General features: G+C 39.9%; 2 protein-coding genes across 3 annotated transcripts; both read right to left on the reverse strand.

The window, feature by feature from the left end:
* Positions 1 to 11,947: 11,947 nt before the first annotated feature.
* Positions 11,948 to 54,895, reverse strand: LOC127631002 (tripartite motif-containing protein 16-like). Of its 2 annotated transcripts, XM_052108936.1 has the most exons (7): positions 54,691 to 54,895; positions 48,285 to 48,876; positions 47,374 to 47,469; positions 38,531 to 38,764; positions 16,770 to 16,929; positions 16,571 to 16,630; positions 11,948 to 13,562 (listed from the first exon to the last, which is right to left on the reverse strand). In XM_052108936.1, exons 2-7 carry the CDS (start codon positions 48,870 to 48,872, stop codon positions 13,039 to 13,041), a joined length of 1,662 nt encoding a protein of 553 aa, XP_051964896.1. In that variant the 5' UTR covers positions 48,873 to 48,876; positions 54,691 to 54,895; the 3' UTR covers positions 11,948 to 13,038. The 2 variants fall into 2 exon arrangements, with proteins under 2 accessions (XP_051964896.1, XP_051964898.1); XM_052108938.1 differs by lacking the exon at positions 38,531 to 38,764.
* A 3,539-nt stretch (positions 54,896 to 58,434) lies between these two features.
* Positions 58,435 to 59,349, reverse strand: LOC127631003 (uncharacterized; the record flags this gene model as incomplete). Its single annotated transcript, XM_052108939.1, has 2 exons — positions 58,435 to 59,032; positions 59,228 to 59,349. Coding segments are annotated over 2 exons (720 nt in total), but the record flags the coding sequence as incomplete, so codon positions are not given.
* Positions 59,350 to 72,089: the final 12,740 nt, after the last annotated feature.

Here is a 72,089-nt window from a genome sequence, read left to right on the forward strand (position 1 = left end):
CTGGGATTTTCATGCACAACCATTTCTAGGGTTTACAAAGAATGGTGTGAAAAGGGAAAAACATCCAGTATGTGGCAGTCCTGTGGGCGAAAATGCCTTGTTGATGCTAGAGGTCAGAGGAGAATGGGCCGACTGATTCAAGCTGATAGAAGAGCAACTTTGCCTGAAATAACCACTCGTTACAACCGAGGTATGCAGCAAAGCATTTGTGAAGCCACAACACGCACAACCTTGAGGCGGATGGGCTACAACAGCAGAAGACCCCACCAGGTACCACTCATCTCCACTACAAATAGGAAACAGAGCCTACAATTTGCAAGAGCTCACCAAAATTGGACAGTTGAAGACTGGAAAAATGTTGCCTGGTCTGATGAGTCTCGATTTCTGTTGAGACATTCAGATGGCAGAGTCAGAATTTGGCGTAAACAGAATGAGAACATGGATCCATCATGCCTTGTTACCACTGTGCAGGCTGGTGGTGGTGGTGAAATGGTGTGGGGGATGTTTTCTTGGCACACTTTAGGCCCCTTAGTGCCAATTGGGCATCGTTTAAATGCCACGGCCTACCTGAGCATTGTTTCTGACCATGTCCATCCCTTTATGGCCACCATGTACCCATCCTCTGATGGCTACTTCCAGCAGGATAATGCACCATGTCACAAAGCTCGAATCATTTCAAATTGGTTTCTTGAACATGACAATGAGTTCACTGTACTAAAATGGCCCCTACAGTCACCAGATCTCAACCCAATAGAGCATCTTTGGGATGTGGTGGAGCAGGAGCTCAGTGCCCTGGATGTGCATCCCACAAATCTCCATCAACTGCAAGATGCTATCCTATCAATATGGGCCAACATTTCTAAAGAATGCTTTCAGCACCTGGTTGAATCAATGCCACGTAAAATTAAGGCAGTTCTGAAGGCGAAAGGGGGGTCAAACACAGTATTAGTATGGTGTTCCTAATAATCCTTTAGGTGAGTGTATATATATATATATATATATATATATAGCCTATATAATTCTTTATCAAGCGTTTTTAATAAATAAGATATATTTATGCATATTATGATCAAATCTATTGTATATTTTGTATAAAGTGTATATTGCAAGACTAAACCTACATCCACACCCCCCCCCCCCCCCACCCGTAAAAAAAAACTTGGGGACCCCCCATAAGACTTGACTCAATTCGAGCACTGGTCGAGCCAATGGCCGATGTGAGGATTCCCTACAGGGGTATCACCCCTTGCTGAAGTAGCCGTGTCATCGGGTGATGCGACGGGCCCAGGAAGGTCTGTAGTAAACTCTTGAGACATGTTGGTTTGAAATTGAAAGACACCAGCTTTTAAGATCTATAGAAGGTGGTCGATGTTACACGGTCACTCCTGCGAACTCTCCCACACTTTTTAGGTTCAAACAGCCTGACCATAATTACATTGTATCGGTCATATGCATCACACCATTTAAACAGTTTGTCTATCTTTGAAAAAACATAATTCAGAATAGGAACATCTTTCCCCTGAAACAAAAACTTCATGTGGAAACATTCATTGTGCTCTGTCTCTGGGGAAGGACACACTCTGTCACTGAGACCCAGTTTGTCCTCGCTGGTAAGTATGTAGACATGGTCATCCATCCTCTTGATAGTGTGGTTACCAAACACACGGTCTGTTAGAAATGATGATGTTGAACCAAACCCCTCTGAAACGAATAATGGATCATCTCCAGAATCATCCAGGTCCCTCCAAACACGATTGTAAAATACATCCCAGTCCTTTTTGTGAAATACAAACAACGGTCTTCATCCGTTGTAGTCCCCATGTTGAATAACTTAACACAACGAGATGTTCTGTCAAAGTCGTACACACACAACTGTGCGCTGTCCAGATGAATATTTCAGATTTTCTAATGGTTCATGGAGAGACTTGGTCATGCATGAGAGCCCATCATAACTTAGCAATCGTTTTTACATCATTTACCAATGGGTTTTTAGGACTTCTGGGGGATGCCATTGCTCAAGTGGAAATCACAAAATACTTGCTGAATACCTGCAATGAACAGACCTAACCCCTTTTAAATACACAGATGGTCTCGGCTACAGCATGGGGATATCAGAACAGCTAACCAAATTCATACTACTTCCTGTACAGAACATATAGCGCAACTTCTGTCTGCTTCTTCTGTTTGGTAAATCCAAATGATCTTGTAATTGTGGTCAAAATTTGACAGGACATTTGTCAGTTTTGGTTTTGAAATCAAATCTCCACAGCAACAGACAGTACAACATGCAATTTCTCTTCATTACAATACTACAATCAGGGGTCAAACCACAAATCTCAATATTGGGCGGATGTCCCCCTTAACATCTATGGTGATTACTTACGGCTCTATTTTAGAGCAATGAATAGTGGCGAACCACACTTCAATATTGCTAAAAGATGGAATGCGACTGACATGCAAAATCAGTCAAAAGAAGCCTTGTCAGACACATTTTGTAATTGCAGAAATAAAATGAAATCTTCTGACATGATGCTAGAAATGAATGGATCCTGTTAATGTATTGTAACATTTACATTGAATGCATTTAGCAGATAATCTTATTTAGAGAGTTACAAAATATTTTCAGCAACAACACCATTTGTATTTCCAGAAAATCAAATTTGAAAGACAAATATTTGTGGTTGAGGTTGCATTTTGAAAAACCTTTACTAAAGGAATGTGTGGTTAAACATCCACATTATGGTTTATAATTTTACTTGTGTCAACGTTTAGTTTCAGAATATGTTTAAATACTACTGTCAATATCCCTGATGTCATTTATGTATGTATATATTTCTTTTCAAGGTGGATGCACTGGTAAAAGAAAAAAAGAAAAAGAAGGTAGCTCCAGTAAATGAAGTCATTGAACACATTAAATCCAACTTTCATTCTACACTACCAAGCACAGTAAGTAATGCAAATAACTGGTTTCATAACTGTAGCTGTTTCTACTGTTTTATTTTCCTACTAAAAATATTCATCCTTTGTGTTCATAGTCCACAACAGAATCAGAATCTGACATAATGGGCCAACCAATAAAAGAGCTGTGCTCTGAAATGGAACATTTAAAGGAGACATTACAATATGAGAGGATGTTTCGATTAAAGGCAGAGACTGAGCTGAGAGAATGGAACGGTAGCCATGTTGACAAGTTATTGTGTTTTCAGTATTAAGATGAACACATTTATCCCTTCTCTTTCATCACTGCTAATTTTAGAACATAAGCTAAAAAAATGCGGACAAAGATCTTAGAACTTTTTGGAGAAATATCCTCTGGTCTGATGATACAAAAATGTAACTGTTTGGTCATAATGACCATCATTATGTTTTGTGAGGCTTGCAAGCTGAAGGACACCATCCTAGCCATGAAGCATGGGGGTGGCCGCATCATGTTGTGGGGGTGCTTTGCTGCAGGAGGTACTGGTGCTCTTCACAAAATAGAAGACATACATTTACATTTATGCATTTGGCAGACGCTTTTATCCAAAGAGACTTACAGTGCCCTAATTACAGGGACAATCCCCCCGGAGCAACCTGGAGTTAAGTGTCTTGCTCAAGGACACAATGGTGGTGGCTGTGGGGACCGAACCTACAACCTTCTGCTTACCAGTTAAGTGCTTTAGACCACTACGTGGAAGGACATCATGAGGAAGGAAAATTATTTGGATATATTGAAGCAACATCTCAAGACATCAGCCAGGAATTTAAAGCTTGGTCTCAAATGGGTCTTCCAAATGGACAATGACCCCAAGCATACCTCCAAAGTTGTGGACAACTTTGTCAAGGTATTGGAGTGGCCTTCACAAAGCCCTGACATCAATATGATAGAAAATTTGTGGATAGAACTGAAAAAGTGTGTGTGACTAATGAGGTCTTCAAACCTGACTCAGTTACACCAGTTCAGTCTGGAGGAATGGGCCAAAATTCCAGCATCTTATTGTGAGAAGCTTGTGGAAGGCTACCCAAAACATTTGACCCAAGTTAAACAATTTAAAGGCAATGCTACCCAATACTAACAAAGTGTATGTAAACTTCTGACCCACTGGGAATGTGATGAAAGAAATAAAAGCTGAAATAAATTATTCACTCTACTATTATTCTGACATTTCACATTCTTAAAATAAAGTAGTGATTCTAACTGACCTAAGACAGGGACTGTTTCTATGATTAAATGTCAGGAATTGTGAGTTTAAATGTATATGGCTACGGTGTATGTAAAATTATGACTTTAACTGTATATATTATAAATATATATATGCACACTATATTTGAAAACTGTATTTTGTGTTTACTCAGATTGCCTTTGTTTTATGTTATATCTCATTAGAAAAAAAATACAACAAATTAGGAACAGGGGCAAAACCTTTTGACATCACTGTGTATATATATATTTCCCTCTCGAGAGGTCTCTCCTATTGCGTAAGTAGCTTACGCTATGGGAAAACTCAGTTTCTCGAGAAATATTGAAGTCTTTATGTAAAACGCATTGCAGCTGCACAGCAGACAGCAATGAGCCGAGGCAGCTTCGGTCATTGGCTGTGCTGCGGCAACTTGCTCGAACCAATGACGGGGCGACTCTGAACGCGCGGCCAATGAGCGCGCGTCATGCCCGCGCGCTCAGAGCCCGCCAAGATTAGCGTGGCTAAGGCTATATATTAGGCGCCCTGTCATGAGAGTTCTTTAGATTTAATCTCCTTCAGCGAAGGCCTTCTCTTCCTGACGGGGACCGTCACGTTATCTGCACTCGCTGCCTGGGACCTGACCACGCAGAAGCTGCTCTCATTCAGGGCGGATGCCCCGAATGTGACTCCCTGGGCCTCGCCGAGCTGTGCGCTCACTTTGCCGCCTTCGCCGCAAACGAGCCTGCTTCCACCGTGCTGCCGTCTCCTCCGTTCGAGCCGCGCAAGAAAAAGCGCCGCTCACAGAGGCTGCCAGAGCATGCGGAATTCAGTGACGTCAAGCCGGGCCAGTCCCCGCGTGCTTCACCACTACCCAAGATCTCCCTGCCGCCAGTCCATTTCACGCAGGTGGACCAGCACCCCTCCAACAGAGCAGTGGGTCTCGTCTCGTTCGGTGCGTCAGGGGACGACGGTGAAAAGGATGACAGCCTTTCTATTGACGCTGCATCTGACGACTGGCCGGGCTCGGCCTTCGACCCCGCGCCGTCGACATAAGCGGACACGAGCACGGGCACCAGCATGGACTCTGAGATCGTCCGCATCCTGTCCAAAGCCGTGGAAGACCTCGGGCTCGACTGGTCTTCTCCGGAAGAACCCGCCCGCAGCCGGCTGGACGAGTGGTTCCTGCAGGGGCGCCGGCAGGCCCCTCGACAGAGACCCTCCCCTTTCTTCCCCGACGAACTCACAAAGTCGTGGAAAGCCCCGCACTCTGCTCGCCTGAAGCCTTCTTTCTCTTCCTCGCTCTCCTCGGTGGACGGCGCGAGAGAAAGAGGCTACGAGGGAACCCCGCCCCTCGAGGAGGCTGTGGCCAACTATCTGTGCCCACCCTCCACCGCTGGATGGAAAGCCAAAGCTTCTCATCCCTCAAAGCCCTGCCGATCTACCTCAGCTCTCGCCGGCCGCGCATACGCCGCCGCCGCCCAAGCTGTGTCAGCGCTTCATTCCATGGCTGTTCTACAAGTTTATCAGGCCAAACTTCTCCACACCATGGACGAGTCGGGACCTGAACCTGAGGCTTTCAAGGACCTGCGCAGCGCCACTGACGTAGCCCTGCGAGCCACAAAGGCCACAGCCCAATCCATCGGCCGGGCCATGGCTAACCTGACTGTCCTTGAGCGCCATCTGTGGCTGATGCTAACAGAGATGAAGGACGCGGATAAGGCGCCATTTCTTGACGCGCCTATCGCTCCAAGCGGCCTGTTCGGACCGGCGGTAAAAGAGTTTGCTGAACGCTTCACTGAAGCTCGGAAGGATTCGCAGGCTATGCGTCACTTCCTGCCCAAGCACTCCAGCTCGTCTCAGAGCTGCCAGAGACCGCCTCAGCAGCAGCAGCGAGCCAGGGCGGCGCCTCCCGTCTCCCAGCCAAAGAGCAGACCTGAAACGGACGCTCGACGCCGCTCGCATTCCGCTAACCGAAGGAAGCCGCCTGAGCAACAGGGTCCTCGGCCCAAGATCGTGCTGAACCCGGAGCCTCGTAAGTCTTCCTAGCAATAGGAAGAAAAAGAGAGAGTGCGTGTCTCGCAAAAGCCGGACCACTCTCTCTAAAACGGCAACACACAGAAATCACAAAAAGAGTCATTTTCTGCCTGTGTCACTAAGGGGTCACGTGTCCACACTAAAGTGCGCATTCCCACGTATCAATACTGTCCAAACAGTGCCGAATACTTCCCCAGCTCCAGCTGGACACACCATATATGTAGATCATGTGCCTATTGTCATGTATGCACCACTACACGCAAGCACTGTTCTCACAGTTCTAAACACTTCCCCAGTAAAAGCGGGAAATACTATAAAGGTAGCGTGCGTGCCTGCTGTCCTGCATGCACCCCTACACACAAACACTGTATGCATAGCCAAAAACCCCCGCCATGGCCGGAGGCTTTATGAAAGTGGCGCGCGTGCCTACTACGGTATATGCACCCCCACCCATAAGCACTGCCCATACAGTTTCAAACAGTTCTCTGTCTCATGCCGCAAGCATCACAGATGCGACGTGCGAGCCAAGAAACTCCCCGCTAAGAGCGGGAAGCTTTATGAAAGTGTAATAGGCACGCGCGCCAATGTATGAACCCCCACCCGTAAACACTGTCAATACAGTTTCAAACATTTCTCTGTCTCATGCCGCAAGCATCACGGATGCGACGCGCGAGCCAAGAAACTCCTCGCTAAGAGCGGGAAGCTTTATGACAGTGGCGCGCGTGCCTATTACGATGTATGCGCCCCCACCCGAAAACACTGTCCATACAATTTCAAACATTTCTCCAGCTCATGCTGCGAGCATTTGCGGAGATAGCGCACGTGCCTGTATTCTCACACGCACCCCTGCACTCGGCACTCAACAAGGCTGCTCAGCGCGCGCCCGTGCCTCTGACAGCTGTAAGCTTAGTGTTAGCACAAGGCAATTTGCCGGTGGGGCCCATACGTCACTGCGACACGCCCCCAGCCAGCATTCAGCCCATATCTGTGCGAGCAAAAAGCCTGGGAAAAAATCCTCGACATGTCGAAATGGGTTTTGAACATAATAAAACACGGTTACTCGCTTCAATTCGCTCGCAGACCACCCCATTTTTCAGCGGTGGTCGAGACAAAAGTGAGGAGAGATGTGTCACATATTCTACGCACCGAGGTGCTCAAACTAATAGAGAAGGGCGCTATAGAAACTGTTCCTCCCTCTATGAGCGAGGCAGGTTTTTACAGCCGCTATTTTCTCGTCCCGAAAAAGGACGGTGGCCTCCGCCCCATCCTAGATCTCAGACATCTGAACAAAGCTTTAATGATTTGCTCGTTCAGAATGTTAACGACCAAACATATCCTCGCGCAAGTTCGCCCCGGGGATTGGTTTCTATCAGTGGATTTGAAAGAGGCTTACTTTCACATTCCGATAGCGCCTCATCACAGGCCTTTTCTGAGATTCACTTTCGAGGGACAGTCATACCAGTACACAGTACTACCATTCGGCCTATCATTGGCCCCCCGTACATTCACGAAATGTATAGACGCAGCACTTTCCCCCCTGAGACAGCGGGTAGTGTGAATACTGAATTACCTCGACGATTGGCTAATCATAGCACAATCAGAGAGTCAGTTAACGACGCACAGATCTTGGATTATCAGCCATCTAGAATGCCTGGGTCTGAGAATCAATTTTGCAAAGAGCGTGCTATCCCCCAGCCAGAATATCTCCTTTCTGGGAATAGTGCTAGACTCAGTGCAGATGACGGCGCGCCTCTCATCAGAGCGCGCGCTCTCTATTCGACGCCTTGCAACATCATTCAGACCGGGCGCGCGCGCCCCCGTCAAACGATTTCAAAGGATGCTCGGTCTCATGGCCTCGGCATCAGCTGTACTCCAGCTAGGATTGTTGCACATGCGTCCTCTCCAACGCTGGCTCAAGAGCCGTGTCCCCACTCACGCATGGCGCTCGGGCCACTTTTTAATCAGAGCAAATCATGGCTGTATAAAAGCCCTGATGCCCTGGAAAGCCGTCGACTGGTATCGAACCGGCGTGAGTCTGGGCGTGAACACACGGAGAAAAACGATCACGACAGATGCCTCCAAAATAGGATGGGGGGGCCCTTTATGAGGGCAGGCCTGTCTCCGGCTTTTGGTCAAACCCAGAAAAGCGCCTACATATAAACTGTCTGGAAATGAAAGCGGTCGCCTTGGCTCTCAGAGCCCTGCTTCCGTACCTGAAAAACGAACACGTCCTGGTCGAGCGGACAACATGGCCGGTAGTATCGTATATAAATCGCCAGGGTGGACTCAGGTCGAGCTCCCTGCACTCTATGGCCAGGGAGCTCATCTCATGGTCACAGCACCACTTGCGCTCGCTGAGAGAAGCGCATGTGCCAGACGTCCTGAACCAGGGAGCAGACATGCTGTCCAGAGACAAGGTTCTCCCAGGAGAATGGTCTCTCCACCCCCTGGCGGTTCAGTGGTTATGGCAAACCTTTGGCAAGGCGGAGGTCGACCTCTTAGCCTCCAGGGAAAATGCGCACTGCCCCTTTTCTTCTCAAAGACGCGGACGCTTCGCCCAAGTCTGGCCGAGCACGCCCCTTGTATGCTTTTCCCCGATCGCGATGCTACCTCAGGTCATCAGTCGGATCAGGGAAGTGAAATGTGCAGTGCTCCTGGTAGCCCCTCTCTGGAAAAACCAGGCGTGGTTTCCAGAACTGATGCAGATGATGCAATCTGCCCCATGGCCGATTCCGCTGAGGCTAGACCTCCTCAGGCAGGCCAGCGGGATGATTCTTCATCCCGCCCGATCTGTGGGCCCTCCATGCATGGCCCCTCAGCGGGTTCCGAGAACCTCCCAGTGGAATTTTGAGAACCATCACGAGGCGCGGCGCCCTCTGAGGCAGCTTATATGCCCAAAATTGGAAAGTGTTCAGTGACTGGTGTGATACCAAGAGCTTGAACCCCAAATCGTCGCGAGATACCAAGTGTACTCGCCTTTTTGCAAGAGCTGCTGGAGGCGGGCCGCACACCCTCCACGCTCAAAGTCTACGTGGCTGCAATAGCGGCATCACACAATCCTGATAAGGGCGTTCATCAGGGAAAAGCGACCTAATCATTCGTTTCCTAAGAGGCTAGGAGGCTGAACCCCCTCGCCCCCCTCGGTGCCGATCTGGGACCTGGCCACGGTCCTGGACGCACTCAAGAGTGCCCGTTCGAACCTCTCCGAACCGTGCACCTTAAACAGCTCTCGCTCAAACTGCGCTCTTGCTGGCGCTCGCCTCAGTCAAGAGAGTGGGCGACCTGCAGCGCTGTCATCAAGCGCTGCTTGTCTGGAATTTGGACCTAACGACTGCAGAGTTGTCCTTAGGCCAAAGCACGGGTATATTCCTAAAGTGCTCTCCACACCCTTCAGAGTACAGGTGATATCTCTGGCAGCTATCGTCCCCAGCGGACGAGCGATGCTAATTTACTCTGCCGGTCAGGGCGCTCAGAGTGTATTTGGAGCGTTCTGCCCGTTCAGACAGACGGAACAATTATTTGTATGCTTTGGCGGCCGCACTAAAGGTCTCGCAGTTTCAAAGCAAAGAATATCGCGCTGGATAGTAGATGCTATAGCGCTGGCTTATGAAGCATGGCCTCCTCGTGGGCGTGGTCGAGTGGGATACCCATTGAAGATATTTGTGCGGCGGCAGGCTGGGCCTCGCCTTCGACATTTATCAGGTTTTATAACCTACAGGTCCCCTCATTGCATTCCAACATTCCATCAGCCTGACTGTAGAATGGACTGGAGTATGTATATGCTGAGCATTATCTCCTCCCTTATAGGTCCGCCTCTGACTGACTTAGAGGATTTTTTATGCATATCAATACATAGAAAAATCAGTACATAAGTTATGTGCTTGTGTTTTTACAATGAGCGCCCCACCATGGACCTCCTTGGGGCAAAGAGCTCTGTATTTTCCCATTATATAGCTTCGCCGTTGGCGGCTTGTTGGATAATCACTTTGCTTTAAGGTTAGGCATCCGCCTCTGGCTTTATAGAGCGAAGTCAGCACGCACGGCGTTTTGCATGGTGTTCCCATAGCGTAAGCTACTTACGCAATAGGAGAGACCTCTCGAGAGGAGCGACTTCGGTTACTAACGTAACCTCGGTTCCCTGAGAGGAGGAGCGAGTATTGCGTAAGCTGCCGTGCTTGTGCTTGGTCAGTCGCTTCAGTCGATTGAACCTAAAGAACTCTCATGACGGGCGCCTAATATATAGCCTTAGCCACGCTAATCTTGGCGGGCTCTGGCGCTGGCGTGAAGCGCGCTCATTGGTCGCGCGTTCAGAGTCGCCCGTCATTGGTTCGAGCAAGTTGCCGCAGCACAGCCAATGACCGAGCTGCCTCGCTCATTGCTGTCTGCTGTGCAGCTGCAATGCGTTTTACATAAAGACTTCAATATTTCTCGAGAAACTGAGTTTTCCCATAGCTTAAGCTACTTACGCAATACTCGTTCCCTCCTCTCAGGGAACCGAGGTTACGTTAGTAACCGAGTCGATATACACACACACGCACACATATACACACACTGAGGGTGAGGCTTGAAGTTCTTTTTCAAGTTTCCTTTTCTCCCAATTTGGAATGTCAAATTCCCACTACTTAGTAGGTCCTCATGGTGGTGCGGTTACTCACCTCAATCCGGGTGGCGGAGGACAAGTCTCAGTTGCCTACGCTTCTGAGACCGTCAATCGGCGCATCTTATCACGTGACTCGTTGTGCATGACACCGCGGAGACTCACAGCATGTGGAGGCTCATTGCTACTCTCCACGATCCACACACAACTCACCACACGCCCCATTGAGAGAACCCACTAATCACCACCACGAGGAGGTTACTCCATGTGACTCTACCCTCCCTAGCAACCGGGCCAATTTGGTTGCTTATGAGACCTGAATGGAGTCACTCAGCACACCCTGGATTCAAACTCATGACTCCAGGTGTGATAGTCAACGTCAATACTCACTGAGATACCCAGACCCCAAGATTTTATAGTATTAATAATACTATCTATTAATAAATGTCAACACACCATGACTTTTTCATATTTAGTTTATGATTAAAGTTAATTTACTTAAAATGAAGCAGATTAATTCAACTTAAAAAACAACACAAACTTAATTTCTAAACACATCTCATTTTACATTATTAATAATCAATAATAAATATAATAAAATACAATAATGTTTAAAATGTTACCTATAGAAATTATTTCATTTGTTTAATATTGAAACAATTTTCTTTTTATGGACCACAGTGGATGTAAGAGCATCAAGCAATTCACTCTTGTACGTTTGAGGTGTTCTACTGTGGTTGACTTGCTTTCATTTCCACATTAAATCCAACAATAAAATTTCTTCTTTTCTTTGTAGTTTAAAAAATAAATGTTCAGAATCATCTTACCAGCATTCATGTAGACATGTGGTACAATGATACGTTCCAAAGGTAACAAACTTCAAAGTCAAATGAAATGCCTGAAAAACCATCAGGCTGCACATGCCATGCTTATTTAAAGACAAAACCTGCTCACCTGACAACAAAGAGGCGTGTCCAAAACAACCTACAACCTTGGTGCTATACAGCAAAGACCACATTTTCTGATGGCTATGACTTTTATAAACAGGCATTTGTTATAGGAGTAATCAAAAGGCATAATATATATATATATATATATATATATATATATATATATATATATATATATATATATATATATATATATATTAGGGCTGTCAATCGATTAAAATTTTTAATCAAATTAATTACATGGTGTCTAGATTAATTAATCGTTGCATCATAAACATAAAATGTTTAGGTCACTGTGTCAAGTTAAATATAGTTTTATACTCAAACTTTAAACACATCTTGAGATCTCTTAGATCGCATTTGCGCTCCTTCAAGTGTTTTGAATGCAAGAACGTAACACATGTTTGTGTGTGTGTGTCTGCTGAAGTTTTTTCTTCACTGTATAAACTGTGTGTTGCTCACACAGCTGAAATTTCACTTACTGCCCTCCGGAGTAAACAGGTGGTACTACAATCTTGCATTTCTCAGGAATCTTCCTTATTACGGTCCGGTGGCATACGATTAATTGCATTAATTTTTTTAACACGTTATTTTTAATCAAATTAATCACTGAATTAACGTGTTAAATCGACAGCCCTAATATAACAACAACAATATATATATATATATATATATATATATATATATATATATATATATATATATATATATATATACACACACACACCGATCAGGCACAACATTAAAACCACCTACCAAATATTGTGTAGGTCCCCCTCGTGCCTCCAAAACAGTGGCAACCCGCATGTCAGAATAGCATACAGAGATGATATTCTTCTCAGCACAATTGTACAGAGCGGTTATCTGAGTTACTGTAGACTTTGTTGTTGATGTGGGTTGGTGCTGTTTTGTCTGCATGAGGGGGACCTACACAATATTTGGCAAGTGGCTGATCAGTGTATATATATTATATACAGTATATATTTGTCACAAAATGAATATTAAACTAAACATTTTGCAGTGTGACTGTGTTGAATTTCTATGGATTGCAATTCAGTAAATTCCACTTCCTATCATTCCAATTGAAATTCCAACACATGAATTGAAAGGGAAGTTAATTCTGAAATTCTGAATTCTGCACAACCCTGATTTCTCTATTGGTCCCTATTGCTTTATGTCTACAAAATATAAGCATTGAAGTTTACAATAAGTCTCATAATTGTGCATTATATTCATTCAAATTATCCTTGTGAAAGTTGCATCATTCTTTTTATTATTTGTAAAATCTCTGTAACGCCTACATAGGTAGCAGTGTCACTTTGGACTTTGAATATAACACAAACCCAGGATAGAGAGGTTGAGTAAATGTTGTCTGGACTCTGTGGATGAGGGTCATTATGTCAGAGATTCTGTAGTAAGACAGAATTCCCGTACTGTGATCCACATACACCCCTATTCTAGAGGAACATGGGACAACAGGGAGTTTAAGCTCTTCCCTGTTGTGCCAGAATGAGAAACTTGACTCTGAGCAGGTCAAAGTCCATGACTGATTATTATATCCAAATCCACAATCATTAGAGTACCCATTCCTGCTAATGCTCTTATATGATACTGATATATCCACACCATGACTCCACTCAACCTCCCAGTAACAGCGTCCATTCACACTCTCTCTACACAACACCTGAGCATAAACAGTAAATCTGTCTGGATGATCGGGATACTGCTGGTCTTTGCCAGTGAACGTTATCACTCTGTTCCCCTCAGACAGATGGAGGCGTTTATTCACTGTGTTTGTATCCAGGTTGAACTGACGGGAATCTGATGGCGACAAAACACATTATACATCAGTTTAATGTAGTCCCCACTGAGCTATATATATATATATATATATATATATATATATATATATATATATATATATATATACACATACATGTATATAGTGTACAATGAGCTAAAGGGGCAACTGAAGGAAAATGCTTTTGTTCTGGTCACAAAATGTATCAAGATCAGTATATCAAGAATACATACATTTTATTTAATATTGAAAGAGCAACATAATTGGTTTAAAAGAAATGATAAGAGAAGTGAAAGAGAAAAAAGTTAGTGAGGGAGTCTTTTACCCTCTACTTTTTACCCCAAATGCTATCCTATCACTTATCGGACAGTTATTGAAAAATGATTGATTTAATGACCTTAAACAAAACTGAAAATGACAAAAATAATTTTGTGTCTAAAGAAATTTGATAATTTTCATTAGCTACATCAATTTGCAACATTTAAAAATACATAAAATTTTTTATCAAATTGCCTCAAAATCAATCTTTAGACATTACATGCAGTGATCTCATGGATCAGATACATTGTTCATAGTGTCAAACGGGTGTTTAGGACAGTCCTGTGGTAGTTTTTGTTGCTATTCAGTGTTTTGGGAGCAATTCAAATCAAATGTGCCTTTAGCTCATCTTACCCTACTATACATTTTCGAATGAACATCCTGTCAGTAATGATCCTGTTTAAACTGCTCTTGCTTCATTTATGAATGGAATGAACTTCAGTTAAGTTAGTGAGTCTAATTTAATTCATTTTCACTCTGATTCCGTCAGTCATTCAGTGAAGATTTCGTCAGGCTGATTAAGAAACACTGCAACAGTTAGTTCTATTATGAATGGACAAGTTCCAAGAGTGCTGATATTTCATAAAACAACACTTGGATGCCTTCCAGATAGTATCACTCTGTATCTCTATATCTGTGTTTGTTTTCTTGGTGACATGCAAAGCTTTATACGGTTTTGGTTTCTTGTGGAACCATTTCCGTTGGCGGACAAAATTGTTTACGCTATGATTTCAGAAATGCTGTTCAAAAGCAATCTCACACTCATAACTGAAAATGTGTGTAGTGGAAGCGGAGTGGAAAAGGGAGCAGGTTTTTTGAAATGTAGAGCGACTATGTTTTTTCTTGCTCCAAGAACATGATAAAGGGCTAATGTTTAGTGTTTCAATTAAGCATGAGTGCCCCCCATTTCAATATCTTCTGGCTTGTAGTTTTTCTCACCAGTGAGCTTGGAGTGGAAAATGTAACATCTAGAGTGGAGTGATTGAGAAAAATGAGAAAACAACATCAAATAACAAAGAATGAATGTCACATTCATTCTTTGTTATGTGATGTTTTCTCATTTTTGTGCATTTTGACAGTTTTTTTTTCTTCATCGTTTTTATTGTCCTTAACTATTTATTTCCCCGTAGAACTGGAATGAATGTAGTGAGCAGTGTGGGTAGGACAAGTTCAGGATCATATCTCCTCCTAAAGGAATTATCAGCGAAGTAAGACAGAATGTAACCACGCCGAAGCAGGACAGAAGCGGTGTGTTTTTATTTTTTGGGGCGTTCATGTTAACAAATGTGTATATTTACATCAGAAGCAGTGTGTCAGTGCAAAGCAGCGGGAGTTTTGCCGTCGAGTCTATTTTTGCTGCGCTGCTCACTCTGAATTAAAGTAATGTTCCACTGTTGACGGACATCATGAAGACGAGTTCACACAAAAAAAAAAATAATTCAAATGTATTTGTAGTCTAGGGGTTTTTTGTATTAATTACAGATCATAAAATAAAAGCAAAATGAAATGATAAAAATGCTTAAGCAGACATAGGGTTTTATCATTTAAAACTACAATATACTACAAGTCGTAGCTTTAAACAAACAAAACAAAACTACCCAATAATATACTAGTGCATAGAGAACAGGTCTAAAGGGGTAAGAGCAATGCACATATATAGCTGAGTGCTAACTGCTGATACAAACAAATGCACATGACTCCACGTGTTACTTCAATCTTGTATTAAAGTGCTCTATTCCTCTCAACGTTTTAGACTAATTAACAAAGGAAAAACTTGGGATGCTGTACCTGGCTGCTGCTGAAGATGGTGAGTGAATATATTGGAAGTGCATTCTTTTTGTTAGGCAAGTACACAAAGAGATATCACTATTCAATGGTTGTGCGTAATTACTTATTTCTGGCTATATTATTAAGTTTTGTTATTAAGTGCGACCGAGCCAAACTGAGTGATCAAACGGTCTTCTCTTGTGCAAAACAACATTCAGGCTCATCATCCTCCCCTTCCACTAAATAACGATGTTTAAAATAAGAGCAGAGCTCATTGTGTTGTCTGACACTACATTAAATAACTCTACGAGACAACATCAGATTACACCAGCATCATGTCAACACGATTTCATGATGATCGTGTTTGTAACACTTATCAATAGCTCACTCCTGACAACCATTTTATAATGTGATTTTCTGTATAGAGAAAAACGCTGCTGGTGTAAATGCACATGCGTTGTTTGCAGCAAAATGATCATGACACACTGCTTCGGCGTGCTCTGTTAGTCATCATTCACATTCAATGTATGGAAAAAAGATGATCATGATGCATTTCTATGTGGTCTACCCAGATTTATTGTAATTGACACTGCATGAGAAGAAAGCCCTGAGTGTGTCTCATTTGCACTGCTTTTGGGAAGACTGACACATATATCGGGTGAACTATGTCCAGGTTAATATAAATGGATATTTTAGAATATTAAATATTGAGAATGCCAGCTCAATTCTGAACTCTGTTAAGGTTTTGTTTGTTGAAACGATGTATAGAATCTACATTGAATAAGTATTGTGAGAAAATGTATTGGTTTAATTTTTTCCTACAAGCAAAGATTTTATCTGGTAAAAGAATTTAGCAGTGTGATTAAGACCTATAGACCATATGTGTGTTTGTGTGTGTGAGTGAGAGAGAAAGAGAGAGAGACAGAGAGTGTGTGTGTCATACATTGTAGGAACTCCTTTCTGGTCTTGGGTTCTTCAGTGGGAATAATTTGGATGTCTGATGCTAAGGACATAAACATAATTAGTGTATTTCCAATGTAAAAAGTATGCAAATCTCCTCAATATTTAATTTTATTACAGTATGCATTAAGATTTTTCTACATCATATTACATGTTGTATGAACGGATGTCTGCTACTTTACCTAATTTGGAAATCTCACAAATCCCTTGTGTACAGTAATGTTCCAGTTGTACTTTGATCATAGAGACACACATTCTCACATTATCAAAAGGCAAGAGAGAGCTGGAAGTGATGCTGGGTATGTCAGCAGATCCAAGAAGGGCAGACAGAGACTGGAAACTCTACAAAAAACAAGTAAAAACAAAATTTTAGGTTACTCCTGTAACCCTACTTCTCTGATAACAGAAGTTGGGGTCCTCACTTCCATGCTCATGTCTTAAGCATTTACCATTGTAACACGTGTCTCGATTGATCAGCGAGATTTATCGTTTGCAGTCGGAGGAGTTGAAAACAGAGCCATCAAGCCCGGACACTGTGCTAAACAAAGATTAGTCACGGCAGATCGTGCGATAATGGTTTTCTTTATTGCAAACAAAGTGGAATTCAGATACATAATTTTACACATAACAACCAGAAACTTTATGCATTTGAAAGAGTTATGAACTGCTAATACAGTACCTGGTGATGTACAAGGAGGAAGTCCAATATAATTCTATATTATTTTAATACTCATAAAGTTAGCTTTCTGATTTTTATTTTTTATGATTAAACATGACATTACTATGATAAACATAACATGGTTTTAGAAGTAGTAGTAAGAGTAGTATGTAGGTATGCCATTGTGAACTCATAAACACATCACCATTGTCACTTTGTAAATCTGGCCAATCGTGAATAGGTTGTGTTGTCACCAGAACTTGTGCAGCCGCTCAGGAGCAACTGTGCTGACTGAGCCAGGCAGCTGCTCTCGAATCACTCTCGCGGGACTTTGCTGGCATACGTTCTGTGATGCAATGGTAACGCTGTCTACAGTCGGATCAAAGTTCTGACTGTAATGCACTGCTTCAAGTCCGGCACTAATTGGCCTGCATAGCACTACATGAAGTCGAACACACATTACATTTGTGCCTGCAAGCTGACAAACCAATCCCAGCAGTGACCAGGTAGCCCCGCCTTACTAATTTAAGTAGCTGCAACCTGCCTCTTCTTCATTTTCACCATATCACTTTTCCTCACAACTGCAATGAGGGAAGTCTGGTTAGATACGTCTCTTCTGTTATCAGAGAAATGGGGTTATGCAAGGAATCTAATGTTCTCTTTCTAACATTTGTTCGGTATGTCACTATGGAATTTAAACTCCCATATTACAGGTATGCTGACTAAGGGTACGTACACACTGCCAGCGACATCGCGCGCGACAGCGACTCAATACCATTCATTTTCAATGCGAGCACAGCGACTTCCGGCGATACGAGCTGTCGCGACCGTTGGCGCTAGATGTGGGCGTGTCCAGCGACGCGACAAAGTTGAGAAAAGTTCAACTTTGGAGCGACTAACGGAAGCGACAGCCAATAGGAGAGACGACGGGAGAGCTCACGTGATCCTTCTCTCTTTCTCTCAGCTCCTGCAGTAATGGAAAGATGGACGAAAGGCTAATTCTTGCTGTTAGAAATGTTCCAGTGCTCTATGATATGTCTCTTCCCACGTACAAGGACATTTTAAAGAAAAATACTGCGTGGAAAGGTGTATCTGAGATCGCGGGGATTTTATGGACCCATACAGACCGACATTTGCATTTTCGCCGCAGATAAACAGCCGCTCTGGCAAACAGCACGCCTTGTTTCTCATTCATCTTTGATATAAAGCATTTTATGTACTGATTCCATTTATATTTAGTCTTTTCCCTACAAAATGTTTGTTTTTAGTGGCAAGAAAAGAGATTCGCTGTCAACAGCAATGGAATGACATCCGTGAATGTCATTTATAAACGTTACTAGGCAACCAGTAGTGGGAACACCCACTAGCGACTTCACCGCCAGCCACTGGCGACCTGCAGCGATAAAGTCGCTGGCAGTGTGTACGTAGCTTAAAGCAGACCCGTCAATGTACTGTGTGAGCTATGATTTCCTAATAGCACTTGAGGAAGGACGATGGAAAATCAAACTTTAATGTCTGACCCTCTCACGCTAAGGGCTGAAAAGGCCAAAGAGGGCTAAGTAATGTCAAGTCTCTATGATTGCACAAATGCCCTGCACTAAAATGTCCTTAAATAGCATCTATGAAGTACAATGGGACCTCAAGCCCACCAGGAGCTGCAACCTCTTGCTATTATATCTTACTATGATAGCCTCTATCACCCAATGGGACAGGTGCTGCCGTGATACAGATCTGCCTTTGTGAGCATCTGCCTATGACATGAAAAGCTGATTGGTCTTACTCAATGCTCTTGTCCAGTTCACATACACATGTAAAGCTTGAACTGGGCACAGGCAATGAAGCCAATCATCTTCAGGTGAGAACAGTGGTGGGTGAAAAGTCAACAAATCCATGACAAGCAATTAAAAGGTTGAATCACTCACTTTCAGCACAAAAGCCAGATTTGATTTGAGGACCACCCTTGACAATGGGGGGACCAGTTCTATCCAGTCCAGCTATCCAGTGCTGACAATCTCTCATTTGCCCGAAGGGAATGACAGAAACTGTTGACGCCATTAACCCCAACAGACGCAGACAGATGCAGAAAGGGACTGTTCGCCCCCTCTGAAAAAGGAAAAGACAGATGCGGAACAATTTAAAGCATTCTTCTAAAAGAGACAAGTTAAATCTGAGATTAAAATAATTTATTTCCTGAGATGCTACAGTAGTTGTTTGGTTTTTCTCGAAACCCAATCTTTCCATAAGAGACACCAGTATTTCATGACTGCACAGAGGAGCAGATAGTCTAAATAGGCTGCAAATCTGAGACCTGCCCTCCTCCAAAGAGACAGATTTTTCTTAAACAGTGGGCCTGTTTTATATCCAGTTAAAAACTCATTTTAAGGATCTATAAAAACATCCATGATTGGAAAAATGACCTGAGTAGCAAAATTGCACAACTAAGGTTAGATTCTGACCTTTCAGAGCCTTTTAACAAACTCATAGAAAATAATAATAACAATAAACAATAGATGTTTATTCAGTACTGTGGCTAAAAATTGGTTAAGAATAAAGCCTCAACCGAACCAGATATTCTGTCGCAGCACAACAGTAATGAGTTAATGAATTTCTTTACAGATAAAATTGAAATAATCAGAAATAAAATTGGAATTATACAATCATCTGTCATAGCACCTCAGAAAACAGTGTCTAATAAATTTCCTCACGTGCAACTTCAATCCTTCGCTGTTATAGGTCATGAAGAGCTAACAAAACTTATCGAAACATCAAAAGACACAACATGTTTGTTAGATCCAATACCAACTAAGCTCTTAAAAGAAGTATCTCCTGTAATTTCAGAACCTCTTCTTAATATTATTAACTCCTTTCTATGCTTAGGACATGTCCCAAAAACATTAAAATGGTAGTTATCAAACCACTTATTAAGAAGCCACAACTTTTTCTTTCCAGAAAACCAGAAGTAAACGCTGGCGTGCCTGTCTGCCGCTACTCTCCGGCGTGTTTAGTTTTGTTTTATTCTACTATTGCAGCTACATTGCTTAGATTCGTTTTGGATCTTATTGCCCTGGGATTTTTTTATGAATGCCATGGTGTTGGTCTATGCGCTACTCACCATTGGAATGAACTTCACTCTACAGCTAAGCATCTGCTGGTTCAGTTTATGTGGCTGATGCGTTGATTTGACATGGGAACACCTTCAGATCTGTGGACTCCATGGTCTGATATTTTGTACTGGAAGAAAATACTTTTTACATTGGCCTTGGATTATTTTATGCTTCTCTTTTATTGACATTTCTTCGGCTACAATTTTACTACAAACTGGCTTGTGAGCCCTTGCTATTAATAGTGCTGGCTTTGTTGTGTCTTAACCAGGTAGATGGATTGGTTGTGGCTTCTCCTTATTGTTTTTATTACATTTTTGCTGGACTGGCCTTTCGTAGGTCAAAAGTCACACTACTGTTTGCCCTGCTGAGCATCAGCATAAATGTGATGTATTTTTACACGACTTCGGATCTGTTGTGTCTAAACTCATTCTCTCGTCTGCCTGCGCAAACCTACAAAGTCTGCACTACTCTGGGGATTGTATGCCGCACTTGTTATATTCATCGGGGGTCTCATTGCACTTATGAGAAGTCATATACCTGCCATGCCTCCAACAGATGTATTCCGGCATTATGGTCAACTACCCGTCATCTCGCCAATAGACCGGTTGCTGCGAGCAGTGATATCAACGTTAATCATTTTTGTTTACTGGAATACTCTCCTGTGAAATCTGTGTCAACCACAATTGCACCTTCAAGAACAGCCCCCTCTCCTGTTAAAATGGCATTAATTAATGCCAGGTCTCTTTCTAACATATCCTTCATTTTGAATGACTTTTTTAGTTCTAAGGATTTTGACTTTTTATTCTTGACAGAGACCTGTCTAAACAATGGTGATGTCATCCCTCTGGGTGAATTGACTCCTGCTAACTGTACCTTTTATAACTCTCCAATGTCTGTTGGCCACAGTGGTGGTCTAGCAATTGTTTTCAGGAATTAGTATCACTGCAGACTTTTGCGGTTAATGCGTTTCGAAGAGCAGCTAATGAATATCAATTCAATATGTTCTGTTCTCTGTGCTCTAGTGTATAGACCTCCTAAATATAATAAGGATTTTATTTTTGAATTCTCAGATTCTTATCATCCCTGGTACCTCATTTTGACAAGCTGTTAATTCTGGGAGATTTTAATATTCATGTATGCTGCAAAACAACCTCTAGTCAAGGATTTTTTATGTATGTTGGATTCCTTTATCTCACACAGTTAGTTTCAGGACCTACTCATGTAAAGGGTCATACTCTTGATTTGGTATTGAACTCTGGTCTTCATGTGACCAATCTTGAGGTAGTAGATTATGGAATCTCTGACCATAGTTTTGTTTTATTTGAGTCTGTGCAGCTACATTCTGTATCTCCATCACCTCATTCACGCTATTCATTCTTCCACAGTTACGCAGTTTTCAGAGGTGTATGCTTCTGCTCGTCTGTCTCATATCACTGATGTTATTACTTGTACCTCAGACACCTCACTCAGTTGGTTGAAGTCTTTAATACAACTTGCACTGCCATTTTAGAACAGGTTGTCCTTTAAAGTCACTGAGATGTAAAAATAGGTAAGGCATCCAGCCTTGGCTTTAACCCTCTGGGGTCTGAGGGTGTTTTGGGCCCTGGAGAAGTTTTGACATGCCTTGACATTTGTGCTTTTTTCAGTTGATAAAAACACATTAATGGCTAAAGTCTGATAATACTGCATTCAGGACAAACTGGGCTACAATAATATGTGAGCAACATGTGTGTACATGTTTGTATTTTTGAGAAAATAATGTTTATGCATGGTTTTTGAAAAAATTAAAGTTTAAGTCATTGAAATAAGGTCATATAACACATACTAAACATTTGTTAACAAGCCTTTAGAACTGGATCTTGTAGCCTAGACTTTTTGCTACAAAATGATGTGAAAACCATCCTGATCACTCATTCATACAAAACAATATTGTAATTTAACTTTTGTAAGACACTTTTAGTGTTAGAAAGGTCATATGCGAGGAGGCGTGAATGATCATGAATATTGATTGTAATTCACACCCGAGGAGACAAAAGACCCCTCCCCTGGGCCTATCAATGAGGAATGTGACAGAAAGAGATTGAATGTGAGGAGACTTAATGATCAAAATCAATTTTTAAGTTAAAAGAAATAATCTGACTATATATATTTTCTTTACATAAAGCCTTTACTTAATTTTAGACCTACACTACCATTTAAAAGAAGTCTCTTCTGCTCACCAAGGCTGCAATTATTTGATCCAAAATTCAGTAAAAACAGTTATATTGTGCACTATTTTTACAATTTAAAAGAAGAGTTTTCTATGAGCATACTCACTCTATTAGGCAGAAATGTAGGAAGGCAGAGTGTAAGTGGAAGAAGGATAAACTTAAGGTTTCATTTAAAATGTTTTGTGATTCCTTAAAGCAGTATCAAGTCTCTGTCAAGACTGCAAAATCTAATTACTTTTTTTTTTTTTTTTTTTTTTTTAATACAACTGATTTAATTTTGAATCCTTCCCCTGTGGGCTATCCAGAAGCAACCCATGAGATTTGTGTGAAAAGTTTCTTTAATTTTTTATTGGCAAAATTCATGATATTAGAACACATCTTGGGCACAGTTGTGATTCACTCTGAACCCACGCTGCCTCCCAGTTCTTTCAGTCATTTTGACCCGGTCTCATTAGCTCATCTTTCTGATATAATTTCGTTAATGAAACATGCATGAACGTCATACCATCACGGTTGCTCAAAGAGGTTTTTAATTCTGTTGCTCCCATTATGTTTGCCATAATCAACAGTTATCTTGCTGTGGTTCAGCCTTTGCTGAAAAAACCTCATCTCGACCCTACAGATTTTAAGAATTATTTCAAAACTGCCTTTTCTATCCAAAATTTTGGAAAAGGTGGTTTATTCACAGCTCAATTTGTATCTAACCAAGTTTGACAAATTTAAATCAGGCTTTAGGTCACTGTATAGTACTGAGACTGCACTATTAAAGGTGACCAATGTTATTTTAGTTTCCCTGGATTCTGGCAACAGGGCCATTTTAATCCTTTTAGACCTCAGTGCAGCATTTGACACAATTGATCACTCCCATTCTTTTAAATCCTCTTGAGAGGGTGGTTGGCATCTAGGGAGTTGCATTAAACTGGTTTTCCTTATATCGTAAGGAAATAACCTTTTCTATCAGTACTGATAATTACTCCTCAACACTGCTCACAAGTGGCATCCCACAAGACTCCATGTTGGGTTCTCTGCTTTTTCTCTGTATTTGCTCCACTAGGCTCGATTTATCGAAGTGCCGCTTAACATTGTTGCTGATGACACACAATTTTACCTACCTAACAGGTCTAACGATTGTTGATCCATCAGTAAACTCATCTCCTGTTTTGAGGAACTTAAACTATGGATATCTGAAAACTTCCTCATGCTTAATGAGGATAAAACCGAGGTCATTGCTTTTGGCTCTTCATTATGTATCGCTGACATGGAAAATCAGTTAGGTACTCTGTCTTTAACCTGGCACAATAGAGTTAAGAACTTGGGTGTCATCTTTGATTCTGACTTATTATTTGATAAACAGATAAATGCCATTGTTAAAGGAAGCCTTTTTCATCTCAGGTCCATTGCTAAATTAAATCTCTCACAGAAGGACCTGGAAATAGTGATTCATGCTCTTATTACATCCCGGCTGGACGACTGCAACGACTTATACAGTATGTGGGTTTGTCTTAGTCATCTTTTTCACATCTGCAAGTAGTCCAAAATGCAGCAGCTAGACTTCTAACGGGTACCAAGAAAAGAGAGCATATCACTCCTGTTCTCAGTTCCCTACATTGGTTACCAGTTAGGTAAGCCTTGCATGGTCTAGCCCCTCATTATATTGCTGATCTACTTCAACTTCATTCCTCACCTAGGTGTATTCGATCATCAAATCAGTTACTGTTCCTCGTTCACTTTTGAAAACCAAAGGATATTGGGCATTTGTAGTTGCAGCCCCCAGGTTGTGGAATGCACTTCCATTTGTTGTTAGGTCTTATTCCTCATTGGCTATACTGTATTTAAATCAAGTTTGAAGACACATTTTTTCTCTATAGCCTATCATGTTATTTGAGAATTTTAGGGGTTTTAATATGTATGTTTTTACATGTTTTATAGTTTTTTACACTTTAAAACAATTTGGAAATTCCATTTAATCCTAATATTAATGTTTTTTTAAAATTGTACAGCACTTTGGTTACAACATTGTTGTTTTTAAATGTGCTTTATAAATAAACTTGAACAACATGATCCTTGAGAACTGGCAAATTATAGACCTAGTTTCAAATCTCCCGTTTGTGTCAAAAATACTAGAAATTGTAGTATCATCCCAAATATGTTCATTTCTACAGAGAAATGAAAAATTTCAGTCAGGATTTAGGCCTCATCACAGTACAGAGACTGCACTTATCAGAGTTACAAATGACTTGCTCTTATCATCTGAGCACGGCTGCATTTCTCTTCTAATGCTTTTAGATCTTAGTGCTGCATTCGACACGATAGATCACAACATTCTCTTGAATGGGCTAGAGAATGATGTTGGCATTTGTGGAGTTGCATTAGCATGGTATAGGTCCTATTTAGCAAAACGCTACCACTTTGTCTGTGTAAACAAGGAATTTTCAGATCAACCTAAAGTTAATTATGGAGTGCCACAGGGATCAGTTTTAGGGCCTCTGCTTTTCTTATTTTTTTGTTTTCACTGTTGTGCTGACGAATCCAAACTTGGATGAACAGGAAGAAACTTAACAAATCTCCAAGTTAGTAGTGTATCAATGATATCAAAGATTGGATGGCTAGAAATTTTCTTCTACTCAATTCTGACAAAACAGAGGTGCTAATTATTGGACCAAAAACCTCCAAAAATAAGCCGTTGAAACATTATTTGACTCTTGATAGATGTACTGTTATGTCATCTCCTACAGCGAAGAACTTGGGTTCAGTTCAGTTTATTATTTATCCCTTGGAAAATTGTATTTGCACAAGTGTCACATTAAAACATACAAACACACACACACAAAGTCAACACAACACAAAAAGTAATCCATATTTAGCTCAAGAGCAATATGGATTCGTCAGAATATACACAAATAAAATTCATAATTTCTACGTGTGCCATCCTCAACCCCACTCCCCTCTCTATAGGCAAACTGAAGTGGGTCTAACATACCCTCTTCACACTTCAATATCTCCTGTCTAACAACTTTCTCAAAGGTTTTCATCACCAGAGAGGTGAGAGCTACTGGTCTCAAATCATTTAACACTGGTATTTCTACATTTTGCCAATGGGACAATTGTAGCATGTTTCCAAATTTTTGGTACAGTTTTCATCTGAAGCGACATGATAAAAAATGAGTGACAAAATGTTACTTAATTGCAGACTACATGATTTACCACTAATATTATCCGGTTCAGGGCTTTGTGTACTTTTTTTTTTTTCCTGATTAACAGTTTTTTTTTATTCATATAATTAATAAAGAAAAGCATAACATATGTTTGCAGAATCAACATTTAACCCCCACTAATACCCCTCCCAATCCCAAACCCTACCCTGACCCTCAACAAACATCCCTGTGGTCAGACATATAAAAAATATATAATAATCACACACATTTAAAACTATACTTCTCTCTCCACTGCCCCTTCCTGAGAGTCCTCCACGAATGCCAAATAGCTGCCCTATTTCTCATTAAAGGAATCTAAGTTCCCCAGCCTTCTACATCACATTTTCTCGAATGCAACCACCCTCCCCATCTCTGTGCACCACTTTTGAAATTATGGCACTCCAGCCAACTTCCATCCCCTTAGATCAATCTGTCTGCCAATCATACATTAACACTGGTTAAGACCCAATCTTTTATATGTTTATCCCTTATATTGATGACTGCCCCATAGCCTAAAATAAAGAGTCCGGGGCAAAATGACATTTGAGTGCCCAATACATCACAAATAAAACTCTGAACCTTCAACCTAAATTCTTGGATCTTATAAACAATATAAAAAAACATGGGTTGTGTATGAAGGTATATTTGGTGCAAATCAAATGAGCACCTGTGACAGTGTTATTTGTAGTTGTAGAGATTAGCCACACATGTGTATCAGTAAATTTGAAGTCACAGAGAATTTTATTTTAAGAGTTGCAAGCTTGAAGATTTTTTTTCTCTCCCACAAACACAACAGTTACACCTTCTCAAATTCTTCATTGCAGGTGCACAAATCCTTTTCTACGAATCACAAATTAAGAAACTCATACACTCACATTTTTGCTACAGTTGTTCCAGTAAATATGGTGCAAAACACATTCACACACCCGCATCACAAAATGTGAAGTCACGGACAGATTTTGCTCATCCGCAAATCAGTATGTGAATTCATCCAACGAGAGTTGCACACTTGTAGAATATTTTCTCACAAATATTTTTTTTTTATTTGATATTTTTCTCACACAAACACAAATACAAAAGTACAACTGCTTGAATCTGCTGCTACGAGTCTCAAACGCTGTTTTTTGCGCGCTCTCCCTTTTGCACCACGTGTCTGTGTAAAATATGGAGCAAAAGTGAGTTGTGCATCTGTAGAGGCAGGCACTTTTCAGAGATCAGAGAATTTTGGCCAATCAGAAGAGCTAGTTTGGGCGCCTCTCCATTGGCGGAACATGACGTCCGAACAGGAAAAAAAAAAACTTCCATGAGCATCTTCCCGAGCTGGCGATGGCAAATATCAATAAAGATATGTTTTTTCTTTCTTTTTCTGAAATCACTCACCGTTATACATTTGTTTATAGTTTATATATGCACGCTGGTCACTGAAGCCAGCCGCGATTAAAATCCATATAACAGAAAGACTTTCTGACTCCTGTTGAGTGCAGAAGATAGCCAGTCTTACTATATTGATGAAAACGTGTTTATTAAGTGTGTGTGTGACGTGCTGGTGTTTATTAATATGTTTGATTTAGCCTGTGTGAAATCTGACTGGTTAAGACTCTTGGATAGGGCAGGTAAATATTTTATAACCTAAGTTTAATTAAATGACATTAAATTTACATATTACATATAATAAATGTGACTTTTCTGCCAAGGATCGTAATAAACTTTGAATTGTAAATCCTGTTGGTCAATTAAAAGTGCAGTGTTTGAGAAAATGATATGCATATAACCATAGGACCATGACTATTCTTAAATGTGTCTATATTTTATTCTAACTTTGTTATTTTATTAAAATTTCAAAACAAATGAGAGAATGTCACGGAGGAACTTCATAATGCGACTGGCAAATGAACTTCGCTACAGCCATATGAGAGCAAAAGCCACACAGCTGACGGTGCGAGGACCCAGACAGGAGCAGCTGATGATGGAGAGGGGAAGGCAGTGCCAAGTGTGGAGAAACTGCAAGAAAAACAAAACTAAGGACACTTGTGACAAATGTCAAAAGGTAGTGTGTGGGAGCTGCACATGGAAGGTAGAGAGTACCTGTGTTGAGTAATCGATCCACAAGCGTCAGTGATTGATGTACGGGGCTTGCCCCCAAAACAACCAGATGCCTTGTTCAAGTGAGCCCACTTTTAGGAGAATTCATTCATAATGATTTTAAAGCATAATATTTTCATTATAGTTTTACAGCATGATATTTTTGCTCACAGTAAAACAAATATTGCTTTCTAAATCAGTTCGTTTTCCCACAGTTTAGCGAATGTTCATATTCTTTATTAACTGTTTTTGCCATTTTGTGTAATAATATGTGTTTCATACATAAGGTTTTTACTATGCATTGAAATACACTTTGGTGATGTTTTTATAAGCTATTGTATTGATTTGTTTTTATTTTACAAAGAAAATAATAGAATATAAATAATCAAATTTGTATCTGTAATCAGCTACAATAGCAAGTTCTGTGATTTTCGATGAACTAATACATTTTCACATTCATTAGAATTAAAATTTCGTGTCCTGGTGTTTATTATTAATATAACAGATATATAATATATTCATAGGATTGTTTCCGATTCGTGTTGTCCAAACATTTCCAATAACTCCAGAGCGTTGTTAAGTCCAAAAGTCCACGTTTTGAAAAAGGATAGATGTAATAATTTCCAAAATTCCCAACATGTTTTTATCTAACGAAATATTCCGCCTCAATCCATGTTTGTTGGCGTTTAGACTTTCAAAAACATTTTCACTGTGGTGAAAAAACTTGCTGGACAAAAAGCGAGGCACGCACCTTCCGGGACAGTCTAGCAGCTAATATATATATATATATATATATATATATATATATATATATATATATATTTGTATAGTCTAGCACTATTATATATTACAAAAAAGATTGTATTATGTTGGACTATCTGCGTTCGCTTGGCGCTCCGTTTAATCCATATTATTCTATTTTATTTTAATTGAGGATTTTGTTCGAGGATTTTTAATTTTTTTAGGGTGATGACGTCATAAAATATGATGACAGCTTCATTCTAAAACCTCAATAGAAGTTTCGAATGTAAATATGACATTTGGTACAGTCTATTATGAACGGTCAGAATGACCGCTATGGCCATTCTAGTAGTTATAGAATTCCGGTAGTTCTCGTGTTAAATGCGAGTACAAGTCTACTGCTTGATTAGTGTCCTTTGGAAGATCAAAGCGTGTCTCAGCCATGACAGTATTACAAATGTCATAGACAGTAATGTCTTTGTATTGAAGGCCAAGTTTAAAATATATCTCTATAAATTCATGCGCATCCGTGCTCTCAGAATCTTTGAGTAAATGAATGATGGGAATGACTCAATCGGAAAAGAGCTATACACACACCGGAAACTGTAATGTGTGCGCACGTGAAACGTTTCTCGTGCGCACGCGAAAGTCTCTTTGATTTTTTTTTTTTTCTGGTCACGGGGCTCACCATAAGATGCTCGTGGAAGTTTTTTTTTTCCTGTTCGGACGTCATGTTCCGCCAATGGAGAGGCGCCCAAACTAGCTCTTCTGATTGGCCAAAATTCTCTGATCTCTGAAAAGTGCCTGCCTCTACAGATGCACAACTCACTTTTGCTCCATATTTTACACAGACACGTGGTGCAAAAGGGTGAGCGCGTGAAAAACAGCGTTTGAGACTCGTAGCAGCAGATTCAAGCAGTTGTACTTTTGTATTTGTGTTTGTGTGAGAAAAATATCAAAGAAAAAAAAAATATTTGTGAGAAAATATTCTACAAGTGTGCAACTCTCGTTGGATGAATTCACATACTGATTTGCGGATGAGCAAAATCTGTCCGTGACTTCACATTTTGTGATGCGGGTGTGTGAATGTGTTTTGCACCATATTTACTGGAACAACTGTAGCAAAAATGTGAGTGTATGAGTTTCTTAATTTGTGATTCGTAGAAAAGGATTTGTGCACCTGCAATGAAGAATTTGAGAAGGTGTAACTGTTGTGTTTGTGGGAGAGAAAAAAAATCTACAAGCTTGCAACTCTTAAAATAAAATTCTCTGTGACTTCAAATTTACTGATACACATGTGTGGCTAATCTCTACAACTACAAATAACACTGTCACAGGTGCTCATTTGATTTGCACCAAATATACCTTCATAGTTGTGTCTCCATCTACTGATTGGCATCGCCAGCAGACCGTGGGTGTGTTTTTAAGGCCAAGCCTATACAATCTAGAGGGGGTCAAATAGAATCTATGTAAAATCTTGAATTGTATAAGGCGCACCATTGCATCCCTAGATGAAGACATGTCATTTTTTTTAATCCTAGCCCACACTTTCTCCTCCAATACCAAGTTTAAATCTTTCTCCCATAATCTCTTGATAGAAATTAAAGCGACCGGATGCCTAATTTTATCAGAAGAGCTGCAGCCCTGAATAAACCCCACCTGATCTATGAGTATAAGAGCTGTCATAACTTAATCGGTTAGCCAATATTACATTGACGTCAGTTTAGGGTGTTCTAATAGCTTCACAAAGTTTCTAATATTCTCATCAATAGACAAAGACGTGGAACTATAGAGAGATAGAATTCTTTAAAAGCATTATTAATATCAAGGGCTGAGGTAAATATTTCACCACCAGCAGATTTTACTAAGGGATTGGTGAAGATCTTTCTTTTATATATCTAGCCAGAAGCTTCCCTGCTTTGTCCCCTGACTCAAAGTATTACTGTCTTGCCTTGAATAGCCAAAACTCCACCTTCTGCGACAAAATAGCTTTATATCTGTATTTCAAACAGGTTCTCTGAGGCCATCAGATGACATTCGGCGCTTCAACTCTGCCTTGGCACTTTTAATATTCCCTTCCAACTCCAAGAGTTCTCGTGCTTTGAATTTTTTGATGAATGAGGCATACTGTATGATCCGACCCCTAAAAACTGCCTTAATTGCCTGCCAAGCCACGCCCACAGAGGATACTGAGGACCAGTTGGTCTCCATATAAACACTGATTTCAGCCATTAGCATTTGTTGGAAATCAGGATTTTGCAAAAGGGATACATTAAAGCACCAACTATATGATTTATTTTTCTCCATATGTTGCAACACCTCTAAAAACACCAGGGCGTGATCTGAGACTAAAATATTTCAAATTGAGCAATCAACAACAGATGAAATGAGGGACATAGATATAAAAAAAAAAAAATTGTAGAATAAATCCATCAATAGATTAAAGTCTCCTCCCAATATTATATCATGCAGGGTGCCAGCAGCTTGCAACATCCCTTCAAGATCTATAAAAAGCCCTGATCATCAACGTTAGATGCGTAAATATTAGCCAAAATCAACATTTGCCCCTGAATTTCTGCTAAATCAATAATGACTGTCCCTAATTTATCATTAATCTGTTTGAGACATTTGAATTGTAGATGTTTACTTATCAATGTAATGACTCCCCTGCTCTTACTCGAGCCAGCACTAAAGAAAACATCCACTCCATAGCTTCCCAAATTTTTCAGCATCCTGCAGGGAAAGATCTGTTTCTTAAAGAAACACTATATCATATATCTTACGCTTAAGAGAAACAACATTCCTTCTTTTTATGGGGTGCCCCAACCCATTCACATTCCACGTGGAGAGAGACAATCCACTCATATTAACTTTTCTTCTTGCATTCCTTGAATCGATCACGTTTCTCTCTTGTCGAATTCGCAAAGTCTGGGAAAAGAAAATGCTGTGGTTCTTCCAAGAAAGCCTTCCTTTACTCCTCGCCTCGAGTAACACAAGATCTTTACCAGATGATCTCATAAATTTGGCCAGAATTGATCGGGCCTGTCTCCCTCAGTGGATCGCCAAACCAGAACCCTGTGAGCTTACTTGATTTCCAGCTTACGGCCTGTTATGTCAAGCAGATTCGGAAAGAGCCCATCCAGGAATTTCACCATATCCTGACCCTCTTCGGCCTCACAAATTCTAACGATTCGGACAATATTCCACTGGCTACGGTCCTCCATGTCCTCCAACTTCTCCCAGATACGCTCCAAATCCACCTTGGTCGCTAGAAGGTTGGCAGATGATTCCCTCGCCGATGACTGCAGATAATCGATCCATTTCTCGACATCCCCCACTCTTGTAACCACCTGAGAGAATTTAGACTCCATGGCAGTGATCGATCAAAGTATTACAGCAAGATCTTTCTCACATCACTTACATGTACACACAGCAGCTAAATACAGTTGTCAGTTCACCTTTGAGTGCTTCTTCCTGTTCTTTACATACACAGGGGAGAATTCAATAAGAATGTGCCCAAGTGTAAATCAAACAAACAGAGGTATTTCTTCATTCACTAAATCATTCTGTATATTCCTGTCTCTTTCTCTCATAAGCCCTTCAGTCTTCAGGTAACAGATTCATTACTGTCTAGGGAGAGAGCATGCACTGTTTAACAGCAGGCGCTTTGATGTGCATAAACAAAACACAGCGATTCTGTCAATGGTAGCGAATGAAACATTGCCGTATGATAATACCTCTGTGGAGGATAATCTCTTTGCTCAAACGAGCGTTTCTCGTTAGTGGTGTAGTGGTCTAAACCACATAACTGGTAAACTGGTAATCAGAAGGTCATTGGTTCGATCCCCACAGCCACCAACATTGTGTCCTTGAGCAAGGCACTTAACTCCAGGTTGCTCCAGGGGGATTGTCCCTGTAATAAGTGCACTGTAAGTCGCTTTGGATAAAAGCGTCTGCCAAATGCATAAAATGTAAATGTAAATCACAATAGCGGGAGTCAGTCCAGTATTCCGTACACACACAGAATGAAAATTTAGGGAATTCACTTTCACATTTAAATGCGGTTGTCACTCTCGAAACTTTGTAGTGTGTACGTGGCCTTAGACAAGTAACATTTTAAAAGATTGCAAAAACAAAACACATTCAAAAATTATTTCAGCCAAGTCTGGTGGACGTTTATAGATTATAGATTGTTACATGGTGCTTCTCAATACCCTAATTGATGCTGCCTCTTTTCCTCGCTCCCCTGTCCTCGAGCCTGTGACCCGTAAACCAAACCACCATGTATCAATTCTCTAAATGCACCGTGCGGGGCAAGGACAGAGTAATAATTACAAGGACGCTTGAGCATCCTATGTGGAAGACTTTTTGGTTGAAGCACCTGAAGCAGAATAATTCTCCTCCCCTTTTACAGCTGACATGACAATTTTAATTCATCTTTCACCTTCGCAGTTCTTATAAACCATAATTGTCACATACACTTGGCTGCACCAGAGTTTCGATTGCTGATTTGTTTCTGTGCTTCTGGCCAGTTTGTTCTCGTTTGGCCTGATGCAACTCAGAGGTTGTAGGAGTATAGTGTCAAGCTGTTGTTCATTTTACGAAATGGCATTTGAGCAATCTCGACTGGACTCCTGCTCTGGTGCTTTGGACTTGACTCGGTGTGACCGACCATATGCTGCCAGTACCAAAAAATATCTACCGTAATTTCCGGACTATAAGCCGCAACTTTTTCCCACGCTTTGAACCTCGCGGCTTAAACAACGACGCGGCTAATATATGGATTTTTCCCGCTTTCAAATTTTATAAAAAAAAAAAAAACATTCTGTGATGTGCTCAGTTTTTTTGGCGGCATGAAGCTTTCATTAGACCAATGAAATTGCCGAACGGGTTAAGGTCAAAACATTCTGATTACTGTAGTCATTTTGTCACATTCAAAACACGGAGAAATGCATATGATGCAGCTTTCAAGTTGAAGGCGATTGATCTGGCTGTTGGAAAAGGAAATAGAGCTGCTGCACGGGAGACGTTGGAAACACTGGCACCAGTGTGACAGTTTTCAGCACTTGATGTAAGCGCCCTTACCGCTTTTCTCTCCCGGACGGGCGCTTGACCACGCCCCCGCTGCCACACCGTGTTTCGTCAAAGCCTATTTATTTTTGTTACAAGCAGTGTTTCGTTAAAGCCTATTTATTTTTGTTACAAGCAGTGTTTCGTTAAAGCCTATTTATTTTTGTTACAAGCCGTGTTTCGTTAAAGCCTATTTATTTTTGTTACAAGCCGTGTTTCGTTAAAGCCTGTGTAAAGTTCATTTGTTTCAATGTACTGGTAGGCACCTGTGGCTTATAGACAGGTGCGGCTTATTTATGTTCAAAATAATATATTTTTTTTAATTCAGTGGGTGCGGCTTATATTCAGGTGCGCTCAACAGTCCGGAAATTACAGTAGTTAAATTTTGGATTATAACTGGATATTATCATGTGGTATTCTTGTTTCAACTGTTCATCTTTATTTTTGTTTGAATTTTTGAAAAAGTATGTTAAACACCTGGATGTCAACATGATCAGGTACTCTTTTTTTATGAACTGTTTGGTTTGGAACACCACACGAGCCACAGCACTTGTGTTATAAGAACTCTACGTTCATTGCAGCTCTTGCGTCAGACCAGATATTTAATCATGGCTCTTGTTAGAAGCTTCTAAACACTGATGCAGGCATCAATGTTTCATGGTAAAGTTGCAGGTGTACTGACCATTGTCACAGCAGCATTGTCCATGCCATCTGCCGTCACTAGTTTAAGTTATCCACAGCCGATTGATAAGCGTGCTGCGAATATGTGTCAGACAGGCACATTTGAACATATGTTCAATTAACAATATAACAGCTGCACTTTATGATGCCATTCCATATATAAAACTTGACTTCCTCTCCCTCTGTGAAACATGGCAGCAATCAAATGACTATTTTAATCTAATTTGTGTGCTCCGCCAGGATATACATACAGCATATTGATAGGCTGCAGCCTGTTGGTAAAAGGGAGGCCTTGCTGTTATTCATAGAACTGATGTGTCTGTTACTTAAATCTCTGCCCCATGTGTGTCACCATTTGAATGTTTGGCATTTATATTAAAAGTGTCTCTCCAGTTCTTGTTTTACTTATATTTCGCCCCTCCAAAGCCAATCCTATATTTTTCACAGAACACACAGAGTTGTTGACACTTCTCAGTCCCATTTGTCCAACAATGCTTTTAACCGGAGACTTGAATATTCATGTTGACACACACCAACACCTCCTGGAACCCCCCCTCATCCCCCCTTCTGCTACTTAACCAGCACTTATGGTCTGTGAGGAGGATGTGTGCCGGTGTTCTGACAATTTGTGCTGCCTTGTCGAAAAATGCTACCCAAGCGCGAATCGATCACAGAGAATGTCGATTCATTCTCTAGCTACTGTTTCCATAATGATGTAAATCTCACAATATTAAGACATCGTTATTTCATTTAAAACAGGGTAAGTGTATGGGGAGCATATTTTTATATTTTAAATGAACCAGCAATTATCACATTTGATATAACAAGTAAAAATGACATTATTGTATATTATATGAAATACAATTATAATAAAATTATAAGTTATGAGTACTGTATACTGTACTGTTTTTATTTTTAAAACTGTGTGAAAAGTAAAAATTATCATAAAATATTCATTTTTGACCTGTCAAAGCACACCTTTCCTAACTGAAACTTTCAGTTATTCTTGTTCAGCTGGCTGACCGTACAAATATTCATATGGTAGTTAGCATTTTTTGACACATGAATATTTACCTTATGTTCACTGTCATTAGAAAAAACAATACTACATAATAATGTCTTCAAGATGTAAGGAGTTGCATATTTTGATAGACCAACGTGCCCTATCAAATAATGCTCCCAGTGCAAATTCACTTTATTTTACATCACTACTCACTCCATATGCACCTTATGAATATGAAGAGTATGTTGAGATATTTTGTAATTATGCCTTCAAGATGTCAGGAGCAGCATATTCTGTAATAGCATCTTTAAGATGTCAGGAGTTGCATATTTTGATACACCAACGTGCCCTATCAAATAATGCTCCCAGATTTTTGAAACTAAATAAATGATGAAAGTACTCTGAATCTGGCAAAACAGTACATTTATTTATTTATTTTAATAAATATCATGTGCTCGCGTGAAATTGTAATGATGTGTAAATGATCCACGATTTGATCTTTAAATGTTATTTGTCGTTTTTTTTAATCAAGACGTTCTATGACACAAATATCATGCATTTTAAATAATGATATTCAAAATGTAAGCACATTTCAATCCTTGAAAACATACAGGTTAAAAATCAAGAATTTTCCAAACTTTCAAAACTCTGAAAGAAGTAGAACACACGATGAACGTAGGTCATTAATAGCTAATTGCTATATTATGCTGAAAATAAGGTGTGCATGCTAACATTTACACGTTCACATGTCAAATTATGTAATAAAAAAGGATTAAAGATATTGCAATGCTCACCGTCAAGTCTCCACAGCAAGGATGCATAGATTTATGGGCGTGGTAACGCAGAACAAAACTGTGAGTCTGCACATGCGCATAACCAGTAAGTAGCACATATCGATGGGTAGCACAAATCGTCAGAACACCGGGTCTTTCGGAAACAAGACTAGGAAAGCTTCAGGCCAGACAGCGTTTCATCTGCCTGTCTGAAAGTCTGCACTGACCAACTGGCCCCCGTCTTCACACAGATCTTCAATAGATCACTGGAGCAGTGTGAAGATCCCTGCTGCTTCAAACACTCCACCGTCATTCCAGTCCCCAAAAAATAAAATCACAGGGTTTAATAACAGCTCTCACATCTGCGGTCATGAAGTCATTTGAGAGACTGGTTTTGGCCTACCTGAAGGACATCACTGGACCCCTGATGGACCCCCTTCAGTTTGCTTACCGAGCAAACAGGTTTGTGGATGATGCCGTCAATATGGGACTGCATTATATCCTGGAAACACCTCAACAAACCTGGGACTTATGCAAGGAACGTATTTGTGGACTTCTGTTCAGCCTTCAATACCATCATGCCTGATCTTCTCTCAACATTTTTGAGCGGAAGAAGAAGAAAACTAATGTAAACAATAGGGGTCTTTCGCCCCTTCATGGCTTGACCCCTAATAATAATAATAATATTACTGCTTGACACACCACAGACTTTTCTTGATCTCTGATAACCTGCATCACCTCAAAGCGGCTTCTCTCAATGGAGTGAATCAGATCAGTAAAGATCTCCTCGCACTCCTCCACTGCTGCCTGTGCAGAGCGCTGTTACGCATGCACACACGCGCACACACACACACACACACGTTACAATCAGCATTCACCGTTACCTCACACAGCCTGTGAGCTAAAGTCAGGGGTTTAGCTAGTCCTGGGCTGAGAGGGCTATATCCCCAAGTCTTTTCTGGACAGCCCAGAATGTTTTAGAGGCACAAGCAGGAGCAATATGTCAGAGGTTAAGTCTCCTCAAAAATGTATTCAAAATGAACTACAATTAAACAACCTAAAGTGTTAAACTTATATGTTGTTTTAATCAGTTTATCTACTAATGTGCACAACTTGGAAGTATATAGCGTAAAATGAAGTATTTTCATATTTTTCTTTCATGTGCATTAGCCCAGGTGAGTTTTAATCACTGCATAAGTGCCAGATGAGGTTAAAAGCATAAAGGCTCCTCTCGTTAGTCAAGTGACCAATTATAATCTATACTGAAATTATGCAATGGCTTTTGTAGGGATGACCCCAATGTGTCTCTCTCTCTTGCTTACACATGCAGCAATGCTATAAACAATTGCTCCTGTTTGTAATCAACGAAGCAGTCTACAATGCAAGCGTGCAACATAGGAGCAATCTTTTTGCCACGTCAAATCTTCGTGCTTGCTCACATTACAGCTGCTTTGATAACAAAGGTAGAAATAGCAAAAATGTTTTGTATGCAATGCTTGCAGAACAGTGAAGAGAAATGTTAAACACATGATACAGCTCACTTTGTGAATTAGTCATTTTAATAATAATTAAACCTATTTAACGATTTACATAAAATAAAAATGATATAATTAATAATATACATTTAAAATATCATCTTATTATCTATCTTTTTATAAATTGTAACTATTTTCAATAAACATCGTAACTGATTTAGCAGCAAAGTCCCCTCTTTCGGGATATCATCTGTTTAACAGCATAACACCACTCACCCCAAAATGAAAACTCACCTTCATGTTTTAGCAAACCTATATGGCTTTCTTTCATCTGTGGAACTTAAAAGGAAATGTTAGGCAAAATGTTAGTCTCAGTCACCATTCACTTTCATTGTATGGAAAAAAGCTGAATGAAAGTTTCTGTTGACTGGGACTAACTGTCAGGATCCAGCCACTTCTGTTGGTTTAATTTATAAAAATAAAACAACATCGGCAATGACTAGGACTAGGTGATACTTGGATGTTCTGATTTGATTGAAGGTAGTACATGGCCTGAAAAGTTTGAAAAAGTATATATATATATTTTTTTTCTTCAGATTTCAGTCTGTTTCTAACACAAAAGGTATTCAATGTCTCTAGAAGACTTGGAAATGTAGCGTGCAAGTCAAATGGACTACTTTCACAATGCTTTTATGGAGTGTTTTTGTGCTTTTTAGAGGTAGACAGTCCCTTGGTCCCCATACTCTTTCATGGTATGGAAGAGAGCACCTCGGACATTGTGCTAAACTTCGGCTTAGTTGTGTCACAGAACAAAGAAAGTCATACAGGTTTGTTGAGTAAATTATAAAAATTTTTGGGAATCCCTATAAAAGTACAGTAAAATTAGAAAAGAACTCTAGTGACAAGATCTTACTAAAACAAACAACTCTTCTGAGTTTCAGACTTTTGTTACCTGTAGGAAATGGATGTGATCATCATTGTGTGAAAGCTGCTCCAGCTCAGTGTCTTTCTTCCTCAGATCAGAAATCTCCTGCTCCAGTTGCACCAAGAGACCTTCAGCTTGACCCACCACAGCCTTTTCCCGAGCTCTGATAACCTGCATCACCTCAGAGCGACTTCTCTCAATGGAGTGAATCAGATCAGTAAAGATCTCCTCGCACTCCTCCACTGCTGCCTGTGCAGAGCGCTGTTACGCATGCACACACGCGCACACACACACACACACACGTTACAATCAGCATTCACCGTTACCTCACACAGCCTGTGAGCTAAAGTCAGGGGTTTAGCTAGTCCTGGGCTGAGAGGGCTATATCCCCAAGTCTTTTCTGGACAGCCCAGAACGTTTTAGAGGCACAAGCAGGAGCAATATGTCAGAGGTTAAGTCTCCTCAAAAATGTATTCAAAATTTAATTAACTACAATTAAACAACCTAAAGTGTTAAACTTATATGTTGTTTTAATCAGTTTATCTACTAATGTGCACAACTTGGAAGTATATAGCGTAAAATGAAGTATTTTCATATTTTTCTTTCATGTGCATTAGCCCAGGTGAGTTTTAATCACTGCATAAGTGCCAGATGAGGTTAAAAGCATAAAGGCTCCTCTCGTTAGTCAAGTGACCAATTATAATGTATATTGAAATTATGCAATGGCTTTTTGCATTACTTCCTTTTTGCTACTTGCTGATGCGATACCTGTTTTTGTTTAGTTTGTTTTTTCTGAATTACATAGGAACATATTTGACAACATATTATCATTTTATCATCAAAATTATGTTTACAGGGGGGGTCATGTAACGCCATACGAGGAGCGGACGCGTGTACGGCGTGCTCTGTGGACTTTGTTAGTTTTAATACTATTTGTGTGATAAACCAGCGATATTCGATACACCCTGATTCTTAACTGTTAAGGATGACTATGTCAAAGGATTCAAAATCCTCAGGCTCTGGAGACATTAAAATAAACTTTCCCTGGACACTAGATTAAATTTGAAAGGTGAATTGAAAGAAATCCGGCATGAATTGATGAATGTGTCGGCAATGCTGACGAAGGTCATTGCTGACTTGGAGGATCTTGCTGTGATACGTTGATCGATCACTTCTATGGAGACAAATTATCTGAGTTGGTTACAAGAATGTCGGATGTTGAGAAACGGATTGATTATCTGGAGTCATCAGAGAGGGAATTAGCTGCTAACCCCCTAGCGAACAAGGGAGATTTGGAATGCATTTGGGAAAAACTGGAGGATTTGGAGAATCGTAATCGATGAAACAATGTCCAAATTGTTGGAATTCCTGAGCACAAGGAAGGCCGAGATATGGTAAAATTCCTAGACGGGCTCTTCCCGAGTCTGCTTGGCATAACAGGTCATAAGCTGTAAATCAAGCGAGCTCACAGGGTTCTGTGGAGGGAGACAGGCTCTGATCAATTCTGGCAAAATTTCTGAGATCATCCGTTAAAGATCTTGTGTTACATGAGGCGAAGATTAAAGGAAAGCTTTCTTGGAAGAACCACAGCATATTCTTGTTACCAGACTTTGTGAATTCGACAAGAGAGAAATGTGAACTATTCAGGGAATGCAAGAAACTTTTATATCAACAGAAGGTCGCTTTTGCACTCATGTTTCTGGCAAACTAAGAAAAGCTACTAAGGATGGCTGCAAAATATTGACATGCCCACAGCAAGCAATATCATTCATAAAGACAATCGAGTGATTAAGCCATTTGGTGATTTTCATGTTGCTGCCTAGTGGGCCTGACTCACTGAACATTCATTGACTGTCCTAGGAAGCTGAGCACCTTTTTAGTTTCTTTTTATGCTGGTTCCCCCTAGTGGCTGGAGTTTGTTTTGTTGAATAACACTCCTTCAAGAAACTTTTGAATCGACGGAGGGTCGCTTTTACACTTAAGTTCCTGGCCAGATTGACAATAGATACTAAGAATGGCCACAAACTATTTTCTTGTCCCCAACAATCATTGACTTTTATAAATTCATTGGAATGAGTAAGTCATTGTGTGGCGCTCGCTTTGCAGCCAAGTGGACCTGACTCACTGAACATTCATTTGACCTTCCAAGGAAAATGGCCGTCTTTTTTGTTTCTTTTTGTGCTGGTTCCACCTAGAGGCTGGAGATTGTTTTGTGTAGTAACACTCCTTCGACAAATTTGTGGATGAATCTGCACGTTCTTTGTGCTTATGCCTCATATTGGAGTTTGTTTTGTGAAATATTTTTGGATGGACATTGGAATGATTAGGTCATCTAATACATTTATGAAAAAGCCAGCTCACTGAATATTTGTTTGTCTGTCCAAGGAAACTGAACGGTTTTTATTTCTTTTATTTATTTATTTTGTGCTGGTTCCCCTGGAAGTTGGAGTTGTTTTGGGGAGGAACACACCTTCGGGACAGTATGTGGATGAATCTACACATTATTCGTGTTCTTCTGTTATGTAATACTGTATCACAAAATTTGAATAGAAAGACTGGACTTGAGCAATCCAATGGCAAAGTTGTCACGAGGGCTCTCCTAGGCATACATGGACTGTTTGAGTTTAGAGGGTTGGCGCTGTTGTGCGTGGGTTTAATGAGCGTGTTTTTATTTTTTCTGTTTATTTGTTTGATTCGGGGGGAAGTTCGGGTATTTATTATTGCACTAATGTTGGAATGTGGTCTTTATAATTTTGTTTTTGACACACAATCAATTTTTTCTAATATGCTAAAATGTGAACTGTTAATATGAGTGGATTGTCTCTCTCCACGTGGAATGTGAATAGGTTGGGGCGCCCTATAAAAAGGAAGGCTATTTCTTTTCATAAACTTAAGAAATGTGATAGTGTTTCTTCAAGAAATGCATCTTTCCCCACAGGAAGCTGAAAATTTTGGGAATATGTGGGGTGGGCATGTTTTCTTTAGTGCTCAAGAAAGAGCAGGGGAGTAATTACATTGATTAATAAACATCTTCAATTTAAATGCCTCAAACAGATTAAAGATAAATTAGGATATATTGTTTTAGCAGAAATTCAGGGGCAAAGGTTGATTTTGGCTAACATTTACACACCTAATGTTGATAATCAGGGCTTAGTGCATGTACTAAGGGACACACATCTGTGGAACAGCACATACCTCCCAAATCACACATTGAACCCATGCCTACTAAAATCAAAGGATATCAGTTGTCCAGCTGCTTTTGTATGTTGACCGTCCGGCATACTTAGAGGTCAGCCAGTGATCTCTCATTATGTCAGCAATTTGACCGATCATCTCCGCACATTGTCGTATGTGGGATTTATGTAAACTCAAAAAACTAAAATGTTTTTGTGGTGGAGTCTGATAAGCGGCCCAAATTTGATGAAAGGTTCTTCTTCTTTCACAATGAAGTATGCAATGTTTATCTTTATTTTCAGCTGCTTCCTCAGACTGCAGTCTGAGGAGACTTCTCCTCCTCAGACTGCAGCACTTGCCTCCTCAAGGCTGCTTACACAGAGCTTGATGGTTTCTCCGGTCTCATCCAGAGCACTGGATATGCCGCTGTGAGATGTTTCGCTACACTATCTCTTTTCAGATTAGCAATGGGCATTCCGGCTCTTTTCATAATTGCTGTTAAAACAATTCTAATTCAATTATTAAATGAAATTATACACTACCTTAACCTCAATTTATTTAAAAATGCATTGATTTGTTAAGAAAAATAATGCTATTAAACATTTGCATTTAAAGTGCAAATATAACTTATTGTATAAACAAAGTGCATATAAATCTAACCAATCAAAACGAATACAATCTGAACAACATAACAGACAGGGCCACCGCTGGCCAAATTGATGCCCTATGCGTGATATGAGCGTGAAGCGATCGTCAGTGTTCCGCAACTGCTTTCAGGTCCTTGAATAACGTATAGTGAATAAGTAAGGGCAGCCGGTGGACTTTCTGGTGCCATCCTAGGGAGTTGATGCCCTACGCAAACTGCGTAGTATGCATGTAGGTAGTGGCAGTAGCCTACTGATAATAGAATAATGCACCATATTCATCGACTTTATAGACATTACAGTTTTATCGTCTGTTAATGCTGATCTTCTGTAAAGCTGCTTTGAAACGATGTGTGTTGTGAAAGGCGCTATACAAATAAAATTGACTTGACAAAGAAAAATAAATAATTTGCAAAACTGCAGCATCCCACAAATTGAAATAAATGTAAAAAAGAAGGATGTTATTTCACGTGTGCATTTAAAGTATAACTTTTCAATGTACATAACAAAGTGCATATAAATGTAACAATTCAAATACAATCTGAACAACATAAGTTGGCTCCGCCCTCCTCACACATCTTTGGTTCATTGGTTGACACTGCGTGTCTGATTGACAGGAACAATAGGTGAGGCTTTTAGTCTGAGTGGACAGTCATAACTAATGTGTGCGCTTGAGCATTGAGGCCTATATTGTTTTTTTCGTTATTTTTAAATCTTTTGATTATTCGTATCTTAATTAGTTTTTTTAGATTTGTATAAATAGATTCTGATGTGCCAGCCAGCTCCCAACGTTCACCTACAAGAGCCTACTCGATCGTAAACAACCCATCACTATTTCAGATGCAGGTTTCCTGACACGAAGGACGAGATGTCCACCTGTTTCTGCCCTCTACAATATTTGCAGAACATGACGTTGTTTTCGAACTCTAGCCATGGGAATATTTTGAGCCAATTTGCATTGAATCTATATGTTCTCCCTTCACCAGCTACAGTGGACGTTGAAGTGACAGCTGTGGTCACGGTAGCTTTGCTATCAGCATCCCTAACGTTAGCCATCTCCAGTAAACCTTGTGAAGAGACTTCATTAGTTGAACCTTGCGAATCCCCCTCTCCAAATTCTTCTTTCTCCTCATCTCTTTTTTGCTTAAAATAAAATGCGATGTTGCCTAAACCGCTACTTTTTTCCATTGTTCACCTTTCTCTCTCTGACTGGACCACGTCATCACAGAAAACTCCGCTTGTGGAATGTGTGTCTTGTAATTTTTAAACAAATATCTTAAAAAGGGGGGTTACATTTGTAATCTTTATTCGCACACTGTGCTCGTAAATCATTTTTCCAGTTCGCACATATCTATTTTTAGGGGCAAATGCGAGTGAAATACTCGCACTGTAGAGCCCTGCCACCTGCTCTGTACTACTTTTAGGAGTAGCATACACCACCCTAAAGCGGCAGACACTCTGGGAGAGGTGATTTCTGCTTTTGGAAAAGGTCATGAGGCATCTGTGTATTACTCCCTGCTAATTCAGCGTCTTGGGGATGGAGCTTTAACATCTATGGGAGAAAGATTTAACTTGGGCTAGGAGTCTACATCTAGAGATGCAAGAGTGTGTCTGATGCAATTAAAGATTTTGCATCGATTCTATTGAACCCTCTCTAAATTGCATAGGCTTGGTTTAAAATACACACCCACCTGCTGGCAATGCCATTTGGAGGATGGAGATAGGACCCATCTTGACCTAGGATTCAGGAGTTTTAGATGAGTCTAGAATTTTGTTTGCGAAGTCCTCGGCACTCAAATTCTTTTCTGTCCCACACTTTGTGTGTTGGGTGATGGGGTGGTAATTGATATAACTGATAGGTATGTAAAACGGTGGGTCCTCACCAGCGTGATGATTGGGAGAGGGGATGGAGATCAGCGGGCGCTCCCTTTTTTTGTGAATGGTGCACTGAATTGGGCAAGGTAGTGTCATTTGAAGAGATGTCGTATAGATGGCTTGAAAGTTCAGTTGCATATCAGTTGTCATATGCAACCGTAACACCCACAGGTATATATATATATATATATATATATATATATATATATATATATATATATATATATATATATATATATATATATATATATTTTTTAGGGCTGTCAATCGATTAAAAATGTTAATCAAATGAATTACATGGTGTCCCAATTAATTAATCGCATATACAAATATTTGCTGAGAAAGCCCCTCATATAACAATAATTCAATATAGAATGATGAAATAATATTCTCGAGGTAGAAGAGTTCATCATTAATAAGACAATATAAAAAGCGGCTTTAGAATACAATGTATTGTTTATTATCATATTATTGATCATAAGTCAATCATTGACACACAGTTCACAGAAATCCATTACACAAGTGAATTTGTCAATCAGTTGGAGATTTATTATCAGGGCTTGTGCAATGTACACCTGCGTCAGACATGCTTGTGTAGCATGTCTTACGTTGTGTCATAAACATAAAAATGTTTAGGTCACTGTGTCAAGTTAAATATAGTTTAATACTTAGAACACATCTTGAGATCCCTGATTTCGAATTTGCGCTACTTCAAGTGTTTTGAATGCAAGAACGTAAGGCATGTTTGTGTTGTTCTGCTGAAGTTTTTCTTCACTGTATGAACTGTGTGTTGCTCACTCAGCTGAAGTTTCACTTACTAGTAAACAGGTGGTACTACAAGCTTGCATTTCTCAGGAATCTTATTACGGTCCGGGGGCATTGCGATTAATTGCGTATACATTTTTAACGCTTTATTTTTAATAAAATTAATCACACTGAATGAACGTGTTAAATCGACAGCCCTAATATATATATATATCAAATTTTATAAATGTATTTTGTGTGTAACACTGATTTTTTTTTTTAGATCAAAATGATGTCTACAGTAAATCAATGAATTCATTAAAACTTTAATCAAATGAAAATAGAACAATTCATTTTCAACATAATATTGTATCTCGTTTTTTTAAATAAAGTGCTTTTATACAGCACCTTACAGCCTTACAGCATATTCCAAAATACAACATTGAACCCGAACCCTAACCCTAACCCTCTCGGAATAGTCAGAGGAGAATCCTGGGGTTAGAAGCGCTCTCAAGAGTGGCTGGAAGGATTGTTGTCACTTTTCCCCTTCTACAAATTCCAATTGTACTCAAGAGGGTGATGTTGGGACATTGCAAGGTGTTATTGATTGCTCCCAGTTGACCAAAGAGACATTGGTTACCCTCCCTTCTACGTTTGGTTCATGGTCACTCTTGGCCATATCCAAAGAGAGTGGATCTTCTCTCCCTAAGTGCGAGAACAAGTTTGGCACCCAAAGCCAGACATGTTACAACGTTACAAGATATGTTATAATCCTCCACAAGTGGCAGGTTTTTTCAGCATGGTGTAAAGAACAACATCTGGATACTGTCAACTGTGGTATCTGCCTGGTTCTTGGTTTCCTTCAGCCTCTTTTGGAGTTTATATTGTAGCCTTCTCTTTTTCATGCTGTGGCAAGGGTGTGGTTGAGCGTCCATCCGGGAAGAGGGAAAACAGTAAGGATTCATCCCTGGGTGATTATTATGGCCTCACTCTCTGTTACTACCTGTTGGGGTGGGCCTTCACCCTGTGTTCAAATCACGCCCTGCTCCAGTGACTCCACTGCATGAAGGATACTAATGCGCAGATCACCCGTTGGTATCTGGCGTTACAGCCTTTTAAGTTCAAGGTAGTCCACAGGCCAGGGGCGCAGATGACTGTCGCGGATTTCCTCTCAAGAAATGGTGGGAGGGGACTGGTGGGCTTTTTTTAACCTAAGCGCTTTACACTGTTTCCCAATCACCCATTCACACACACACACTCATACACCAATGGTGGCAGAGCTGCCATGCAAGGCGCTAGCCTGCCATTGGGAGTAACTTGGGGTTCAGTGTCTTGCCCAAGGACACTTCGGCATGTGGAGTTGTGTGGGCCGGGAATCGAACCACCAACCCTATGATTGGCAGCTGACCCGCTCTACCAACTGAGCCACAGCCGTGCATAGCACGTCACTTGACAACCAAGACAGCGCTGACTTCCAGGGGAGTTGCAGGGACCCTGCTCCAGCTGAACACCACAATAGAGATGAATGGAAATGCTAACTGATAGCTCTCTCCAGCTATTTTAGAGTTCCTTTGACCCAATGTGATTATTAAACCACAAATGACCACTATTTTATTAAATAAATATGTAGTCTGTATGTGCCTCATGCTACAAAGTAAATTAGCACTCTGCTCACTGTCAACTGCTACAAACAGATCACGCTTATGCTCATGATGGTGTTTTCCGTGTATGAGCCAAGGAACTCTAAAAGATATGAACAGCTGGCGTCAGCACAACATCGGCTTCACACATTCACAAGCACTAACATTTGAATCGTGCAGCACATGCAAACTATACAATTGTCACAATAAATCAAAGCCTTTACGGTTTAATAATCATACAAGAACGTAATGCGATTTTATTTTGTGCGCTGAATGTTTACTGAATGACATTTTTGCATCAGCTGGTATCGGTTTATTGGTACTGGAGTACTTTTATGACAACGAAAACAAGTACTCGAGCATGGTATCAGAGCAATTCCATTACCAGAAATATCTCTTTTGTGTTCCACATAAGCAAAAATGTCATGGGTTTGGAATGATAGGAGTCAAGACTGCATTTTCATTCTTGGGTGAACTATTCCTTTAAGGATACGCTGGGGTTGAGAGTGCATGTGCTAAACATCGCTAGTCATGTGTTTCTGTCCAAAATGGTGCTGAAGGAAGGCAAAATTAATTTTTGTTTCCAAGCAAATCTATATGGTAGCATAAACGGAAAATAACTCTGGTTTGAATTTACACTGCCCATTAGTGCCATATAATGCAAACCACAAAGCCAGGACATTATTTATGTCTAGCAATGCTGCAGCCTTTAGAGGGATTGAATGTGCTGCTCACTAACTAACAGAAGAAGAGTAAAACTTCTCTTCCAGCAGTTGATCTTCTCAAAACTCACCTTATGATACTCTATAGCCGCTCTCAGCTCCTTAAGATTGTCCTCTTTCTCTTGTATTTTCTGCTGGCATTTTTTCTTTGTCTCGCCCAAGTGTTTCTGTAGGAATACAAATAATGAAAAATTTGGTAAATCAAGGCTGTGCACAGATATTTTGAAGGGCAGTGAAGAAGTAAAAGGGCACATAAAAAGTTTTTTTGTTTATTTATTTAACCCTTGGTGTATACATGCATGGTTTATCGCATACACAACAAATGCTGCTCTGGAGCTAACAGTCTAGAATCAACTAAAAACTATATTTGGGTAAAACGAAAATTTTCACATGAGAATATGCATTGCTTTTAGTGCTAAATGCAAGTTCTCAAGTGAAAGTGAGCCACTGTGATCAAGCTTCTCACACAGTGAACGTGCAACGGACATCAACATTTTCACTGAAAAATCCCTTAAATTTCAAGCTTGTTTCTCCCAAAATCCACTGTATGCCTTTAGAAAACGAATGAGCTGCATGCACTATAATTATAGTTTTTGGTCCTTTTGTAAGCTTTAATCTGAGTAAAACTGAAAAACTGAAAAGACGATATGTGCTATTTGTGAAAAATCTCTTTTGTGTTCCACATAAGCAAAAATGTCATGGGTTTGGAATGATAGGAGTCAAGACTGCATTTTCATTCTTGGGTGAATATTCCTTTAAGGATACGCTGGGGTTGAGAGTGCATGTGCTAAATGAATAAATATGAATGTAAATTCCAGTCCATGAGAACAAACGAGCAGTGGCAGTGTAGAAAATGGCTGTTAGTGTAATATTGTTTAATGACAGGCTATATAGGTCATAACAAAATGAATCATGATTGTAAAGTTACAAATTCATAAAACTAGGTCTCCATACATCATGATCATCATTTGTAAGATCATACCTGTTTCTTGGTCCTTTCTGCTGCAGCTGATACTGTGTCATGACTTTTGTGGTTTTCCATCATACACACGTAACATATACACTGCTGATCGTTATGACAGTAAAGTTCCAGCAGTTTATCATGTTGATGGCAGATCATCTCATGAAGGTTTCCAGTGGCATCCATCAATTTGTGTTTCTTACCTTTGAAAAGATTGTCATGTTGTTCAAGGTGATTTTGACAGTAAGAGATTATACACACCAAACAGGATTTGGTGGCTTTTTGTTTTACTCCAGAACAGACGTCACACTCCACATCTCCAGCTCCAGTGAAACAGTGAGCGGGAACAGCAGTTTGGAGCTTTATCTTCAGTTTCTCCACCATTTCAGCCAAAATAGTGTTTTTATTCAGAGCAGGTCTTTGGGTGAATGTCTGTCTGCACTGTGGGCAGCTGTACACTCCCTTTTGATCATCTTGATTCCAGCAGTCTGTAATGCAGCTCATACAGTAACTGTGTCCACAGGGAATAGCCACTGGAACCTTCAGTATATCCAAACAGATTGAACAGCTGAACTGGTCCTGATCCACTGAAATACTGGCTTCTGCCATTTCACTGCATGTACACAGACAGAGAGACACATTAAACAGCTGGTATATTCCAATCACCTGATATTGGCCTATGAAGTTTACAGGGTAGCAGCAAAATTAAGCGAGTCTGTGTGACAAAGACCTATCAAATACCTCTATTTTTATCCAAGTCAGCTTACATCATACACAAAAGTGGTGGCAAAAAGTTAAAATAATACATAAAACTTCATCTAGACTGAACCTTGGAAAGTTTTCTCAACTATATTACAGCTAGGGCTGTCAGGATGATGATGATAATTTGTCTAAAGTCTTATTTGTGGTTCATTCTTAAGTAATTTACTCATATTTAACATGGAATCACATAATATAAATAGGGAGGTAAGATTTCATTTAAGGCTTCAAAAGCTTTTGAAGGATATCAAATATATTTTAATTATAAAAATATTTTTAAATACTTAAACTATACCTTTCCTTTTGGTCAACTTTAGTCTTGGTCCATTTTTCCATTTACACTGTTGCTGTTGGAAACCAACCAACTTGAACAGCCATTACATTATATTATATTATATTATATTATGCAATAGTAAAATATATTTCTGTCCTATATTCTTAACTTTCACACTAGGGCTGCAACTAATGATTATTTTGAACGATTATTCCTCTATTTGGCGATTATTGGATTTGGAACGATTAATCATTAGCTCTTAAACAATTATTCAGCTTGTGCCCAACTTACTACGTGCTTACTAACAATAAAGAGGACAAAATCATATTTTAAAATTATCTCTAAATGTAAAGAAATTCACTGCAAAAAATCCTCTTGTTATCGAGTGTTTTTGTCTTTTTGTTTTCCATTTAAAACAGTCTAAAACTCTTATCTTAAAAGATATTTAGACCTGTTTTAAGAGCATATATCGTAAATATAAGTGTATATTTCACTTGTTTATACTGCAAGTTCAGCAAAGACAAAATATACTTCTATTCAAGATCTATTCTCTAAAAGCAAGTCTAAATATCTGATTTGCTACTTCTCTTGTGAATTCATCATTTTTTTATGAATTTTTAGATATTTAAAAATATTTGTATTTTTAATATTATATTCAATATTCTCACAAAAAAAAAAATTTCTTCTGCAGTATAGCTGCTAAAGTAAATGTACGTTGTTTTAAAGGATTTTTAAATATTTATATTGGAAAATCAAATCATAAACATATTTTGTTGCGGTGTATAATGGGGTGAAGACTTCACATCTCTCACCTTTCTGTTCACTTCAATCCATCTTTAGCTCATAAAAAACTCTCTTTTATTAATAAAGCTGCGTATTGCCTATGTTCTTCACGATAATAAACACAGTAACATATATATTGTGATTTAAAAAGTCGAGAGTCATGTTATAATCTAGCTAAAGATGTGACGCATTAAATATAATCGCATTAAAGTAGTAACGCATTAAATATAACCGCATTAAAGAAGTAATGCATTAAATATAACCGCATTAAAGATGTAACGCATTAAATATAACGGCATTAAAGATGTAACGCATTATATATAACCGCATTAAAGATGCAACGCATTAATTATAACCGCATTAATGATGTAACGCATTAAATATAAACGCATTAAAGATGTAACGCATTAAATATAACCGCATTAAAGATGTAACGCATTAAATATAACCGCATTAAAGACGTAACGCATTAAATATAACCGCATTAAAGATGTAAAGCATTAAATATAACCGCATTAAAGATGTAATGCATTAAATATAACCGCATTAAAGATGTAACGCATTAAACATAACCGCATTAAATATAACCACATTAAAAATGTAAAACATTAAAGATAACCGTATTAGAGATGTAACGTATTAAATATAACCGCATTAAAGATGTAAAACATTAAAGATAACCGTTTAAAGATGTAACGCATTAAATATAACCGCATTAAAGATATAAAACATTTAAGATAACCGTATTAAAGATGTAACGCTTTAAAGATAACCGCATAAAAAATGCAACGCATTCAATATAACTGCATTAAATATGTAACGCATTAAATATAACTGCATTAAATATAACTGCACTAAAGCTGTAACACATTAAATATAACTGCATTAAAGCTGTAACGCATTAAATATAACTGCATTAAAGATGTAACGCATTAAGTATAACCGCATTAAAGATGTAACGCATTAAATATAGCCGCATTAAAGATGTAACACATTAAATATAGCCGCATTAAAGATGTAACGCATTAAATATAACCGCATTAAAGCTGTAACGCATTAAATATAACTGCATTAAAGATGTAACACATTCAATATAACTGCATTAAATATGTAAAACATTAAATATAACCACATTAAAGCTGTAACGCATTAAATATAACTGCATTAAATATGTAAAACATTAAATATAACCGCATTAAAGCTGTAACGCATTAAATATAACGTCTAGGTTACGTATGTAACCGCCATTCCCTGATGGAGGGAACGAGACGTTGTGTCGGAGAAGCAACACTAGGGGTCTCTCTTGAGCGCCGAATATGCCTCTGAACTATGAAAAAAGGCCAATGAGAAGTTGGCAGACAGTATTTGCATACCCCGCCCCCGGACATACGGGTATTTAAGTGGGCAAATACGATGAGTTCATTCAGGATTTTTCTGAGGAGCTGGAAATGGTCCGGCACAACAGTGGCTCGGCTCAGCTACGTGGCAAGGAGGACATAACGTCTCGTTCCCTCCATCAGGGAACGGAGGTTACATACGTAAACTAGATGTTCCCCGTCTGTCGCTCTCTCGACGTTGTGTCCAATTTAAATCACGCCATGCACTGAGCCGTGTACGTGTTCTGCTGACACAGGAGCGTGCAGGTATTTTACGTGCAAAGACGACCAGCTGTGTCAGACTGCACATACCCTTCCCCAATGCCCCATAAAAGTCGTCAGAATCCTTCTGGTTACCCTAAACAGGGGAACAAGGCGACGCTTGCCAACCTGGGAATGGGCCAAGCCTGGCTGGGCCTCTTTTCTCTCTGTGTTTCTCTGCATAGAGCAAGAACGGCCGGGGCCCTTACACGCATCGAGGGAAGGGGGTCTTACCCAATTTCCTATTTTTTCCAGGGGGGAAAAGCCCTGCGGAGACCACACCTGCCCGGCAGGGGAGGTAAAGGTGGTGAATACATCACATGGGCTTTTAGGCGACATGTGGAAAGTGGCGCAGTGGTAGATCCAGCCTTAAGGAGGGGGGAGTTGCTACAACACGGCGACCGGAGGGGACCGTACCATGGATAATACACACAGGGGGAGTCCGCGTAGGAGTCCTTGCCAAGAGCACCTATTCCAGTACAGGGTAGATTAAGTACCCGCAGTGGATTGGGTCGGCGAGTTCCTCCGCTGAACTGCAGACCCACAAGGGCTAGGGAGGAATCATCCAGGGATCCGAGAGATGGGATCTCCTGGGAGAAAGAGGCGCACGGTTTTACCTCAGCAAGGCGCAAGCGATTCACCTGGCTAGTTCCTCAGCGTGTTACCGAGTTCTACAGGCTCGGACCTGAGAGAACACGGGACGATACTGACTCAACCCGGAGATTGTAAAATCTCGCAAATGTATTAGGTGTTGCCCAACCCGCTGCACTCAAATGTCTGCCAGGGAGGTGCCCCTGGCCAGTGCCCACGAGGACCCAATGCTTTGTGTTAGATACTTCCTCCTATTAAGCAAAGATAAGTAAGGAAAAATTGAAGATGGTCTGTTGAATTATTACAAAATAATGCACACCTGAAGTGGTAATAACCGTTGCACTTCGGATGTGCAATATTTTTCAATAATTCAATGGGCTGGAGTCATTTATTCCGCTTATACCATGGTTACCATTCCTTAAAACATAGTTCAGGGTTTTATATCAAGACATTTTCTGATTTTCATTCCCAAAACGCTCAAGAGTTTAACTACTTTCTTTCGCCACAGATTCAACGTCTCGCTGATACAGAGAACGAGAATTTAGTTATGTCAATACTGTATGTCAAACTTTGCTCTCTATTAAACTTTAAGTAAAGACACAATAATATATAACGTTAGTAATTCTAGATTATCTGAGTGAAGTAATATTACAGCGGGGGGGGGGGGGTGTTTGGGGGTGTAGGGTGGGGAGTGATGTTCGCTGTCCTTTTCAACATATTGCGGCGCCGTTTTGTGGTCCATTCTGCATAATGCAGCGGCCCGCTCAGTTCGCCTGATGGACAGTCCGCCCCTGATCGCCCCCAAAGTGCGTCAGCCCACCGGGAAAATGTCCGGAATGCCAGATTAACAGTCCAGCCCTGAGCATCATTATTGGCCAAACAGCCATGAACTGAAATGTTTAAAACATCACTTTAGAACTAGCAACAGAGCATAGCGAGGCTTGTGCTGTTTTACTGGAGTAACAAGTTGGTGTGTTTGTGAGTTTTTTTTTTGAGGGATCGAAAGAGAGAAGATCAGAAACTGAGAGATATCGCCTATGGGACTACCTTTATTTGTTGCAGCTCTCGTCAGAAGTAACATCGCTTCAAAATCTCCAATTATTTTTAACCCTATTGATCAAGTGTTTCTAGCTTTGATACAGCTCAAGCCTTTATTGCTTTCGAAAACGTCACGTTAGAACTAGCAACGGAAGATGTGCTGCTTTTCGGCATGGAGTAACAAGGTAGTGTGTGTGCGTATGTGTGTGTGTGTTCGTTCGAGAGAGAGAGGGGGAGGGGTAGTGTGGTGCTTTCCATTATAGCCATGTGAAAATACACTGAAAAATAAAACGTTTGACATATTAAAAGTAATTGGGTAATAGAAAATGTTGTACTGATCGGGGTGCGGCTATATATGTTGGTCACAAAACGAGTCATAATTTTGTTGTGGTAGCCTGTAGGGCTCTTTGAAAGAACTGAAATCATTTGGCAAAGTGATATGGAACCATTACGTGATCAAGACCTGGAACTACTTCATAGCCGTGTGTTTATTTTAAAAATAATAGCACACCTTAGAACATCTGTCAACCAATCAGAATCAAGCATTCAACAGACCCCGTATAACTGTAAGTAAACCATTCATAGGTTGATTTCCTTGAAAACTGTAACTTTTGTGGAGGTGTAAAAATAGCTCTGTTTGAGCCACCTGTCCAACCCAAAACAACATTAAATCAACCAATGGCGTGAGTTTGGTGCAGGACTATCTGTGATCAAATGCAGATGGGGGAGTGTTCTAAAAAAGTATTTTAAGTATTTAAACACAAAATGGGTTTATTAAAAGTGAAGACTGATAGAGAGTAATTCTTACAGGTCGCTGTATTAAAGTGGTTTTCTTTACAAGTGTCCGTTCACACGAATGCCTCTTGCATCCATCCGCACTGTTTTTTAATTCTGTTCCTATGTAAACAAGCTTTTGTTGGACAGCTCTTTCATTGTTGCACAACCGTCTCTTGCAGCAGCCATGTTGAAAAGAAAATGTCCCGTATTTGACTGGTACAAAGTTGGCAACACTAGTTCAGGGTGTTGCTTGGATAATAGGCCTATAAATGCATTGTGTACACGTGTGTTTTTTTTTATTTTTTATCTGATTATGACTGATATTCAAAATACCGATCAATGTTACCAAATTGATTAAAAGTCATTCTACATATGTTTCCATTAATCGTGGAATAAATATGAGGCGCTGTGTTAGGTTTAAATCAAAATAAACTGTCGCATCCATATGTGTAACACTTGCAAGCAAATGTGAAGTAATCACACGTAAATGTATTATATGATCAAACAGATACATATGCCTACATACTCCAATGTGAAATGCAGACCAATACATCTATACAACACTTACGTTGTTGTGTTGATGCCTCAATAACAGAGATTGTGCAGCGTTTAATCAGCTTTACTTTCACTCTCTCACAAGCTAACTTCCCACTTCACCTCCCGTCTTCTTCTACACACTTTCCCCCATACACAGCAGACCTATTGAGACCTCTAGTGGTATGATAAAACAAAAAAAAAGGATGCTTCTCATTTCTTAAATTGTGCATCCTCGTTCCCCGTGTGTCACTCACTCGACGTTGTGTCGACGTTGTGTCTATGAGTTGACAGACTCAGACATCTCTGATCTTGAGAATCGGGCCAATGAGAATTGGAGTGTGGAATTTGCATGCCACTCCCCCAGACATACGGGTATAAAAAGAGTGACGTTGCACATCCACATCAGATTAATTCTTCAGAGCGGATATATATATAAAAAACACAAATAAAAGAGTATATTTCTCTGAAAGAGTGACGCAAACGGTGAAGCGTCTTTTTCAAGATGTCTTTCCGTTTGTGTGTATGTCCTGGTTGCGGTTGTTGTCTCTCCCCATCTGATGGCCACGATCGCTGCCTCTCGTGTCTGGGTGCTACCCACGCGGAGTCAGTGTATGTGGATGGTTCATGTCCTCACTGCGAGGCATGACCATGGCTACGTTGCGGTTGCGGCTTGCCCTCGTAAGAGCGCAAGCCACCCCAGCTGCTTCCCGACTCGGTCCTTCTACCTACGGGTATGAGGCAGTGTCGGCTAGCACTGGGGGGCGATATGGGGACCTCAGTGGGAGCCTCTCCGCCGGGTATAACCCCACGGACCTCCCACTTCCCGTCACACTCGTATGCTCCAACCGAGTGCTGGAGCGGAGCGCCTGACGACGATGAGATCTCGATCACAGCATCGGAGAGCGGGTTCGTCATGTCTGACGCTGAGAACTCGGCTGGACTCCCACCCTCGGGTGTGGCGGCTCAGTCGCAGGCTGACACGGAGCTGACAGCCATGCTTGCCCAGGCAGCCGCAAGTGTCTGGCTGGAGTGGAATCCAGACAAGGGGCTACGCGGCGATTCCCCAGGTGGACCAAGTGGTCGCGGTGAACTTATTCCCGGAAAATGCCTCCACCTGGCGGAACCGCCCGAGGCTCACGTGCAGGGCCTGTAGGCTGATGTTGTCTCTGACGGCTAAAGCCTAAAGCGCCGCTGGGCACGCTGCCTCCGCCTTGCATGCCATGGCACTCCTGCGGGTCCAACAAGCCAAGGCACTTAGATAACTACACAAGGGTAGTCCTGACCCGGGTCTAATGCAGGAGCTGCGGTCGGCGACCGACTTTGCCCTCCAGGCAACGAAGGTTACATTGCGGGCTCTCGGGCAGGTGATGGTCCAGGAGCGCCACCTCTGGCTCAACCTGGTCGAGTCACGAGAGGCTGACAAGGTACGTTTCCTTGACACCCCATCTCCCAGGTTGGGCTGTTTGGCAACACCTTTGGAGGCTTCACCCGGCAGTTCTCAACGGTGAGGAAGCAGACGGAGGCTATACAGCACATCCTGCCCAGGCGGAGCCACAGACCCCGCACCCCGTCTCCTCGTCGCCCAGCGCATCCCCCTGCGGTGCCAGCACCAACACCAGTCCCGCCACAGCCCGCCCCTCGGGGTCGGCCCCGACGCGGAGCTACCCGCAGGATGGCGACGCACCCACCCCCGCCTCACGGCCTGCCGCCAAAAACCCCAAGAAGGCTTCGAAGTGCCCCTGAGACGGGCAGCCCCGGGACTCAGGAAACTGAGCCGGAGGGGCGGGTGGAGAATCCTTATTTCCTTTTGAATTTTATTTCACCGCACGCCCAAATATCTACATTAGCCTACCCACAGTAATGTGGAGCACCCATGGTCTGAGATTAAGATTCAACTTTATTGTCATTGTGCAGTGTACACGTACAGAGCCAATAAAATTCAGTTGTTTTTGAATATCCCAACTAGCTGGGGTCAGAGCACAGAGTCAGCCATGAAACAGCACGCCTGGAGCAGATAGGGTCATGGGTGTTGCTCAAGGGCCCAACAGTGGTATCTTGGCAGTGCTGGGGCTTGAACCCCAACCTTTCGGTCAGTAACCCAGAGCCTTAACCGCTGAGCCACCACTTTCCCATATATAGTTCTGTATTGCACAAATGCACACACCACATTCACACACTAGTTTTTTTTTATTATTAGTTTTTTTATTAAAAATGTTTATTGATTCCAATGACAAATCAAACAAATATAACAGGAAACACAGAATAAAACTACAAGAACCTAAACCCTTCCATCCAAACATGAAGCCCCATCCCCCAGACTCTGAGTTAGCAGGGAGTAATACACCTTTTCCAAAGGCAATAATCACCTCTCCCAGAGTATCTGCCTCTTTAGAAGGGTGCAAGCTGCTCCCAAAAATTAATCTACAGAGCAGGTGGCACAGCTGTAAATACCTAAAGAACTGAGATCTGAGAATCCTGAGAAATGTTGAACCAATTTTTCAAAAGATCTCTCCACTCTCATATAGGTCACCAAGTGTATTAACCTCCCTCACAATCCACTCTGACCAACAGAAAGGGGACTTATTAATACATAATTTATTGTTCAGCCATAAGCTCGAGGCAACATTTAAATAAATGTCTGAATTAAACACTCTGGACACTTTTGTCCATACTGAGTGCAAATGCGAGATCACAGGGTGTAACTTAACTTCTCCAATTAGTTTAACAGAAAGGCTTTGCAAAATAGGGGCAAGAACTTCCTGTTCAATACAAAACCAGGGAGGGGCTCTCTCAGGTGGAAGCGACAAATGAGCCATATGTCTGAGACCAAATGCATAATAATAAAACAAAATCTTGGGTATGTAATGTTTGGTGCCCAAGGAATGTAAGAGAGGAGATGCAGGAGTAGAACCTTAGAATCTTTTAAGAACATTCTCAGGAGTGGAAACAAATGCTGGAGTGGAAGCAAACGCATTCAAGGACGGACCAATACTAAACAAAACTAGAGGGTATACTGTATATACACTTGCTAACTACTGAGGAAATGGAATACAGGTGGGGATAACAATGAACAGATGAAGTGATTAGGGCAGTGGACTCTGGGAAACGTAGTGCTGGGGAAACTTCAAAATAAGAGTCCTTGAACACAGTGGAGACAAACTGTGACAGGGTAGGCCTAGCCCCCCTTTGTCAATCGGCCTCCCCTTTGTCAATTGGCCTATGTATCTTATTGAAATGTAATCTGGGACGCTTACCATTCCAAATGAAAGACTTCGCTATGCTATCAAATTGCTTGAAATAAAAGAGGGGTACATCTATAGGGAGAGATTTTAGCAGGTAGTTAAATTTTGGAATACAATTTATTTTATTACCATTAACCTTACATTTACATTTACATTTATTCATTTGGCAGACGCTTTTATCCAAAGCGACTTACAAAAGAGGAAGAACATCAGCGAATCATCTTAGGGAGACAGTGGTACAAAAAGTGCCATATTACAAAGTTTCACTATCATCAGAATAGTACACCAAACAGATTTAAGTGCAACAAGAAATGTAAATAATTTTTTTTTTTTTTTTTTTTTTTTTAGTGACCGGTTAAGTGCTTTTGGAAAAGATGTGTTTTTAGCCGTTTTTTGAAGATAGAGAGTGAGTTAGCTTCCCAGATTGAGTTGGGAAGGTCATTTCACCACCGTGGTATGATGAAACTGAAAGTCCGGGAAAGTGTTTTGGTGCCGCTTTGTTTTGGTACGACAAGGCGACGTTCCTTAGCCGACCGCAGGCTTCTGGTGGGAACGTAGCTCTGCATAAATGTTTTTAGGTATGCTGGAGCAGACCCAGTGACTGTTTTATATGCCAGCATCAGGGCCTTGAATTGAATACGTGCATGAACCAGCAGCCAGTGGAGAGAGACAAAGAGTGGTGTAACATGTGCTCTCTTAGGCTCATTAAAGACCAGACGTGCTGCTGCATTCTGGATCATTTGCAGGGGTCTAATAGCACATGCAGGAAGGCCTGCAATGAGAGCGTTACAGTAGTCCAGTCTAGTTATGACAAGGGACTGAATGAGCAGTTGTGTGGCATGTACAGAGAGGAAGGGTCTTATCTTCCTGATATTGTAGAGTGTAAATCTACATGATCTTGCAGTTTTTGAAATGTGGTCTGTGAAATTTAGCCCATCATCAATGGTTACCCCTAGATTTCTGACCGTTTTGGAAGGCGCAACTGTAGTTGGACCCAGCTGCACGGTGATGTTGTGTTCAACAGCCAGGTTGGCTGGAAAGACAAGGAGTTCGGTCTTGGCAGGGTTGAGTTGAAGGTGGTGTTCCTTCATCCAGGCTGAGATGTCTGCCAGACAGGCAGCAATTCGAGCGGTCACTGTGGTGTCGTTGGGCTGGAAAGACAAGTAGAGTTGCATGTCATCAGCGTAGCAGTGTTAGGAGAAACCATGTGACTGATAGATGGGTCCCAGTGATGTTGTGTATATGGAGAAGAGAAGTGGCCCAAGCACTGATCCCTGAGGTACCCCAGTAAGTAACTGGTGTGGCTTGGATACTTCCCCTCTCCATGCTACCTCAAAGGACCTTTCTGAGAGATAAGAGTTGAACCAGTCAAGCACAGTTCCAGTGATACCCAGTTTAGAGAGGGTGGAGAGTAGGATCTGATGGTTGACTGTGTCAAAGGCTGCAGAAAGGTCCAGCAGAATCAGAACGGATGATCTGGATTCAGCTTTCGCCTGTCTCAGCGACTCGATGACAGACAGCAGGGCAGTCTCTGTGGAGTGTCCACTTTTGAAGCCTGACTGATTGTCATCCAGCAGCTTGTTCTGTGAGAGATAGGCGGAGATCTGATTGAAAACTGCCCTTTCAAGTGTTTTTGCCATGAATGGGATGAGAGAGACTGGTCTGTAGTGTTCTATCTGTGTGGGGTTAAGTGCAGGTTTTTTCAGCAGTGGGGTTACTCGAGCCTGCTTAAATGTAGTGGGAAAAGTGCCTGCGAGAAGGGATGTGTTAATAATGTGTGTAAGTGCCGGTAGGATGGACGGAGAGATGGCCTGGAGAAGGTGTGATGGAATGGGGTCAAGGGAACAGGTTGTGGGGTGGTTGGAGAGGAGGAGTTTAGAGACCTCAGTGTCAGTTAAAGGAGAGAACATAGGGAAAGAAGGGTTGCATACAGGAGCCAGGTGTTTGACAGGGTGTGGTGCTGTGAATTATTGCTGACGGCTGTAACCTTATCAGTAAAAAATGTGGCGAATATATCTGCTGTCAGTGATGTGTCAGGTGGTGGAGGGGGAGGGCAGAGAAGTGTGTTAAATGTTCTAAACAAGCTACGAGTGTCTGTGGTCCTGTTGATCTTGGTCTGGTAATATGACGTTTTTGCAGTTTTAACGTTAATTGAAAAAGTTGCAAGCAGAAGCTGATATTTACCTAGATCAGCTGGATCTTTAGATTTCCTCCATCTCCTCTCAGCTGCCCTGAGATCAGTCCGATGTTCAAGAAGGACGTCAGACAGCCAGGGGCTGGGTGGTGTAGTCCGTACTGGTCTAGAGGAGAGAGGACAGATGTTGTCTAGACAGGTTGTTAAAGTAGAGCTAAGTGTGTCTGTGGCAGTGTTTACATCAAGCATGGAAAATACATTTATTGTGGGAAGAGAGGCAGAGACATCAGTGGAAAGGCGAGAGGGTGAGAGGGAACGGAGGTTACGGCGAAAGGAAACCAAAGGTGGGGTCGGTTTTACAATGGATGGGAGAATCATGTTGAATTGAACAAAGTAGTGATCAGAGACATGTAAAGGTGTAACAAGAATATTAGAGGTGGTACAGTTACGTGTAAAAATGAGGTCCAGCTGGTTGCTCGACCTGTGAGTTGCTGTGGTGTGTAGTCTTTCCAAGTCAAATGAGGCCAGAAGAGTATTCAGTTCAATGGCCTGGGGTTTGTCTTGGTGTATGTTGAAATCACCAAGAACCACAAGTGGCCTTCCCAATCATAGATAAATGCAATGAAGCCCACCTGTCCACATTGCTCGAAAATGTTTTTATTAACGGGTCAAAATGAACTCACACTAAATCACACAAATTTGCTGGGAATAAAATATCCTAATGCCCTGTTTGGGCCACAGGAAGGCAAATGGCTGATAAGCTGTTACTGGGCAGTATGCTGTCAAAGCCAAAACTTCAGATTTAGACCAATTCACTCTGTATCCTGAGAATTTAGAGAAGGATTTCATAATTCTGTGGAGGCAAGGCATAGATCTAGTGAGGTCAGAGACGAATAATAAAGCAAAAAAATTATGCGTCATACCTCCCGCAACCACCTCTGGAAAACCATCCTCATTTCTAAACACAGATGCTAATGGTTCCAGGGCAAGAAAGAACAATAATGGGAAAGAGGGCAACCCTGCTGGGAACCCCTATCCAGAGTTAAATCATCTGAAATCAATCCAGTTGTTTGTACCTCCCGGGTGTCTATAAAGCAATTTAATTTATCCAATAAATGTACTCCCAAACCCATACATTTCCAAAATCTAAACCAGATAATCCTGGAGGTCACGTTACATTTACATTTATGCATTTGGCAGACACTTTTATCCAAAGCGACTTACAGTGCAATTATTACAGGGACAATCCCCCTGGAGCAACCTGGAGTTAAGTGCCTTGCTCAAGGACACAAAGGTGGTGGCTGTGGGATTCGAACCATTGACTTTCTGATAAACAGCTCTGTGCTTTAACCACTATGCCACCACCACTCCACTTCCATGTGTACATCATACAAGCAGCAGACATGTGAGCGACGAGTTCTGGGTGCTTTGCTAAATTTTTAATAATTAACATCATATAATCTGGTGAAATTCGATACACCCAGCTACACATTTGCTCTTTGAGGTAAAACATGGCAAAGAAGTCAAAATCCTCAGGCTCTGGAGACATTCACTGTGACGTCACTGTGACATCACTGGACTTCCTGTTCCTGTTGCTGACGGCATGCTGCACGAGTGTATCTCACGAGTGCATCTTATACATTCATCTTTTTATCCTTTTTATCTTTTTATTTGTCATTTTACCATGTTTTTCTGCTTTTCTACTGTTTCATCTGTGTGTATTTTACCTGTTGCGACTGGCACCAAGCTCAAGTCTGCGTTTGTAGCCTGCTAGCTTTTTAGCATCGCTTATATATCGGTTTTCAGCCTTTAATCCTAAATATCTGCCATTTTTCAGCGTGCATCATGTTTCCCCCGCATTATTCGCCTGTCGCGAGTCAACTGCATGCATTTTCCATGAGTAACCGCTTTCTATTTTTTCGCTATTAAACTGCGTGCATTTTACAGCACGCACCTGTTTTTCTTCTCTGTGTTACACAGACTACTGCATCGATCTCAAAGCACCGCTTATCAAGAACAACCAACAACAACAAACAATTGCGTGAGGGATTCACATCGATCTTAAATCCTAACTGCTCTGGAACAACCAACAACAACGGTAAGTCATGGTATCCGCTCATATTATTTCTTCCTTCATTACATGTCACGTTAACAATAGCCTCTTCCATCAGCGGTGAATTGGTCAGGCTGACAGAGAAGGTTAATGAGTTAGAGACACGCATCCAAACGCTAGTGGAGGTCAGTGAGAAAGAGAAGCCAGAAGATACTGTTTCAGATGTGGGCAGTACAGAGAGCAACACACACACACTGTGGTTCCGGCAGTAGAGCCCCCTCAGCAGGGTGTTTGGGTGACATCTCGGCAGCATACTCGCTCAGAAAACGAGACAACTCTCCCATTCCAGTTAGAGCAAACTCATAGAAAATATCCACAACAATCCTAAGTGTTTATTCAGTATTGTGGCTAAATTGGTTAAGAATAAATCCTCAACAGAACCAGATATTTCGTTGCAGCACAAGAGTAATGACTTCATTAATTTCTTTACAGATAAAATTTTAATAATCAGAAATAAAAATGGAATTATATAATCATCTGTCATAGCACCTCAGAAAACAGTGTCTATTAATTTTCCTCGCGTGCAACTTCAATCCTTTGCTGTCATAGGTCACGAAGAGCTAACAAAACTTATCGAAACATCAAAAGCCACAACATGTTTATTAGATCCAATACCATTTAGGCTCTTAAAAGAGGGATTCCCAGTAATCTCAGAACCTCTTCTTAATATTATTAACTCCTCGCTATGGTTAGGACATGTCCCAAGAAACTTTAAAGTGGAAGTTATCAAACCGCTTATTAAGAAGCCACAACTTGATCCTGGAGAGTTGGCGAATTATAGATCGATTTTAAATCTTCCGTTTATGTCAAAAATACTATAAAAAGTAGTATCCTCCCAAATATGTTAATTTCTACAGAGAAATAGTATATATTTCAATGTGGGGATGGGTTTTTTTCACTGATTCACTTCAATAGCAGGAGTATCCAAAGTAATTTTTTTTTTTTATTAAAAGTTACTTGCAAACTTTTAAGGAGAAATTTAGTGTGGTAGCGATTTCTGAAACTTGGTTCAGTGAAGAAAAAGAAATGTTGGGTGGTTTAGATGGATATCAAATGTTTGTTCAGAATAGGTACAATAAAAGGGGAGGTGGTGTTGCATTATTTGTAAGGTCTAATTTAAAATGTAAAGTTATTGTTAACATGACATTTGCTATTGATAATCTGATGGAATGTTTATCTATTGAAATTGAGGGCAATAGATCTAAAAATATGTCAATTAGTTGTGTTTATCGGACTCCAGGTTCCTGTATAGATAAGTTCAGTAAGATAATATCAGAGATGCTTGAGAAGCATAATGAAAAGTTTACTTTTGTTTGTGGAGATTTCAATATTGATTTATTAAAATCTAATGAGCATACTAAAACATCAGAATTTGTTAATACTATGTTTAGTTTGGGTTTTTATCCATTAATATTGAAACCAACACGAATAACTAAAGCTAGTGCTTCATTGATTGATAATATTTTCATAAACAAATCTAATGTGAAAACTAAAAGTGGACTATTAGTAACAGATATTACTGATCATTTACCCGTTTTTACTGTGTTGGACATGTTGAATGAGTTACATTTAAGAATGGGACAACAAAATTTAAATTTGGTTAGATTAAAATTATCTGGAGCTATGGAAGCTATGAAAATAGAATTATTAAATCAAAATTGGCAAAATGTTTATGTTAAAGATGTTAATGATTCATATAATGAATTTTTGGAAATATTTACCCAAATTTATGAGTAGTAAGTATTATGTACGTTGTGACAAAAAATGATTTATGGCCCTGATTTATGGTTTAATTGCTGTACATTTGACCTTTCCTTCTGCCCCCTCCCCTCCCCTCCCTCTGGCAGTTGTAGGCCTACATGCTGTGATATGGCGTGTCTGTTCTGATACCCCCATCTGTGTATTTAAAAGAGTAGAAAGATTATTAATCTTTAATGGAAAACTGAGATGACAAAAAAAGTAGTATTACGTTTAAAATGTGTTTAAATGATGTCTTTATTGGGGTTTAATGCTTGGTGAAAAACTGTTTTGTTTTTTAAACTTTTGACAAAGAGAAGAAAATGTGTTTTTAAACATTACGTTGTCTAACACATCTCTAGCAATGTCACTTTAAAGATGCTGAACAAAAACATAAAATGTACTTAAAAATAGTATTTCAACAAAGAGCATTTTAAATAGCATAAATTGTAAAATGCAGCACAAAATCTACCGTTTAAAATCCTTTTCATGAACTCATTCAGCGATAAGTGATGTAAGTAAGATGATGTTTAACATTAACCTAGCAAACAGCATACATTTTCTAAAAACATAATATATAATTTTAACTATATAAGACAGAAATCTTACACGACTCCGTTTAAAGTCCTTTCACGATCTCATCCAAAATGACAATGGCGTAAGATCAGTTGACAAGCCCCTCCGCGGGGGTGGGTTTAACCCCTCCTGATCAGTGTTTGTGTGTTTTAAAGCATTATTTAAACGTTTAAATGTATTTAACGAAAACTTTGAAATTTTGTTTTAAAAAAATTTATCAAGTTGGCAAATACAACAAAGGCACTCTAAAATTATAAAAACTTTAACAACATTCACTAGAAAATACAGTATTTTGGCAAACAGGTTTATTTTATATAGAATTCTGACGAAATATCTTTAATACAAAAGTTTGTTACATTTTTTTTATTTTTAACCATGAGATTCTAAAACAGTGGATATTGAATGATATTAGTTTATTTTACGCAAACAGACGATACTGGCTGAGCAATCTCATTCAGACGGTCACTTTAAAATAACGAATAAATGGTTAACAAGTGTTATTTACTTTTACCAGAGACTAAAACGTGTTTTAAACATTAGGTTCAGATTGGCAAACACAATATTGTCATTGAAATAGTATGCATTATAAATTGTATCTTTAACACGTGTTGTATTGCATTTTTCCAATCAAAATTATTTGAGAGCATCCAAATTGATAAGGCGTTTTTTGATCTAGGTTTTTAGGCGCTGAGCAGCGGGGGCTCGCAGTTTTCTTGTGGCGTGATAATTCATTTTATGATTCAGACATAAAGGCGACGATCGACAGATGTTTTGTGACGGGGATGTATAATGATAATTCGTTTTATTACTCAGACATAAAGACGATGAAATGACTGGGGGTTAATTAAATTTTTATTTTGACCAGACCTTAGGGTTGTTAATTGGATCTTGTTCATGGGGTATTGTAGTGATAAGGTACGCCAAGATTTTGAAGTGTCAATTTAAACCTTTGATCTCTGAATTTTTCACAACGGGGGTTTTGGTATAGCCTATCCACAGTCCTTTTAAATGATTCAGGCACAGATTAAACTATCAAACATCCCAATGTTGCATTATTCAGTTCTAAAAGAGATTTTAACTAAACATATTAATATTGTAAATTAATGAGTCCTTTCTTCACGTGCAGCCGCCTACTAAAAACAAGCTAATAGGCCTACATTCAATAATATTATAATAAAAACAGCCGCTGAGTTAAATCACTAGACAGAAAGATGTGCGGTCGTTTAAATGTATGAAAAACAAAATGAGATCAATTGTTGTCTAAGGGAAGTGTATTTTTCTGTTGAGAATTATATAAAAGAGACATGAATAAAATGTGTTTTAAACTTTTATACGTCATTTTGAGTTTGTCACAGAGCATCATGAACCCCAGATTTAAAGAGAAGATGGCGTCAGATAGCTGTGGTGTGATTGTGAACTCATGACACGACATGTAATTTGATGGTCAGGGTGAGTGAGGGACTGAGTTAGGGTCGCCGTTATTTTAGCGTCACCGGAATCTCCGAAAAGAACACATCACGACTAATGTTATAATGTTACCTGCTGTAATAGGGCTATTGTGCATGACAGTGGACTTTATTGGTATCAGAATCCGCCAAAGGACATGGACTGATTATTATCCTGGTGTGACTTTGCGGCCGCTGGAATCACCCGTGCCTGCACTTCATACATAGGGAGGGGTCTTGCCGACCCAGGACAAGGGAAGTGTTTTAAATTATTATATGTAACATTGTATGGATGTATTGTCTGTCTCTGTCCCCAGTGCGGGAACTGTATTGGGAAAGGGATCAGGGGAGGGGGGAGGGTGTTGCGTCCTATGGGGTTGCGGTGAATTGGGGTAAAACTGTGAATGAATTGAGTGGATCTTGAGTTGGCTGTTGTGTTTTTATAACGTGTGCTGCATCGCAGTATTTGTATTGCAGCCTGGACTTATTAATCTGATGTTTAATAAAGTAAACTGTCTTAGTGAAATAGTCTGAGTGGTTGTGTGATTTATCTTCTGGCATTGACAAGTAGGCCTAATGAAATAACATAACTGTTACACTTGCAAAAGATTTGACAAATGCAATGTACGTTTAACAACACGTCTTAAACATGAGAGACAAAAGCGGTTATAAAAGCAATGGAGACATGAGACCATTGAATTGAATCTGAAGCGTTATAGAGAGAGAATGCCAAACGAAGTGCAAGTTCTCGATATGTGACTGATGAAAATGATAGAATTAAACTTAAAAAAAGTACAATGCTCAGAACTATGCAACCAACAAGCAACATCGCATCAACATAAAAGAACAGAGCGACAGAAGTATGCCAATATCAAACAGCTACAAATGATATAACTATTTCTTCTTTTCGTTGTAAAAAGCAGGCTGAACGGTGTGTTGTTTACACTTTCAAACCATATGTTTGTTTACTTCTGTAAGGGGTTAAACCGTTTCATTAGGTAATACGAGGTTTATACACGTGTATTATTCGGTAGTCAATCTAAAAATATTTTATTTTAAGCCATAGTAAAAAACGCATTACATTACATGTGGTCTTCAGATTTGAAAACACAACCCATTTAAAACAGAATGTCTAGTGTATTTTGTGTGCAAATGTCACCGATGAGACACGTTTGTGTGCGAGACGGCAGCGGGTGTTTAACAAGTGCATTACTCTTTTAAAATGATATTTTTTCCAAGCGAATGTTTGGCATTAGTTTAGCAAACACTTTTATTTCACTAAAACACAATAATATATATATTTTTAGCTATAGCTCTAACAACAAATATCTTACATTTTTACCTTTAACAATGTTTCCAAATCAGTGGATATTGGTTGTGAAGCAAACTCATTCAGATTTTCACTTTTAAAGATAAGGAATAAATGGTGTTACGAAAGATTACGTTTAACATTAGTTTAACAAACACGGTTATGTTACTAAAATGCAGTAACACATTTAAATGCTAATTTAGATGCATCTTTAGCACAAAGATTCTTAAATTTATTAAAGACATGAAAAGTATCTTTCTAAAACGATGTGTAAAGGGTGTGCTGCAAATTAAATCCACATTCACTAGGCAATACAGTATTTTAGCAAACAGGTTTATTTGACTAAAACGCAATAATGTTTTTAAAGAATTCTGACGATATCTTTAATACAAAGGTTTGTTACATTTTTAATTTAAACATGAGATTCTAAAACAAAGACTACGGTTATGCAGCAAAACACACATTCAGTTTAAATATGAACAAATATTTTAACAAAAATAAAGTTTTGTGTTTTGATTTATATTACTAAAACACGATAAAGCATTTCACGTAATTTTAGATGTATCTTTAACACATGTCGTCTTGCATTTTTACTTTTTGACAAAGAGAAATGTTTTTAAACATTAGGTTGTCTAACACATCTCTAGCAATGACGCTTTAAAGATGCTGAACAAAAACTTTACCATAAAATGTATTTAACATTTTTATTTCAACAATGATCATTTTAAATGAAATACCATACATTTTTCCACTCAAAGTCTTTCAATCAATACTGAGCTCTTACAGGACGTCAGAGGTCTGGGGTGGGAGGTTTTTCAGAATATGCACACACCCCCCTGATCAGACCTAATGGTGTCTTGTGTAATTCTGTTCAGCAAAACAATATGGTGCCATGAGTTTCCTGGTGTTTTATGGTTTGCTTTCATTGAAAAGCATGGTGACAACCAACATGTGAAAGAAGGGAGATAAAAGGGTTTATTTTGTTATAAAAGTTTTTCTTTTTACCCATCAAGTGCTCCATGTAACGTTGTGAAACATGGTAGAGATGTGGTTAAAGAAGTATTGCTCTTTGTAATACAGGCAACAATTAAATATAATTACTTAAAAGAATAGTAAGTTTTTAGAAATCATTTGCTAAATCAATAGTTCAAATTCAGAGGTTTTTATAGTATGCTGTACACAGTTATCATAAAACCCATGTCAATTCAAGTGTGAACATTTCAAAGAAATGGGGCGCTAGCATACTGGACAACAATCAAATGACTTGTGATATACACACACAAGATATTTTAACACTAATTCACACCCTGAAACTACATTCATGGTACTGTTACGTCAGTTGGGTGTCAAACACAAATGCAAAGGCTGAGTTTACTTTGACACTCATATTTTTGGTATTAATTTACTCATTCCTGGATCAAACCCCACACTCAGAAACGTGTACATGTAAACAAAAATGTGTACTGTTGTGATGCCAACTGATCATCGCTTTACTGATTTTTATTTCAAGAAAACCACAAAGTCTACCAATAAATGATGAAGTAACGTGTTTACAGGACTGCATTTACTCACAAAAGTTCCTCTATTGCCACAATTGGATTTTTGTTTGTTGTAGAGTTATCCTCATTTGTAAATAGTTATTTGTTTAAATGTTGCGATATTTTCTAGTTTACAAAGATGTCAGTTTTAACACACACACACACACACACACACACACACACACACACTTTAAAGTTAAGTATCATTATAATATCAAATTCACAACGACCAGTCCTTCTATACATTACACTAATGTACATAAGTACATTAACTTTGTAGTACGTTGACTGAACCACAATAAATGTTTCTCCAAACCTGGAATAAAATAATTTGCCAGAGTGCCGTTTAAACATCTCATGTTTGACGTAATGAACTAAAGTTGTTTTCCCTGAAGACCCGTAAGAAGAGTTGTTTTAACAAGCTATTTGTTAAAAGAGTCCTGTTGTGTGTAATGGTTGTGTCAGATTATCACACCATACAAACACTTACTAACTACACACATGCACAAACACTGTACTCTGTACACAGATTTTAAACTTATAGCAAAGATTTTAGCAAATAGATTAAAGAAAATTTTTACCTAATATTATTGAAACAAATCAGGCATATGCGATTGAAGGAAGAGATATAACAGACAGTTTGTAGCATAAGGGACGTGGTGAGCTACATGATGGCTGAGGGTAAAAGGGGATTAGTCTGGATCTAGAAAAAGCCTTTGACAGAGTGGAGCATGAGTTTTTATTTCAGATTTTAGGAAAATTTGGGTTTGGGAAGAATTTTATAAAGTGGATACAAATTTGATATAAAGGGGCTAAAAGTCAAGTAAAGTGCAAGGGGGGTTTTAACAGGGGTTTTTAATAACTCCAGATCAATTAGACAAGGATGTCCGTTATCGGCACAGTTATACAGTTTAGTGGCAGAGTCTTTGGGGTTGGCAATAAGGGCTGAAAACGAGGACAAAGGGATTGTTTTAGGAGAGAATGAAGAGATACAAAAAATGTATCAATACTCAGATGATACAACTTTAATAGTGAACGATGTTAAAAGTGTTAGAAAAGCTATGGAATTATTACAAAGATACTGTAAAGGATCCGGGGTGAGAATAAATATACAGAAAATGGTGTACATGAAAATAGGGGAAGGTGAGAATATTGAAAAATTGTTTCCTTTCAAAGAAGAAGAGGGCTTAAAGATTTTGGGTGTAAGAATTGGGAAAAATGAAAGAATGATGAGGGATCTAATGTGGGAAGAAGTGGTTGGGAACATAGAAAGAGTTTAAAATTTCTGGAAACAGAGAGAGTTAACCCTAAAGGGAAAGGTCTTGGTCTTGAATGCTCTTAGCGAAGGTGTGGTATGTGCTGGGAGTCACACTGATGTCAGTATGGGTGGGGAAAAGAATAAAAACTGTAATTTTAAACTTTCTCTGGGATTCAAAACTATCCAAAATAGCATACGAAACGATAATAGGGGCGGTGGAAGAGGGAGGGCTAAGGTTACAGGCCCCAGAATTAAAGAAAAAAAAGTTTTAGGGTTAAGACAGTGAGAAAGTTTTTAGATGATGAAAATCAGGCAGAATGGAAGAAGATGATGAAGGTGTTTTTAAATAAATGTGGAAATATGGGAATGGGGTCTGATATTTTATGTATGAAACTGAAACGACACATGATTACTGAAATACCAGAACTGTATGCAGAAGTGCTGGAATCATGGGGTGAATTTAAAAAACATGTATGCATAAAGCCGAAAGGGAGGGTGCAGATTTTAAATCAACCATTGTTCTTAAATGAGAATATTTGATATTACATTTACGCATTTGGCAGACACTTTTATCCAAAGCGACTTACAGTGCAAATATTACAGGGACAATCCCCCCAGAACAACCTGGAGTTAAGTGCCTTGCTCAAGGACACAATGGTGGTGGCCATGGGGTTAGAACCTGCGACCTAACAGCCCTGACAGCCCTGTGCTTTAACAGCCCTGTGCTTTAGCCACTACACCACCACCACTCCAATCTATCTATAAGGAGATAGTATTAACGCAGGTTTTAAAAGAATAAAAGATGTTTTATATGAAGTAAAAGATGGATTCTTACCTTTTTATGCAATTTTAGATGAGGTGAAGGGGGTTGAAGAGGTAGTTAACGTGAAGGTATTAGAAAAACAATACGAACAAATAAAGGAGACAATGTTTTAAGAGAAAGGAAAGGAGGGGGATGAAGAAAAGCATGAAAGTATTTTTAAGGGAAGAAGGAGAAGATGGTCTTTTTAATCGTTGATCTTTTAAGGATTTTTATGTGTATTTTAGGAAAGATGCTTTTAAAGAGCCAGTAGCCAAACAATTTTGGGAAAAAGTATTGAATGATTTTGATAAAAGGATGTTATGGGAAAATGTAAGAAAATGGTACATGGATGCTAGAATGGAAAACTTAGACTTTAGTATAAGACATAATATTATATTCTCTTAACTGAAACTGTACAAGATTGGGATGGCTGAAAATTCACTGTGTAAGGTCTGTTTGGCAAAAGATGAGGGGATTTTACACATATTTATTCTCACCCCGGATCCTTTACAGTATCTTTGTAATAATTCCATAGCTTTTCTAACACCTTTAACATCGTTCACTATTAAAATTGTATCATCTGAGTATTGATACATTTTTTGTATCTCTTCATTCTCTCCTAAAACAATCCCTTTGTCCTCCTTTTCAGCCCTTATTGCCAACCCCAAAGACTCTGCCACTAAACTGTATAACTGTGCCGATAACGGACATCCTTGTCTAATTGATCTGGAGTTATTAAAAACCCCTGTTAAAACCCCCCTTGCACTTTACTTGACTTTTAGCCCCTTTATATAAAATTTGTATCCACTTTATAAAATTCTTCCCAAACCCAAATTTTCCTAAAAAATCTGAAATAAAAACTCATGCTCCACTCTGTCAAAGGCTTTTTCTAGATCCAGACTAATCCCCTTTTACCCTCAGCCATCATGTAGCTCACCACGTCCCTTATGCTACAAACTGTCTGTTATATCTCTTCCTTCAATCGCATATGCCTGATTTGTTTCAATAATATTAGGTAAAAAATTTCTTTAATCTATTTGCTAAAATCTTTGCTATAAGTTTAAAATCTGTGTACAGAGTACAGTGTTTGTGCATGTGTGTAGTTAGTAAGTGTTTGTATGGTGTGATAATCTGACACAACCATTACACACAACAGGACTCTTTTAACAAATAGCCTGTAAAAACAACTCTTCTTACGGGTCTTCAGGGAAAACAACTTTAGTTGATTACGTCAAACATGAGATGTTTAAACGGCACTCTGGCAAATTATTTTATT

Source organism: Xyrauchen texanus, chromosome 37, assembly GCF_025860055.1.
Source record: "Xyrauchen texanus isolate HMW12.3.18 chromosome 37, RBS_HiC_50CHRs, whole genome shotgun sequence".
In the NCBI taxonomy this organism is placed as follows: Eukaryota; Metazoa; Chordata; class Actinopteri; order Cypriniformes; family Catostomidae; genus Xyrauchen; species Xyrauchen texanus.

Coding starts and splice junctions, on each gene's coding strand:
- LOC127631002 (XM_052108936.1), bottom strand. CDS start 48,872: ATGGCAGAAGCCAGTATTTCAGTGGATCAGGACCAGTTCAGCTGTTCA. Junction 16,930..38,530: donor ATCACATCCATTTCCTACAG/GTAACAAAAGTC, acceptor TGTTTTTTGTAG/AGTTTCCAGTCTCTGTCTGC. Junction 16,631..16,769: donor TTGTGAGATTTCCAAATTAG/GTAAAGTAGCAG, acceptor TTATGTCCTTAG/CATCAGACATCCAAATTATT.